The 71,448-nt window shown below is 39.6% G+C and overlaps 4 protein-coding genes and 1 long non-coding RNA gene across 8 annotated transcripts in view; 4 read left to right on the top strand and 1 right to left on the bottom strand.

Annotated features, from left to right (window-relative positions):
• The window catches only part of kcnip1b (Kv channel interacting protein 1 b), a 14,099-nt gene extending 1,822 nt beyond the window's left edge, over window positions 1–12,277 (bottom strand). For 2 of the 3 annotated variants that reach the window (XM_053645973.1, XM_053645975.1), the window contains exons 1-6: window positions 11,696–12,277; window positions 2,443–2,567; window positions 1,608–1,677; window positions 501–571; window positions 304–411; window positions 1–30 (exon numbers count right to left, since the gene is read on the bottom strand). The exon at window positions 1–30 is cut by the window's left edge. In XM_053645973.1, coding sequence (XP_053501948.1) covers window positions 1–30; window positions 304–411; window positions 501–571; window positions 1,608–1,677; window positions 2,443–2,567; window positions 11,696–11,774 — 483 coding nt within the window. In that variant the 5' untranslated portion in view covers window positions 11,775–12,277. Of the gene's footprint in view, window positions 31–303; window positions 412–500; window positions 572–1,607; window positions 1,678–2,442; window positions 2,568–7,855; window positions 8,984–11,695 lie in introns of those variants that run through there. The other variant, XM_053645974.1, reaches the window with a different exon arrangement.
• Window positions 12,278–36,598: 24,321 nt separating this feature from the next.
• parp14rs4 (poly(ADP-ribose) polymerase family member 14-related sequence 4) lies at window positions 36,599–48,353 on the top strand. Of its 2 annotated transcripts, none has more exons than XM_053645777.1 (19): window positions 36,599–36,804; window positions 37,257–37,348; window positions 37,775–37,817; window positions 38,847–39,011; window positions 39,457–39,525; window positions 39,623–39,835; window positions 39,932–40,159; window positions 41,437–43,925; window positions 44,058–44,303; window positions 44,452–44,673; window positions 44,752–44,866; window positions 45,013–45,165; window positions 45,408–45,470; window positions 45,579–45,761; window positions 45,882–46,085; window positions 46,204–46,833; window positions 47,066–47,208; window positions 47,315–47,489; window positions 47,730–48,353. In XM_053645777.1, exons 1-19 carry the CDS (start codon window positions 36,630–36,632, stop codon window positions 48,002–48,004), a joined length of 5,883 nt encoding a protein of 1,960 aa, XP_053501752.1. In that variant the 5' UTR covers window positions 36,599–36,629; the 3' UTR covers window positions 48,005–48,353. The 2 variants fall into 2 exon arrangements, with proteins under 2 accessions (XP_053501752.1, XP_053501753.1); XM_053645778.1 differs by having other exon boundaries at window positions 36,630–36,804; window positions 45,016–45,165.
• Window positions 48,354–50,670: 2,317 nt separating this feature from the next.
• LOC128620654 (protein mono-ADP-ribosyltransferase PARP14) lies at window positions 50,671–71,093 on the top strand. The gene is made up of 26 exons (XM_053645887.1): window positions 50,671–51,018; window positions 52,768–52,889; window positions 53,153–53,195; window positions 53,324–53,494; window positions 53,954–54,022; window positions 54,132–54,338; window positions 54,452–54,679; window positions 55,429–56,612; window positions 57,923–57,965; window positions 58,256–58,429; window positions 58,549–58,776; window positions 59,696–61,536; window positions 61,669–61,914; window positions 62,063–62,284; window positions 62,363–62,477; window positions 62,634–62,804; window positions 63,442–63,570; window positions 63,762–63,989; window positions 65,312–65,485; window positions 65,606–65,833; window positions 66,851–67,169; window positions 67,444–68,568; window positions 68,920–69,028; window positions 69,156–69,377; window positions 69,456–69,570; window positions 69,755–71,093. The coding sequence occupies exons 1-26, from the start codon at window positions 50,844–50,846 to the stop codon at window positions 70,396–70,398; spliced, it is 8,532 nt and encodes a 2,843-aa protein (XP_053501862.1). The 5' UTR covers window positions 50,671–50,843; the 3' UTR covers window positions 70,399–71,093.
• LOC128620715 (uncharacterized) lies at window positions 62,708–63,593 on the top strand. The gene is made up of 3 exons (XR_008388178.1): window positions 62,708–62,804; window positions 63,264–63,332; window positions 63,442–63,593. It is a non-coding gene; the product is annotated as an uncharacterized LOC128620715 (long non-coding RNA).
• Window positions 63,758–65,925, top strand: LOC128620714 (protein mono-ADP-ribosyltransferase PARP14-like). Its single transcript, XM_053645956.1, has 4 exons — window positions 63,758–63,989; window positions 64,979–65,021; window positions 65,312–65,485; window positions 65,606–65,925. Exons 1-4 carry the CDS (start codon window positions 63,951–63,953, stop codon window positions 65,872–65,874), a joined length of 525 nt encoding a protein of 174 aa, XP_053501931.1. The 5' UTR covers window positions 63,758–63,950; the 3' UTR covers window positions 65,875–65,925.
• Window positions 71,094–71,448: the final 355 nt, after the last annotated feature.

Genomic DNA, 71,448 nt, shown 5'->3' with positions numbered 1-71,448 from the left:
GTAAATGGCATGCACAATCTCCGTCATCTCCTAAAAGCATTAAAAGCATGGAAAAATATGTCATGTTAATCCCAAATCCATCCAATCTTCATCAGTTCTCAATAGTGACATTAGCTAGCTAGTTAGTTAACTGCTAACATAGGTAATGTGACTGATACTGTCTTGATTTGGTTCAGCAATAACAGTTTTGCTATCTCGCTTTCTGGGTAACACATCATCATTTAATGATTTACACATCAGTCATGGTTCAAAACCATGGAGCATATTTTGTGACATCACAAATCATGGAACTTTGTTACGCACTTCTTTGCTGATGCATCCATCTCGATTGATGTCATACAGATGAAAAGTCCACTCCAGTTTCTCTTGGACTGATCCCCTCAGGAGAATGGACAGACCCATCACAAACTCCTAACAGAGACCATATAATATAGTTTAAGTCATAGACAATTTACATACATGTAAATATGAAGTAGAGATCAGAAAGTGTGTCTTTCTACCTCAAACTTTATGGAGCCATTATTCGCAGTGTCAAAAGCATTAAACAGGTAGTGCGCATACGTGGTGGCATCTGGATAAAAGGGAAGGATGATGGGAGTCTTGAGTTTTGAAGAAATTCAAAATAACAAATGTAGAATACCAAAAATTGTGCAATATAGCATTAGAATTGTTATATTTAACAGTGCCTATAGCAGGAAATTACATGACTTTGCATCCCCATGACTTCTGTCTAACTCGTATGATTTGCTAATGAGCTGCTTAGTAAGCTTGCTATCTGTTGGTGTGTTCAAATGAAATTGTGAGTAAAGCTATAAAAACACATATGCTAGGCAGTCAGGAAATATTGTCACCAAGCATGGATAATAATTTAGCTAGTTATCGGGTAAGTCTTTTTATATAGACAATGTAAAGACACGACGGCCAATATTTACCTCAGAAAAAAGCAACATTTACCATTTCCCTCAGAAACAACATTTACCTCAGGAACATCAACATTTACCTGAGAAAAATCAACATTTAGCTCAGGAACATCACTATTTTTCTCAGAAACAACATTTACCTCAGGAACACCAATGTTTACCTCAGAATCATCAACATTTACCTCAGGAACATTTACCTAAGAAAAATCACAATTTACCTCAGGAATGTCACAATCCCCTCAGAAACATTAACTTTTACCTTACAAAGGGTAACATTTACCTCTGTAGAATAAACATTTACCTCAGGAAAAAGCAACATTTACTTTAGGAATATCACAATTTCACTCAGAAACAATCATTCCCCCCTGTAGTTACACTTAGCATCAACTGATAACCAAATTTCCAGAGCAATACTGAGAAATGTAAGTGCTACATAAAAACTTGTAAATTTTCTACTTTTGAAGTCATAAATATCACAAAAGTGCTGCATTCATATGGAATCTTCTTGTAGACATGGTAAACACATGACCATAAATCAAATTCAACACTATTCCAGACAAATGTCTTTCATTTTTCTCAATGGCTGTCACTTGTTTCAATAATTTCTAATAAGAATTCAAACACAAGGGTTTTTTTTGGGGATGCACCAATGTCATTTTTGGAGTAAAGGGTGAAGAGAGGCTGTACCTCCATGAGGGAAGAACTGAGCATAGATGTGCTTAAACGTCTCCTCATTCACTACTCCACTCGGACACTCCTGAGGAAACACAATTGAAGAATAGATGCGTTTTTTCCCCCCACTTGTGTTGGCAAACATGTGTATTTGTGTGGTTATGTGCATTATAGCGTGTAATTTCCTGGTGTTACGACATATGGCTCTCTGAGTGTCTTACTGCAGGCTGATGCAAACGGATCAGCAACATGAGTGGCAAGGATCACTGTTCATTTGTCAAAGAAAATCAGCTTTCACTGGTGATCTGATATGAAACTTTCTTGAATAACTAGCTCAGGAAGCTAACAAAACTCCATAAAGTGTTTAATTAATTCACTCCTTTATTCATTAACATTAGCTTGTTACCTGCCTAGTTATCTAGTTGGCTATTTGGCTATTACTGTATATCCTTTCTAGATAATTAACATTTGTGCATTTTTAATAGCAGTGTTAAACTTAAAAGAAACCTAACTCAGCTCCATGTGGTATAAAAACCATAAGGTCTTTTGTTTGCTAACATTAGATATGTTGTGAGAGCAGAGATTTAGATTGTTTTAGCCTAACTAATTCCTTTTCTGAATTCTAGTGTCCTTTCTTGGACACTAAGGCCCTGATGGTTACCCCTCTATTTTAAGGTCCAACTTAACTGCCTTAATTTGACCCTTTTTCACTCTTGTATGCAACTAAAGCAGTCTTGCTAGCAATCAGACAGATAGCCAGTTCATCGTAATATGCTGTAATGAGTACAGTATACTAATCACTTTAAAGTATGAGCAAAGGTAGAAAGGAGCAATGAGTGGCATGGCATACGTTTTTAAAGCCACGGTAAAGGACTTGTAGCTCCTGCTTGGTGAAATTAGTTTGCGCCTCCAGCTGATCGAGTCCTTCAGGTCGATGACACACCATGGTCATCTCCAACTCATCATCCACTTTATCTAGAGAGAAAGAGAGAGAGCGAGAGAAAGAGACAGAGAGAGATTCACACAATTATAAGTGCAACTGTGAGTCACTTTAAACCTTGTATTTTTATATTTTTATATCTGTAGATCTGATTATTGATATCTGGATAATAAATGATAAGATTTCCACCTCGCATTAACTCTGCGTAGGAATATAGAGAACGTTATTCCTGCACATACTCAAATAAGTCATTTTGTCAGCTGTCAGCATGGTATGAGTGGAAATGGTGGATCCTTAATGTTAGCTCATGGAGTTTCATCATAAAAACAGCACATACCCCGTGCAAAGCAAAAACTGCAGGATTATTCACCCACTAACCCACCCACTAACCCACCCACTCACCCTCCCACACACACACACACACACAAAAAACACCCTGCAGGTCCAACTCTCGAAACTGCACCCTTGTTGCACACATACAGTATATGATGGAAAGGAATCAGACATGTGAAGACAAAATGCACGCTGGAATTGAAAGCCTGTTTGTTTTGCATCCATTAAAGCTCTGACTGAGCAGATATTCATCAAGGCAGAGTCTAATTAACACTGACTCACTGTTCACTCAGTAGGACACTTCATTAAGAGCTCTCAGTGATCGCTAATCACTAGCTTTGAATTTCTTTTCCTGTTTTTCTCATTCGCTCTTTTTCCTGTTTCATGATTCCTGACTGAAAGCTATTTATTAATGCAGGAAGTGTCGTTCTTTTACAACTACTCGGGAGTTTGACTGTGAAAACCCAACATACAACACGAAGAAACCCCACCGCGATGCCAGTTAATTAACATTCAGAGCACGTCAGTCTGGAGGTATACATTAATTACTGACTACAGTCTAGATGTTAATGACAAATTCTCTGAAATAATGCTGACAGTATAACACAGTGCTGTCGAATTCTGAACGTCTGACTGGTCAGAATGTGCTGCGTTGATTAATTTTATATAACTTCGAGTTTATATGAATGCGCTCATTCTTATACGTTATTGTTTCTATAGTAACAGATCCACATGAAATAATGCTTTTTTAAAAGTGTGTAAACATTTATATGGTGAAGTTAAAAATTTTTTTATAAACAAATGTTTATTCAACATTCATGGAAGGAGTCTCCAGTGTCAGTGAAATATGTGAGCTGTTATAGAGGAATATGGCCAATAGATTGGAAGAGAAAATCACTGTAGAGATGTAAAAGTGGAATGATTCCACACACTTATTAAATTATTTTTCCTTTTTGAATGTAATAGTCTTCTGAATCCGGCGTGCTGAACTCTTAAAACCCAACGCTGTAGACTAATCATGTTAATAAGATTCAGTCTTTACAATTTGTATCGTAAAGTTTACGATGACGTGGACCAAGAAAGCAAATAAGCAAACACTCGGAGTGTCTCAGATGGAGTGGCTAAGCTACAGCATTTGCTTCTCCAGTCCTACATTAAGTCCCTTGCCACCCTCATTTCTAATCCCTCCATCTGCATCTCTCAGCTTCCGTTACCATAGAGACGCCTCAGCCGCCCTCAGCATCCGCAGTCAGTAAATAATAATCGCGTGCAACAGCTGGGAATCAGATGCAGAAGTCGTTAATGAAGAGCGGCACTGCGAGTCTCATGATCCTTTACACTTCAGTGCTCGGCCCTCTTGTCAGATCCCTCTGATGCGCTGTCGTTATTCCCAGAGGGAGATCAGCCGAGATTCACAGTTAGCTGTGTAATTGAACCCGCTGTGCGGATTTCTCAATTATAAATGACTCAAGGGAAAGATATTTTAAAACATCACCAATTAGCTCCACCCAGAACACGCCCCCCTGATTATTTCTAGCTCCTGTTCGTCACGATTAGCATGGGATTGTTTCGTTAGCAAGCGTTTATCCATCCTTGCTTTGTATTGTGCTTTTGTGAAGCCTTGTGTCTGTTCCTATTGAAAATCTCTACAAAACAAACCACAGAGTTGCTATGTTTTTTTTTTAAACATCAAACGTTAAGAAGGTCAATTATATTGCTTCTTTTCATTCTCACTTACAGGGAACTGGGAGAAGGGGAGGAGAAGGTGCTAGAAAAATGTAACAGATGAAAGTGAGGTGAAGACGGAACTGTGAATCACGTTCAGCTGACAGATCTGCGGAAGAACAACTTCGGTTCTGAAACCGGCGCTCTTGTCTAATTCATTTAGTTTATATTTATTTAGAGCATTTGTTTACAGTCCCAATTCCGAAAAAGTTGGGACAGTATGGAAAATGCGGAAAAAAAAACAAATAAAAAGAGTCATTTGAAAATTCAGTTCATCCTGTACTGTATTGAAAACAGATTATTTGATGTTTTACTTTCTGAATTCAATTTATTTTTGAAAATATACACTCATGTCAAATTTGATGACTGCAGCACACGCCAAAAAAGTTGGGACAGTCGACTGTTTACCGCTGTGTAACATCACCTTTTTGTGCTGAGTGAAGAATTAGCAAGTGGAATTTTCCCCCTTTCATCCATTATGCATTTCTTCAGCTGCACAACTGTACAGGGCCTTCGTTACCTTATTTTGCGCTTCATAATGTGCCTCAATCGGAGAGAGGTCAGGACTGCTTTGTATAGTAAAGCTTTATCCTGCATCTGTGGATGCAGCGGCGAATGGTGTTAACCAACAAAGGTTTGCCAAAGTATTCCCGAGCCCATGTCAGGATATCCATTACAGACTCATGACGGGTTTTAAGACAGTGACGTCTGAGGGATCGGAGATCACGCGCATTCAGAAGTGGATTTCAGCCTTGCCTTTTACGCACCGAGATGTGACTGGATTCCTTGAAACTTTTAATTATATTGTGCACTGTAGAAGGTGAAATGCCCAAAATCCTACCGATTTGTCACTGGGGAATGTTCTTCTCAAGTGTTGGATTATTCGCTGACGCATCTGTTGGCAGATTGGCGAGCCTCGACCCATCCTTGCTCTTGAAGGAATAGGCTTTTTTTTTTTTTTTTTAAAAAAAAAAAAAGCTCCTGATATACTATGATTAGATGATTGCCTCACCTGTTTCACATCACCTTCTTATTTCAACTCGTCAGATCGCTATTAGTCCTAAATTGCCCCGTTCCAAATTTTTTGGAACATGTTGCATGCATCAATTTCAAAATAAACGTTTGCAGTTGATTAGGTAAAATATGAAATACCTTGTCTTTATACGTTTTTTGTTTAAGTACAAGTCAAAGTACACTTACAAATCATGCCTCTTTGTTCTTATTAGCATTTTCCATACCGTCCCAACTTCTTCAGAATTGGGGTTGTGATATTAATGGACCAACCTGTGGTTATCACAGTGCAGTAAATAAGGAGGACAAGGAGGATTGTAATTATAAAGAAGTAAAATGGGAATGTGATAGTGTTTATGCATTAATCTGGTTAATTAAACTAATTAACCTAATTAAACTAATTAACCACTGCAGTTATGGAGTGCGATCACTGGTTAATGGAAATACGACACCTGATAATGGCTTTAAATTTACATATAAAAATGACCTACACACACATTTCTTAACCACCCAATGATTTTTCCCTCTCTCCATTAGCTCCAATGCCATCAAGCATGGTTTTATATCTTTGATACATTTTGTTCATATTTCATATTCTTCTTCTTCCTGCTATACATTAGACACTGATCAGACTCGCGCTGTGAATCAGCAGGTCATCACTCAGCTCTCCAGCATGAGCTCGGACATTTTTAAAGCTCCCGTAGAGCTCCTGATGCCAGACGTCCGATTTAGAGCTCACAGGGGAGTGTGTGCGTTCACGAGCAGCTGTCTGCTAACGTAGGAATGTCGGAATGCTAAAGTAGATTCAGACCACAGTGCCTAACTGTACAGTTCTGGATTCTGATGGGTCAAGAGGTGGTGATTATCCCTGTCAGCAGTGCAGCGGTAAATCACAGGGTTATGTATATTAAAGCGCTCATTCTAATATGTTATCGTTTCTATAGTAACAGCTCATTCACACGGCGAACGCTCTACATCAACGAATTTAAAAACAAAACAAAACGTGTAGTCGTTGATACGGTGAAGGAAATGTTTATTTGACGTTTATGGAAGGAGTCTCCAGTGTCAGCGCTTTGTTACAGTTAGAGGTAAAGCTGTAACTTTTCAGACATCTTCAGGACAGAGGAGTTTACTGCTCTTTGCCGTGGTGTTGTTTTTTTTGTCTTGTAAACGTCGAGAGAGAGAGTATTTTTATTTATTTCTTTATAGTTACATTTAACTACATGTAACTATAAACAGAGTTTCGTCCTTTAATCAAATGACTGTGGTGTAAGTGGAATAAATCACTTCATGCATCACACCACTCAGCGCCATGTTACGTTCCTTACTTGGCTCTTCCCACTATTTGACATGTTTAGCAAGAAATCAGACATGTTATTTTGCTCCAGTGAGACACAATCGTTCATAGCATGTCTTTTCTTAAACAAGTTTATACGTGCTTTCACACACACATACACACACACAGAGACACACAGCTTTAGTACAACAGAGTCGGAGAGTTTGGACTTAAACATCACTATCTGTAACTTTAATATAACCACAGTGACAGTGTGTTTGTTCTCGGTTTTACTCAGGAGCTGATTAAAGTTAACGAGTCTTAGTTTGGAGTCGATATTCGGTTCTAATAAACTGGCCCTTTCCTTTCTGAAAACCTGTCCATATCCCCCCCCCCCCCCAATTAGCTGAAAATGCTACATCGGTTCCCGGGTGTGGGTACTCAGTGTTTACCCTCTGTTCAGCTCAATATCAGGGTTAAACCAGTTTTAGCTGCGAATTGATGAATCGATACGACAATCTGTAATTAACGTCTTTAACATTTGCTGTGTGTCTCGCTGCAGGTGTGTGTGTGTGTGTGTGTGTGTGTGTGTGTGTATGTGTGTGTGTTGTTGTGTTTGTTCCACGCGCTTCATCCACACGTTATCAACTCTCCCCTCCTCGGAAACCCATCACCATGACAACCATGGCTCTGAGCATGTGGACGTTAAGAGTGCCAGGGAGCGAGCGGTGTTAAACCGTCCACTCACGCGCACACACACACACACACACACACACACACACACATATAAGCTTAAGATCATTTAAGATGGCGCGATCATGAGTATATGTGGTTCCCTTAATGAATCTTCTCTCTCTCTCTCTCTCTCTCTAAACATATATATATATATATATATATATATATATAGAGAGAGAGAGAGAGAGAGAGAGAGAGAGAGAGAGAGAGAGAGAGTTGTGTGTGTGTGTGTGTGTGTGGTACCTCTGGTGGTCTGTCTCTGTTTGGTCTGCATGGTCAGCATGCCCACCACCGCTCCCATGTTGGCACCGTCCTCAAAAATAATCCACTCTCTCTGTCTGTCTGTCTGTCTCTCTCTCTATCTTTCAATCTCTCTGTTGCACTCTCTCCATCTGTATCTCTCCTCTCTATTTCTCTCTCTGTGTGTGTCTCTCTCTTTCCGTCTATCTTTCTATCTCATGTTTCTCTCTCTCTTTCAGTCTGTCTGCCTGCCTGTCTGTCTGTCTGTCTCTCTCTCACATTTACTTGTGAATGAATGAGAGGTGACAAATTTTCTTCTCCTGATGAACCCAAGTGGGTTGAACGCTCCTCCCACACATCCCTCCTCCTGTGTTCCCCTGCTCCCTCTCTCTCTCTCAGTCATTCTCTCTCCCTCTCTCTCTTTTTCACTCTCTTTCCTCCTTCTCTCTCTAACCCTCATTCCTCTTTCCCCATACTCTCACTCCATCTCTCTTTCCTCTTTATCCTTCTTTTTATTTCCCTCTTTCTTCTTCTCCATCTCCTTCCTTCGATTTCTCTTTCCTTTTCCCACCTTCTGTCATCCCCTCTACCCCTTTGTCTTTCCGTCTTCCTTTTCCTCTGTTCCTCCATCTTGATTAGCTCTTTCTCCCTTTATCATCCCTGCTCCCTCTATTCCCCCCTTATCCCTTTTTCTCTTCCCCGATCTTCTCATTTTCTATCTTCCCTTTTTTCTCCCTTCCCCTCTATTTTTCTTTTCTCTTTCAGTCTCTTTCCTTCCTTCCCAGTCACCATATTCTTCCGCTCTCCTTCCTCATTGCTTTTCCTTTCTGTATTTTCCTCATTCTTTTTCTCATCCTCTCCATCTCTCCCTCCTTTTCCCATCTCTCATGTTTACCACTATATTCACTACTTCTGTTCGTTCCTTCCTCTTTTCTCTATTTTAATCTTCTTTCTTTCTTCATCTCCATCTCCTTATTAGTTCTCTCCCTACATCCCTTTCTTTAACGCTTTTCTTTCCCTTCTTCCTTCTTGGTTTTTACTTCTTTCCCTCTTCATCTTTCACTCCCTTGCCTTAGTTTCTCTATTTCTTTAACAATCTCTTCGTCCTTCTCTTCTCTCTCTCTTTCTCTTCTCTTGTCTTTCTGTCTATAACCACTGTTGCACGGGCAAGCTCAGTGTGTGTGTGTGTGTGTGTGTGTGTGTGTGTGTGTGTGTGTGTGTGTGTTGTGTGTGCTCCACCACACAGAACGAATTTCCATAATTTTCATCTCGACTTTGCTCCCTACGCAATGCCCCAGTACACACACACACACACACACACACAGTGGTGAGTCATGTTGTTGACTGCTGTGTCTCACAATTTTTAATGCTAGTTACAAAATGTGTGTGTGTAAGAGAGAGAGTGTGTGTCTTAAACCTTCCAAGTATCTCTATATTTTTAGACACAGAGAGACCGAAAAAAAAACAGATGGATAGACAGAGAGAGAAAGAAATTGGAGAAAAGTAAAAAAGAAAGGAGAGAAAGAAAGCAAAAGAAAGAGAGGAAAAGTAGAATGAAAGAAAGAACGTGAGAACGAAGGAAAGAGAGGAATAGAATAAGGAAAACACAGGAACTGAGATATTAGCTAGCTAGTTCAGCTAAGCTAACGATTAAGAGTTTTATATGTAGCCTTAACCTGTAGATAATGTTAGCAACAGCACGGTCAATTCAGTTAGAGTTAGAGATTTGATATTTAATTCAGCCACAAACACAAATAAATAACCATTAGCCATTGCTAATAATAGCACTTTAGCATTAGCATTGCTGACGCAGTCTGTTTTTAGCCATGCGATAATTTAATATTCATGTGATTTGTACATTATTATTATTTTATTACACTTGTTTTATACAAATGACGTTACAGAGATGTTGAGTGTGTGATGATTTAGTCATTTGGTTTACACCATGCTAACTCGTAGCTGTAAGGTTTCAGTAGCACACGTTAGCCTTTTAGCTGCAGTGCTAAATCTTTAGGTTCAGGAAAAACTCTTTTGGGAGTGTGTCTTCTTTTCTATACTCATGTTGCGTAAGACGGAGACGAGACAATATGTTTCCTCCAGGCGTAAACATACACACACACGCACACACACACACACGGGCACGATCCCCTGAGTGTTGATTGCAGTCAACACTTCAGTCGAGCTAATTGTGCTTCCTGTCAGGCTGCCCAGAAACTCGTAACGCTTTTGGCTCGATCCCCAAATTTCACATCGTTCTCTTCACCTCCTGACTCACTATTCAGCAGCGGCGTCAATAACACTGCCACCAGCTTCCTCTTCCTCCCCCTCATCCTCTTCCTCCTCCTCCTCCTCCACACTCTCTCTCTTTTTTTCCCTCCAATATTTTATTCTCTTATCATCTACTTACACATATCCCTCCGCCTCCTCCTCACCATCCTCTTCCTCCTCATCCTCTCTCTCTCTATCTCGGCTCTTTTCATTAAAAAGCAGCTCGGGGCCAATTGCAAGCTTAATCCATTCAGAGGAGGCAGTGATGAGATGTGTTTATTAAACCGCGGAGAAAAGGATGGAGCCTGGAGCGCAACATGCTAGTTAAAAAAATGTTCAAAAACCTTTTTGAACTCACAAAGGATTTCTCAGATATTTCTCGAGGTAGCTTCTGCTAGCCATCTTGCGAAAGAGCTTCCAGTGTTTATTCTAAATTTGACTAAGTTTCCTTAAAAATAATGAGATTTTTCGACACATTGTGTTTTTTAAAAAATGTATTTATCTTCGCTTATGGTCAAAATATCAACTTGGGCGCTTAACGGATTCCGCCATGTTTTTCTTAAAGGAACGTTACATTTACTCTGCCAAGTGGAAGATACATTCTAAATGTACAAAAGACTTCCTCTTGAAGGACCACGGTACAGTTTAGGATCTTCATCCGGACATCTTTTTGAGCTGCGCCACCCGGAGGAAAGTGCTACCTGCCCTCTTCCACATACACGAGCGCTCAGATCTCCACGTGTCCCTGTGATTGATGGGGGAGCGAGACTAAGCCCCTCCCCCACAGAGAGCACAGCCAGGATTCGAACTCTCTGCCACTCAGGAGCCGTAAACCACTAACAGGGTGTCCCAAAAGTCTCCATATGTAGCGGAACAGTAACACTTACACATTTAACAAAATGTCTTCCAAAATTTTTCATACATGGCTTTAATATATATATATGTTTATATATATATATATATATATATATATATATATATATATATATATATATATATATATATATATATGTTTTGGATAGGCTTTAAAATGCCTTTGACAAAAGAAGTGCGTTTTGAAATCGCCCTCATGGCCGGATCGGGACGGTCGTGATGGACTTTAACAGGAAACATGGCGAGCACATCACACACACGAGACTGTCGCCAAACTTATTAACACATTCAAAAATACTGGAAGTGCTGTTCGACCGACCGAGAAGAAGTGGACGTCCACGAGACGGACATCCGCTGACGAAGGCACAACCGACGTGGTGCTGGCGTACATAGTCCCCTACAGTAGCCTATATATGGTGACTTTTGGGACACCCTGTATATTTGGTAGTACGCACAATAAAAAAAATAACTGCAGTAGGATTGGTCAAATTTTCTTTTTGAGTTTTTTTTAATGTCACGTCAATCCATGGTGTGATTCAAAAGTGCCAGTGTGAAAGAAAACATAAACACTTCAAATTATCTTATTTAAGAACATTAAAAGGTGACTAGAAATCAGCCGCATATCTGGACATTTATGGACGAGTAAAGGATTTGATGAAATGGGATTGAGCTTGTGGTATAAAGCAGCGGAGTTGTTCTTACCTGACCTGCAGTGAGACCGGGTCACCTGTGCACTCTGCAGCGAGAACGTCCCGAACATTACACCCATCTCCACTGGCATACACAATCAAACTTCACTTGGATTCTGAGCGTCTCTAACGCTGATGGAGCTGTGTTTGTACTGCTGGTTTCTCTTTCCTCCCACTCTTCTCTCGCTCTCTCTCTCTCTCTCTCTCTCTCTCCCTGACCTGTTTCTCACTGTGTTCATCATAACTGTCTTTCTTGAACCCATCACAAATCTCTCTCTCTCTCTCTCCCTCCCTCCCTCGCAATGCCTCTTTTCTCTTTTATCTTCCACCGTTCTCCACCTCTGCCTTTCCTTTTATCTGTCGTTTATATAATCACGTCTCAAAACCTACTCTTTCGACTTTACTTTGCCGTAACACTCTTACAGGAAAAAAAAATGCTCCAAGATTTATTTTGTAATGGTAATCCAAGTGAACTTTGAAAAAAAAACCCCTAAAAAACCAACAACAACAAAAAACTTTTTTGGTTTAAGCTTCTACAACCCCAATTCTGAAAAAGTTGGGACAGTATTGAAAATGCAAAACAAACAAACAAACAAACAAAAAAACCCAAACAAACCACAAGAGACATTTGGAAATTCGGTTATTTGATGTTTTACTTTGTGAATTTAATTTCTTTTTGAAAATATATGCTCCTTTCAAATCTAATAACTGCAACATATTGCAAAAAAGTTGGGACAATCGACTGTGTAACATCACCTTTTCTTTTAATAACACTTATTAAGAGTTTGGGCGCTGAGTGAAGACACCAATTGGTTACGATTAGTGAGCCGAATCGCTAAACACATCACAGATATTTCAACATAAATACATTGCATGTGTTTCAGGGTTTCCTTCCCAAATGTTTATCCCAATGTAGTTAATCAGCCAGTACTGAAGTTTGCATGATTGGTTTATTTATTTATTTATTTATTTATTGAGATCTGTACTGGAGCTATGAGGCTAATGTAGCAAATGGATATTTATAGCCTCCAGTTTAGCATGGCGCACTAAATGCTCCCTCAGTTAACTTTGTGGAGGTGTTCAGTGTCTCTAACAGATGTGCTGGTGGACTTTCTGACATACTGTGGACAAAAAATGCCACCAACAGAGATGACTAAGTAGCCGTAGTGCTCAATCTTGATATCCAGTACATTTCAGCTGAATGTGTTCGGAGTGAAGGTGACGCTGTGTATAATTCATTTCCGTCTGGATTTTAGCGCCCTGGCATGACGCTGTGTAATCAACACGTCTGTCTTATAATAAAGTACTTTTGTTAAAACATCTGTTAAAGGCTCATACTCGTACTCGATTCCTCTTTTAGAACATTACTGGTTTTAAATTGCTGCAGAAAAGTTATGTACGTGTTAGAGATTAATTCAAGATTAGCCTGTAAGAACTATTAAGTGAGCTGCTTTCAAGGCTAGAGACAGTGTGAAGACTAAAAAACAAAACAAAACTGAGTTCTCTTTCTCTCAGCACACTTTCTGCTCTACTTCCTGGTCTACACGTGGTTCACAATCCCTGGGCAGAACTGAGCTCAGAATTAGTGCTGTGCTGCTCTCTGCTGGTTAATCAGTGGTACTGAGGAACAAGTACAGTATTCTATTCGAGGGGAAGTCAAATATAAACATTAAAACTGTGACAAAAAAAAAAAAAAAATAGAATTGAATAATAAAAATAAATATGCTCTTTTCTGAGTATACCTATTTGCAAAAAAAAAAAGGAAAAAAAAGAAAAAAATTATGAAGGTTTTCACTCACCTGTATACTTTATTTTTTTGTATACTTGTATATATTTTTGTAGATAATACAACCCTTTTAACCAAATTTACAGATTGGAAATAAATGATTAACATGGAAAAGTAGAATTGAAGTAAATGAATAGAACGTCCCTAATGTCCTCATGTCATTAGCTTGGATGCTAGTTAACCACATTTGGAGCATTTGCTAATTTTATGTTACAAACTTAGCTAAAAGCTCAAAACACAGCTCATCAGCAATGAAAGCTTGAAAAATTGCAAAACTGTTGCCCGAGATCGATGTTTGTTTATTTATTTATTTATTTGTTTGTTTGTTTATTGAAGAAAGATTAAGTTTAACGGAAGGTTTCCATGCTGGAAAATTCACTCTCACACACTTCTGGTTGCTGATGTTCTAAGATAAAACCAGCAGGGGGCAGCATTTCCCAACATTTCCTCCTCCATCACTGCTGTGTGTTTCAGATTGATCCTGAGAGAAATTTATAATCTCTAATGCTCACACACTTTAGTTGATCATTTTATCAATTAAAACTGATTTTATCAATTAAAACTGATACTGATTTCACCACTATACTTCTCTATCATGTCGTCGTCTCTTATCTCAGCCAATCAGATCTCACAGGATGCAGGAGAAAGGCCACAAATAATACATGTATTATTTTAAAAATATATTATTATTTGTAATTATTTATTATTGCTATTCAATTTTTTTTTTTACTGCAGTAGAGCTATTTTCAGTGTCCTTTTCATTATTAAATAAATGGTTAAATATGAATATTACACTATACATTTTTATAATGATATTGACTGTTAAATAAGTGCTTTTCCCATCAAGAGTGTATGGCTGTTGTTATTGTTGTCAGTGATATTATTTCCATTAGTGTTTATCATGGTTATTCTTATTTTTGTTCTTAGTTTTATTCATTTTATTAGTTTTATAATCATTATCACTTGTGTTTTTGTATTATTACTTGATTTGTTAATATGACTGTTTTATTGTATTATCATGTACTTTATGTGAATTAATGACAGGGAAATGGAGAGAGAGGAATGGGGGAGAGAGAGAGAGAGAGAGCGAGAGAGAGAGAGAGAGAGAGATGGGGGGATGAGTGCCGGTGAAAAGATGCAGACGATAAAAATAAACTGGACGAGGAAGAGGATTACATAAAGAGGGAGGAGAAGTGCTTTAAAAATTAAATGAGGGAACACACATACACACTGTCAACTCCAATCTGATCTAAAATTAGAGAGTGTACATGTACACACACACACACACACACACACACACACAGAAGGATTCCTTTCTTTTCCTCTGTGTGTGTGTGTGTGTGTGTATTACTCTCTCACCTGAGTCACCCACAACAGAAATAAAGGTATCATTTTTGCTCTCTCTCTCTCTCTCTCTCTCTCTCTCTCTCATTATAACCTGGTTAAAGAACCGTTGTTAAACCTACTAAAGAACCGTTGTTAATGATGGGCTGTTCGCGGTTACCATAGCAACCCATATCATAGCAACTTTACGAACAAGCCAAATCCCAGTAGATTTTAAAAACACCCCCCACACAGTGCAGTTACCACCAGCCACCAAATACACTTTCCTTCTGTGTTATTTCCTGTTTTTCACCATTATCCTACAATGTGGAAAAGTAGGTGGATGTGTAATACTTTTTATCTGTTTATAGTTACGTTTAAAATTGTGGAACCTCTCTCTAACAACCTCACGAGAGTTAGTTCCTGTTTTCACTGTTACTTTACAGCAGCTGTCAACAGTCGTTCCCTCTCCAGCCTCTCTCTCTCTCTCTCTCATCATGTTATACCACTTTCCTGTCTCCAAGTTACAGCTTTAACTCTGACCGATTCAAAGCGCTGACACTGGAGACTCCTTCCATAAATGTTAAATAAACACCTCCTGACAGAAAACCTCTCCATAAACACTGACTACACACGTTTCTACCGTACACGTCCCTGTGAACGAGCTGTTACTATAGAAATGGTAACGTATCAGAACGAGCACATTAATATAAACCCGTGCTACTGTCAGAGCTGTAGTTTCTGTAAAGAAATAAAGGAAATTTTCCTCACAATCTCAAAAATGTATAAATAAACATTTTGATCTTTGACCAGTTTTGGTCTTTGTAAAGAGATACAAATATGTGTTACGTACATTTATCTATCTCATCATGCATAGTACTAATCATCACACACTTTCCCACTTTTCCATGCCAAAATGGAGAGATGAAGTGAGGGGGAAGGTCTGAGAGCACCGAGTCGGTGTGAGCGTGGCGTTGCTAATCTTACGTTTACATAACCGATCGCTGAAACTGATTTGGTGCCGATTACACTCTCCGTCACCAAGCAGAGAAACCACCAGTGAGAAAACACAGAGCTGCTGTAGCTAGAGATGGACGAAGAGAAAGTGAGTGAGATAGAGAGAGATAGAGAGAGAGAGAGAGGGTCAGGGCTGGATTTTTGCTTTTATTCTCTGAGGTGTTTCTTTCCGTCTGCCAGTTTCCACCCACACACCTGGTATGAATCGGTATTTCGACATGGGACGGCGAACACACGACACGTTCAAGCTGTGAGAACTGTGTTGCTAGGCAACTAGGCAATCCAGACACCAAACGTTAACTAGCTACCGACTGAACCCATGATTTCGACCTAAGATTTAGTTAGCGAACAGCAGACAGCGACAGCAAACAATGAAACGAAACGGTCAGGAACGTCAACGCTTTCCTCAGAAAATTCCTAACAAAATGCTGCTTGTGACCGAAACCAACTGCAGTTCCACTGAGCATCGAATGCTAGCCTAAATTCCACGAGTTCTGCCACATTGAGAAGTTTCAACACGTCATGTTCATGCTGCTGGTGCACAATCACTGAGAAAAATATGTACAGAATAAAACAGTGAGGAAAATAATTGACATCTGTGTGATGTGATGAAGTGGAGTTACTGTTAGCACCCTGAAGTCCTGAAGTGTTTTGTTCCTCTTACACCACATCACCGTATCAACGATTCCACATGTCTTTTGAAAAATCAGTTCACGCTGTCCGTTGCACAAGCCGCTGTTACTATAGAAACAATAACGCATTCGAACAGGCGCACTAATATAAACCTGCGCTACTTTCAGAGCTGTTGTTATAGAACATTAATCAACACCGTCTGACCAACCACAATCCAGCGTGTCTTGTGGTTTAAGAGAAATCTGTAGCCAACGTGGTTGTTAATGTTCAAACATAACACTCGCTTCACCGAGCGAGTGTGTACATGAACTTGTTTTCTTCATCATTTTCCTCACTTTGTGCTGCCATGACAACAAGCCGCAATGCTAATAAAAGTGAGGGCATTAATCACAAACCAAAAAAAAAAACAGAAAGAAGAAAATTTGATGTGCAAGAGATCACACTTGTCACAGGAGACATAATAATGCGCTGCTGTTATGCTCATGCAGAAATAAGAGATAAGGTGATTTTTAGTTAGCTTAATTGTCATGTCTGTGATTAAGAAATAAATTAGCGTGCAGCACATCATACGACAGTATCAGAGTTATTATTGACGAGGAGGGCGTTTATTAACTTGTTGTCCCGCCTTAAAGAGAAGAGAGATGATGTCTATGGATCATTCTGGAGGATTTGGGAAGTTGGCAGAAATATAGAAAATTCTAAAAGGTTCACAAACTTTCAAGCACCACTGTAGTGTATATGATGATTCCTGAGAAACAGGATGCTTCGGACGAAACCAAAGACCTTCTTTCACCTCAACGTTTCAGCAATATTTTTGCTTACACAGCTGTCAACGCCCTTTTTGTCCGAATATATATATATATATAATTATATATACAGAAATATGTACAGTGTCTTGCATAAATATTCACCCCCTTGAACCCCACCCAACAAACATAAACCTACACAAATTAGCCTGTTATATCGAAAAGGGAAAAAAAAATCGAAATAGTTTGCACAATTATTTACAAATAAGTTTCGAGCTGTGCGCAGTTAAAGTGTCACGTGATCTGACTAGAAATACACCAGTTCTTGGAAGAATGCAGAGTCTGATAGAGAACATACCTGAAGAAACAGAAGACCAAGCACTGATCAAAACAAGTCCGGGACAAGGTCCTGGAAAAAGTATCAGTCAGTGTTTGGTTATAAAAATAAAACCATTCGAAATGTAAATGATTAAAACATGAAAAGAATACGGCACAAACGTGACTCTGCTTAGAGGAGGCCATCTGCTAAAAGTCAGTGACTGGCAAAAGAGGGGAATAGATAACGAAGCACCCAAAAGCCCACGGGTAACGCGGAACATGATCCTACCACCACCATGCTTCACTGGGGGGTATGCAATCACAATCACTCACTCTCTCTCTCTCTCTCTTTATATATATATATATATATATATATATATATATATATATATATATATAGGAATATATATATTTTGATACTGTGGACTATTTTGTGTAGATTCAAGTCACTGAATTTCCACTGAAGTCTATTTCAGTTCCAGGGTGTAACATTACAGTATGTGGAAAAGTATGGTAGTATAACATAGTATAGCCATGTTTATATGACATTACCAAAATTGTTTTAAAAAAAAAGTGTGTTGATATTATTCCTCCTTCAGCCGAGTGTGTAACGCCACTAATTTACAGCACAGAAGTGGAGTGAGGAATGTGCTTCGAGTTCACTCCAATACTTAAAAAAACCCCACAAAAAAACAAAACAAAACAAAAAAAACATTAATCCATTTCTTACTGACTGTCTATAGGTGAGATGTTCCTCACATAATTCCTCTTTAAACCTGGAGTTTAATGAAACCTCAACTCTGCTCTCGCTGTGCCTCTGAGAGGACGGTGATGATGAACTTTTCTGGTTGCCATCAGAAACACACTGTCAGTGAAAGTGTGAGAAACTTCGGCATGCTGAGCAACGACCTAATGTATTATTCAGTTCTGCCGTGGTGCAGACAGCGGCACACACACACACACACACACACACACACACACACACACACACATGCACATACGTATGTGAATATACTGATAATTACAGTATATCCCCACAGCTTTGTTGAATTCTGGATTCTGATTGTTTTAAAAGATCACAGCATCTCTTGAAGGTTTATATTACTGTAATGTGCTCGTTCTAATGCTCGAATTCTCGTTTCTATAGCAACAACTTACTGACAAAACTTGTGTAATGGTTGATAGGGTGACGCTTTCTGTAAGGAGGTGTTTATTTGACATGCATGGAAGGAGTCTCCAGTGTCAGTGGTTTGTAACAGTCAGCTGTCCGTCATCTTGAGGACAGAGGAGTTTGATGACAAGCTGATGTTCATATTTTGTCTTATTAACCTTACAAAGAAAGAGAGAGAAGACAGAGAGAGGAGAACGAGAGAGAAGAAAGAAAAAGAAGAAAGACAGAGGAGAAAGAGAGAGAAGAACGAGAGAGGAGAAAGAGAGAGGGGAAAGAGAGAGAAGAAAGAGAGAGGAGAAAGAGAGAGAAGAACGAGAGAGAAGAAAGACAGAGGAGAAAGAGAGAAGAAAGAGAGAGGAGAAAGAGAGAGAAGAAAGAGAGAGAAGAACGAGAGAGGAGAAAGAGAGAGGAGAAAGAGAGAGAAGAAAGAGAGAGGAGAACAAGAGAGAGAAGAAAGAGAGAGGAGAAAGAGAGAGAAGAACGAGAGAGGAGAAAGAGAGAGAAGAAAGAGAGAGGAGAACGAGAGAGAGAAGAAAGAGAGAGGAGAAAGAGAGAGAAGAACGAGAGAGGAGAAAGAGAGAGGAGAAAGAGAGAGAAGAAAGAGAGAGGAGAATGAGAGAGAAGAAAGAGAGAGGAGAAAGAGAGAGAAGAAAGAGAGAGGAGAAAGAGAGAGGGCTGGTGAGGGAATGACTCTTTCTAGCTGCTATAATGTAAGTAAGAACAGGAAATAGCTTTTTCAGCAGATCTTAAATGTAACTATAAATGGATAAAAAGTACGCCGTGTCATTCTTTAACAGTGAATAAACTGTGGAATAAGAGGAATGCATCATTTCAGGGCGTGCTGTTATGGGAAAATAATCAGTAGTAACGGTAACGCCACTTCATCACAGCACCCTGTGGTTGATTATTTTACTATAACAGCACGACACAGAGTGTTTTATTCCTTACCTGAATACCATGTCATTATTAAATGATGTAAACTCAGGAAGTAATAAACAGGAAGTAAACAAAGTATGGGAGAATCTTAGAAAATAACATCGATCCATTATAAAAAAAGGCTTCTTCTAAAAATAAAACACTCCCTTTCTTTCTATTTTTTTTCTATGCAGATGAGATGCAAATTTAAGTAAAAAAAAAAAAAAAACATTTCAGGTTTCTTAGTTTCTCTGTCCAGCAAGTGCCTTACCTTTCGCTAGGGTCCCTGAGACGAGTCTTTGGAAGGACTGGAAGAGCTTCACAAACCCCTGTCTGCAGCGGCTGGTACATCCGGCCATGGCGAGGAAGGAGGCAAGGGGGGGGGGGGGGTGTGTGTGTGTGTGTGTGTGTGTGTGTGTGTGTGTGTGTGTGTGTGTGAGGCGCCACGGATGAGTGGAAGCTACAAGCCGCAGAAATGTCCCCCTGACAGAAGTGTCATCAGGCTGCAGGTTTTCTTCCCACGATGCATTCAAAAAATAAATATATATTTTAAAGAAATAATAATAACTAACAAAGTTTGTGCATTATTTTGACCTTTTTGAGTTCCATTAAAAAAAAATCCATGCGGATGCAACAGTGATATCCAAGCGCACTCCAAGTGCGCGCGCACGCACACACACACACACACACACGCTTAAATCGTCCTTGCCGTCAGCGTGTTGGAAAGTTGGAGCAGGAGAAGTTGCTCTCTGATGAAACAGTTGATGAATTATAGAGCGGATGCAATAAAAAGGTGGAGGTTGTGCGCCACACACACACACACACACACACACACACATACACACACCGTGCACCACACGCTCTCACCGAGACATCCGGTTCTTCTCTTTGCTGTGTGATTTTTGGACGTGTGTCCTCCTGCTGCAGAGACGCTGCGCTGCTGTGAGATCCTGCAGCACTGATGAACACTCACACACTAAACACTCTCACTCCCTCATTCCCTCCCTCTTATTCCCTCCTCTCTCTCTCTCTCTCTCTCTCTCTCTCTCTCTCTCTCTGTGTCTCTCTCAAACTCTGTCTATCAGTCACTTCTCTCTCTTTTTCCTTATTTTCCTCTATCCATTGCTCGGTATTTCTCTCTTTCCCTTCATTTCACCCAATTCTCTGTCTTTATGTCTCTCTCTTTTTTATCTTATTCTCTTTTTCTCTCCCTATATATATAAATATTCAATTCTCTCTCTCTCTCTCTCCCTTTTTCTATTTTTCCCATCTCACATATAATGTTCTATATATCTATCTATCTATCTATCTATCTAGCTATCTATCTATCTATCTATCTAGCTATCTATCTCTTTTCCTTTTTTCTCTTCTATTCCTCTGTCTATATACTTTACTCGCTCTCTCTCTTACTCTCAATTAATTTTATTTAGATTCAAGATTGACTTTTTCCATCTTTCTTTTCTCTGGTTCTGTATTTGTGTGTCTCCCTTCTTCTCTTCTCTAATTCCCTCCTATCTTTTTTTTTATTACCCTCTCTCTATCCTCTGCTCACATGTCACTCTTTCCTCCCTCTCGGCTCACTCCTTTCCTTTTGTTCTGCTTGTCAAGGTCCAGATAATCGATAATGAAGTGTGTGTGATGGACACAGATGAGAGCTGACAGCGCTGCTGGACGGGACGGATCACGCTCGGGGAAGGAAACAGAAATAAGCACTTTAGGAGTTTAAAAAGATGCGTTAGGGTCTTGTTAGTTTCTATTTGTTTATGTTGTGATGTAAGATAAAGAGAGATGGTACTGAACGAGAACCATATTAATGATCTTCAAAAACCGTGGGTTAGGGTTAGGGTTAACCCTAACCCTATCCCTTTCCAGAACTCCTGTCGTCTTCACCAGTTTTTCCCAGAAGTTCTGTGTAAACCATTAAAACCTTCGCTTTGACAATTTTACCCAAGAGTCCTTTCTTGTCAAGCTGTGCTCAACACAAAACCTGTTCAATTGAGAAATTTTTCTTTCAACCAATTTCTAATTCTCTCAACCAGTTTTCTTCTCAGCTACTTCTAACCAGAACTCCCAGCTCTTGACCAATTTTACCTGGAACTCCCATCTTTAATAATTTGCTCAGCCAAGCTTATACAAAAAAAAAAAAAAAAAACAACAAAAAAAAACGCCTTCTTTCAAACTATTTTAACCAGATGTCCATTTAACGGATCAGATTAAACCTACAAGCTTGTCCTTCCCAAACAGTCTTTAACCATAAGCCTGGTGCTCTTGACCAAAGTTAACTGAAAGTCCCATCTTTCCATCCAATTATAAACCGAAGTTCTTCCTCTCAAACAATTTTCAGCATGTCCTTTTCTCCTGAATCAAATTGAACCAGCAACGCCTTCATCTCCGACAATATTAATCCTGTCTTCATGACCAGGTTGGAGTCAGGATTCAGAGAATGTTCCTGTAAGAGTTTGAGATGTTCTGCTGAACTGCTAGGAGCTTCACTTGTGATGGCTAGTAAAAAGTCTGTGACAATCTTCAACAATCCCTTAAGTTATAAATTCCTAACTTAGCTACAAGACGCTATTCCTGGCTAGCTAACTTCCTGTGAAGTACTTTCTTGCCAAGTAAGTACAAACTCACAAAGTCAGGAGAACAGAGAAAGTTCCTGTAAGGGTTTGAGGAACTGTTTATTTGCCTTTCAAGATAACAGCTTGCAGCTAACTTAAAGCTATGCCACAGCTAGCTAGTTCTTGCTAGCTAGCTAACTTTTGCTAGTCTCCTCCCAATAAGATTGTTGCTTGTACTACATAAACAGCTATACCACTGGATTACAGATTTCAACATTTTCATTAAGAATCAGGTGCAACGCCGAATTGAAATTTTAAAATGACAAATGAAACCCGTTTTTCTGCCCTCTTGCTGGATTAGCAGCCTGATCAATCAAGTACAAGGATGCAAAGAAAGGCCTTTTTTCCCCACCACAATTATTATTTTTTCTTTTTCTTCTATTTTTTCTATTTTATTTGATCTAGTTTGTCTAGTCTTACATCAGCTAATCTGTCTTTACAACAGATTACATCCTTAGCAAAGAGGATTACTAATAATTTAATCATATTAGCGTTAGGAACCAAAGAACCCTTAAGGAAGCTTTTTTTAAGGAGTGTATTTTGTGGTTCTCGAACTCTGAGCATTGATTTGTGTCTGTTTCGCCTGAAAAATTCCTGTGATCTGACCTCCACTCCGGTTCACGATGGTGATAACGAGACTCGTCCAATTAAAGAGGCTTGGCGCGTCCTCATTTTTCCTTGATCTAAATGACCATACAGGAGCCTGGATGGAGAAGATCCTGAGCAGCACGAGCTCTGCTTGCATATCAATTTGCTCTTGTCTTCTCAGCGACGTGTTGTTTATCTGTTAAGAGACTGTCTAAAAACCTGCGACAGATTTTCACACAGCCGCTTTTTTTTTTCTCTCCATTTCCCCCCCACAGCACAAGTGCCATATTTTTATTTTGTGTAGGAGTACACATGAGACAATCAGTGGAAAGAGAAGAGGGATGATTTTAATTAAAAACATGGCCTAATGTTTTTTTTTTTTCCCCAGGATGGTTACACAGAAGAGCAGAATGAGCGGCTTTAATACCGAGACTGATTATGAAATGTGTTCAGGATCATCCGCAGAGCCACCACCATATTGAACTCCTTTATGAACATGAAAAATGTTGCAGCGTGTACACAACTGTAATTAGCCGAGACCAGAGTGAACCAGAGTCGAGAGGAAAATTAAGTTTTATTAGACTGCAGATTACACCGTGTGAGACAACAGGAAGGTGATAAGTAGCTGAACAACGGCGTTAGTTTGGGGCTTATGTAACAGCATGGAAAAATGGTACAGCGTAAAGAAGGAGATAAAAAAGCAGGAGATAAATCAGAGTAGGTAAATGATCTATACACAAGTCCTGGAGAGCAGGAAATGTCATCAATAACCATGAAGATGGATGCGCACATATGGTATATGGAAAAACATCTATTAACCTCATGCATGTAATGAAAAGAAAAAAAAAAACCCAAACATGACCTTGTTCACTCTAAATCGTTATCATTATCAGAACATGGTGACAAATCTGTCCCTTAACATATTAATCACAACTTAGTTTAACATTTATGGAAGGAGTCTCCAGTGCCAGTCAGAGGTAAAGCCGTAACTTTTCTGTCATCATCCATCGCCGAGTCTGTGTTCTAACAGAAATGTCCTCGTGGCCTCGTGAATGCTGACTTGAGATGTTTCACTGAATACTAAACACTATAGCACAGCTTCTGGGGAATGAGCAGTGTAGTCCTGATATTATACTGATGATTAATCATGATCCGATTCAAAAGCAAAATGCAAATTAAAATGTAAATAAAATCAGATCAGGAGGCAGACGAAGGTTACATGATGGACAGATGATTAGACGAATGGATTTTTGGTTAATGATAAAATGGAAAGTTTTTAAATGTAAAGAAATGGCTAGAAATTGCAGTAAACAGTATAACACCCTCATCCCAGTCAATATTTAAAAACGGCAACATTTATAAAAGGACAAGACAAAAACTTACCAGGGAGGCTGCCGAGAGACCAACAGCAACATTAAAGGAGCTACAGGAACATCTGATCAATACTGATTACTCTCAGCAATCTCTCGTATTCTTCACAGGTCTGGGCTATGGGATAGGGTGGCTAGAAGAAGCCCTTTCTCAACTAAATCACTCCAAATCATGTGGCAAAAGGTGTTATGGTCTGATGACAACAATTCCAAAAGTTATAATAATTCCATAATCTCAAAAGGTATGTTTGGTGCAAAAAAAAAAAAGGCAGATCAACAAAAGAACACATCCCCACGGTGAAGCATGGTGGTGGCAGCATGATGCTTTAGGACTGCTTTTCTTCAGCCAGAACTGGGGCTTTTATCAAGTGGGAGGGAATCATGATTATCTACACATACCAACTGATTTTAGTGCACAACCTTCAGTTGTCTGCATGTAAGCTGAAGATGAAAAGGAATTTCATCTTTCAGCAAGACAATGACCCAAAGCACACATCCAAATCAACAAGGAATATATATATATATATATATATATATATATATATATATATATATATATATATATATATAAATAAATTTAGGAAATCATTAGAACATCATTAATGTGCTCATGACATTAGCATGGGTGCGAGCTATTTTTTCTTAGCTAATTCTATGCTAAAAAAAAATGAGCCATGTTACTTTCAATACTGCTATTTATTTAAAAGGAGGAATAATAAATTTCTGTTTAGTCCATGTTGAAAAATGTTCTTTTTTTTATTTTTAGTTGTTGCTAGGTGTAGGGTTAGGGTTAGGGTTATCTTCTTTAATGACATACAGAAATTTATCTGTAACAATTTTTTTTTGTAGAATACACATTTAAAAAATGTTGTTTTTTTTGTGTACCAACTCGATACTGCAGAAGACATCAAATAAAAAAAATAGAATAAAATTATCATTTGTCAATTCAGCCCCATTTTCGGTTGCAATATGGACTTCATCTGGACTTCATACTTAAATACATTCACCTGTGTTGTGTTTCATGCTAAACAGTATCCATATTTAAGTTCAGTGTTTGGTGTGTTAAGTTCCTAAGTGTTTATTGAACTGAGTGGGTTGTGTGGCTTGATGCCACATTTCCTCAGCTCTTGTTTCTCTTCTTATTGATCCTAATCTTGATTTTGGTTTTGTTTGGGAATTAAAATCTTACACAACGTAATGGGGTCTGTCAGAGTATTGGCAGAGGATTGTAGTATGTCTTGCAGTTTGTTCTGATCCATTAAAAATGTTATGCATTTGAAACATTTCTGGCTTTGGATCCAATTTCAGGAAGAAAATGGACAAACCAGGAGAAATGGTGGGGGAAAAAAATCTAAATGAGCTGTGTAGAGGCTTGGGTATTTAATTGAAATTGAGACAAGCAATGTGTGTTACACAGCATCCTACACCAGTGAAGAATCTTCCGGAAATGTGCAGTGAGTTTAGTTACACTAATGTGATCTGACTGCACTCACTGACTACGCCTCTAAAACCTGCTTTAAATATCCATGTCCAGAGACAGTGTGTGTTTGTGTGTGTGTTTACAGATGACAGTTTTGGTTAGACATCACTTAAATAAAGTGATTTATATTTAACGTATTGGGGCAAATGTCTCAGGGTACACACACTACACCTGACCTGCACATGAACAGGTTGAATTTATTTATTTATTTATTTTTAAAAATAAAAAGTTAACAGTGCTGAAGAGGATGTCTGTATTTCCAACAAGTCTAGTCCTACTTTTTAAAAAAAAAAAAAAAAAATTATTTATTTTTTAAAATAAATTTGCTTTGCCTAAAATATCCCTGAAATATGCTTTAAACATGAAGGAAGCTCTAAAAGGAAAAACCATTTCAGACGTCTGACCTTGCTGTGACCTTGGCCCTGTTTGGATCAGTTTCCAAAATCGAATCAGTTCATTTGCCGGTTCCGATGATAATTCTGTACAAATCCTACAAACGTTTAACCGCTCATTCTTGAGGTATCCACAGTGTTTAAACAAGTGTATTGTCGTAGCAAGGGATCAAGTGCATGGTGCTGTACCTTCTCTTAATTAACTCCAAAAAAAATACACCAAGCTTTTTAAACTCTACTTCTAGAAAATGCAGAACAAAGAATGCGCATCAGGTGTGTTTGGATTTTTCTTTGAAACCGCAGTAAACTTAATTGTTACATATTATATCACAATTGTACAATGTGATCGTATTTTGCGCAAACGTATAATAACTGAAATCAGCTTCTGAGACGAGTAAACATTCAATTTCACCAAATTTACCTTCAACTACGGACGTTGTATCTGTTGATTCCACCATGTTTTCTTACTGTCACGCCCCCAACTCGGAAACTCAGAGCTGAAAGGGTTTGCCTGCTAGTAATTATGACTGTGGTGTAATTATGACATGCTTGTTCAATGAACCATAAACAATTATTGCACATGCACCTGTGGAACAGTTTTTAAGACAGGAACAGTTTACAGGTTGTAGGCAATTAAGGTCACAGTTACAGTAACTTAAGACACTAAAGAGACCTTTCTACTGACTCTGAAAAACACCAGAAGAAAGATGTCTAGGGTTCCTGCTCACCTGCGTGAACATGCCATACACCTGCTGCAGGGAGGCATGAGGACTGCAGATGTGGCCAGAGCAATAAACTGTAATGTCTGTAATGTAAGATGCCTTAGACAGTCCTACAGGGAGACAGAAAGGACAGCTGATCGTCCTTGCAGTGGAAAATTACATGTGACCGTGTGTCCCCACCAGACGTGATCGAGAACATGCAAACGTCTCGGTGGAAGAGTGGAGGAACATCTCACAGCAATAACTGACAAATCTGGTGCAGTCCATGAGGATGAGATGCACTGTAGTACTTAAAGCAGCTGGAAGCCACCAGATACTGACTGTTACTTTTAATATTCACCCCCCCTTTGTTCAGGGATTCATTATTCCGTTTCTGTTCCTCAAACGTCGGTAAAACTTCAATGTATGTCTCAGTTGTTGAATGTGTTTATGTTAGTACAAATACTTACACATGTTAAGAAATTTGCTGGAAATAAAAGCAGTTGAATGTGAGAGGACTTTTGTGTGTGTGTGTGTGTGTGTGTGTGTGTGTGTGTGTGTATATCTGTGGTCATGGTGAAGCTGAGTGTTTTCAGACTGACAGGAGGAACTCAGTGTGCATGTGGATGATGGAGTCTGCCTGCAGCGTACACAGGCCTTAATGCAGGTCTGAAAGGGTTCACTTACAGGCAAATACACCAGGGATGAGTGACGCCAGACAGGTGTGTTTAGTCAAGTCAGGAACTGTGTGTGTGTATGTGTGTGTGTGTGTGCACTAATACTAAACAGCATGAGTTGTGCTTGAGTTGAGCTTTTCTGCACGTTGTTTGGGTGAGTGCATTCCAGTAATGCGAGCTCTGTCCAAAATGGACTGACAGTGAAATGAAAAGATGGTGAAACGTTAATGGATGTTTAATGGTGTGAGTTGATCAGAAATTTGACTTCTCTGTGTGAACTGCTGTCAGAGGGATCAGAGCCGATTGTCTGAAAATTAGTTCGAGAAGCTCCCCCCTCGATAAAGCCTAATTATGCAGAAAGCAATCTAAGTGGAATCGCTTTTTTTTTCTGGTACTGACTGATAGTACATGCACAATCCCCAAAGCCCCCAACTACCCCCCCCCCCCCACACACACAAACAAATATATACACACTCTAGAGAACTCCACACTAACTTCCCAACATGAATGAACAGCCAGGAATTTAATATAACCTTTAAACATCTGTATACATAACAAAACTGTCCATTTAATTTAATTTCATCATCATGGCTCATAAAGCCTTATGACACATCGATTTTTATATTAAATAAGGAATAAACCACTGTGTCATGCTGTTATAGGAAAATAATCAACAACACTGTTTTATTCCTCGTATACCACAGCATTTTGTCAATGATTACAATGGATATTTTTATCAAAGAGAGGCATGTCAGGCTTTTAGTTACTTCCTGTTCTCACTTACGTTACAGCAGCTATAAAAAGTCGTTCCCTCACCAGCCCTCTCTCTATTCTCTCTCTCTCGAGAAGTTAATAAGAAACTTGTCATGTTATCGAGAAACCGCAAAGCAGCGTAAACTCCTCTGTCCTGAAAATGTCGGAAAACGTCAAGTTACAGCTTCACCTCTGGCTGTTACAGAGCGCTGACACTGGAGACTCCTTCCGTAGGCCTTAGCTTGTCAAACAAGGTTCAACAATTTTTAAAACACGATTATTACTAGTCAAGCATCCGCCATACGAGTCCCTGCGAACGAGCCGTTACTATAGAAACGATAACGTATTAGAACGAGTGCATTGATATAAATCTGTGATTTTGGAGCTGTGCTACTGTCAGAGATGTTGTTCTAGAGAATTAATCAACATCCTTCGGACCAGTTTGTTGATCAAGCAACTTTAGAGGTCGCGTTTTTCTTTTCAACCTTGGATTCTAGTTCTGGATAATAAATGATGCCTAAATGTTCGTTCAGATATAATAATGCCTTGTGTTCTGGACAACGTAGGGTGAGAATTTGCAGAGTGTTGGAATTTTTGTATTTTTTTTTAAGCTCCTCTCATCTCATCTCACTGACTTGGAATAAACTCAACCGGAAAAGCATGTTTGTCGCAGTTTAAATTCCATTTACCTATAAAAATGTAAAACGGTGAAAAATGAAATGTGATGAAATCAGCGCTTTGTGGCGAAGATTACTGCTCGGCTTTATGATGGTGGAGCTCAATCATTTTTACTGCTGGCTGTGTTGCTTTCATACACAAAAATGTTGACGGCGTGATAAACGGTGCAGCGGTATCGAATCGGATGGAAGAAAGAGTTAAATGTTTTGGTTGAAGATGATCGTAGGGAAGGTGTGAGGACGTCGAGGTTCGCCAGTGGTTAGCTGACACGTCTACATGACTGAGGAGTTTAGACCCGTTTTATTTCCCCCAGCAGTGAGCAATGAAGGCGTTGCAGCAGGGGCTGGATTTACAGTCTGTGAAATAGACACACACTGCAGGATAGCGCGCACACACACACACACACACACACACACACACACACAAACGCACACAAAGACGTACACACAGATGCACGCACAGATGCACACACAGGTTCTGCATTGCAGTACACAACCCTCTAATGCACCGTTTAACATCCTACAGGGCAAGGCATTACTCCGATACAGACACAAGGAAATGTAAAGCAGGTTTACCAAATTGTATCTTCCATAACTGTTCAGAAAAATATCAATTATTAGTCCACAATAGTGTGCTGTTTATCTGAAAGCAGTATGATAGCTTAACACTTATTATAACAATCAATGTGTTTAGTGTCTGATGCTGACTCCAAAATCCATTTTCATATAAATACAATCTATTATCCTCAATCCTCACATAAAGTTCAGCATTTCCAGCTAGCTAACTGACTAACTAGCTAACTGCCTGACTAGCTAACTGCCTGACTAGCTAACTGACTGAGTAGCTAACTGCCTGACTAGCTCACTTTTGTCTGCACTGCATGACTCATTGTACACGTCACTGACTAACTAGCTAACTGACTAACTAGCTAAAGTTTGTCTGCACTGCATGACTCATTGCACACGTCACTGACTAACTAGATAACTGATTGACTAGCTAACTGACTGACTAGCTAAAGTTTGTCGGCACTGCATGACTCATTGCACACGTCACTGACTAACTAGCTAACTGACTGACTAGCTAAAGTTTGTCTGCACTGCATAACTCACTGCAAACGTCTTTACCATAACAACCAATTTGGTACTGCAAGTAATTATGACTACAGTCCAAACTAAAGGAGCAACACAATGACCCTATCTGTATTAAACCTGAGGTGGGCGTGGCCTAATCTGGAAGGTGTTTATTTATTCATTTTTCAATTTATCATTAGCCCTGGGAACACTAGACAGCTGTGCAAACTGTGGAAACGTCAATGGAAACTGTTACATTCTGACAATTCCTCAACCTCTGCTACATCACATATGTTACCCCGACAGAACCGTTTTTTATTTTTATTTTATGTATTTATTTATTTTTTAATCCTGATCGCACTGTTATTATTTTTATTATTTTTGTTTGTATCTTCCCAATATATTTTACCAGTCAGTTACTAAGGACTGTTCAGTAATGAATATAGCATACAGTATACTGTACAAGTGGACGTCATAACAGGGAGACTAAAGAGACGCTAAAGTGTCTCTGACACCCTCTAGTGGATGGCTGCAGTATCGTTTTTAACCCCGCCCACTCCCTTGTTAGTGAATGTAAAAAGATCCAATTTTAAGTTACATCTTAACAAATTATTTTCAGGTATATTGTTCTGTCATTCAGTTGATATTGATCTCTCTTTCAATATTCTTCCTTATGATAAATGCATCTTATAGGAGTTATTTGATAATTAATAAAAGGGCGTGGTTGATGAGGTGACAGTTTTGTGTTGGACTGGTCTCTACTGTGCAGACTCTATAGACAAATTTTCGCAAGATGGAGACCCGCATTTTGACCAAATAGAGTTTAAAAACTGCACAATGGGAGTAAATGGAACCGTGTTGTCCACTCATGCATGCAGTCATTATTGCTGCCACATGTTCATGTTAATGAAATGTGGACTTTCTCGCTTGAGTCTGCTTGAAAGTAAAAACCCCCTGTTTGTGAGACTTTTTGTGTTCTGCAGAATCCCAGTCCTGATGCACACCCCTAGATACTGCCAAGCTTTCAAAAACATCAAAAAACAAAACAGAAGGATTGTTCACCTCCTATTCATATCTGTATTTGTATTCATTTAGATCACATCCATCCATTTTCTGCACCGCTTATCCTACACAGGGTTGTGGGGAGCCTGAAGCCTATCCAAGGCGGGAGACAGCCTGGATGGGATGCCAACCCATCACAGGGCACAATCTCACACCCATTTACACACTACAGACAATTTTGAGAAGCCAGTCAGCCTACAACACATGTCGTTGGACTGGGGGAGGAAACCAGAGTACCCAGAGGAAATCCCTATAGGGCGGAGGCTAGAATTGAACCCCGAACCCCGCAGGTGCGAGGCATATGTGCTTTTAATAAAAATCAAACGTTAAAAATCAGATTTCTACTGCTGTTTGAATCATGTCATATGTGTGTGTGTGTGTGTGTGTGTGTGTGTGTGTGTGTGTGTGTGTGAGTGTATACTGTCTTAGATCAGTAAAATATCTGATGCATGGTCATGTGACCACAAACGAATAAACACACCACCATCGTCTTCATCCTGTACTTATATTACTTCATCATTTCCAAAATAACATCAGTCAAATCTGCTCAAACAGTAAAAGCTTGCAAGAACATGGCCTTTTTACTGCAAATATCGATCGGCTCACAAATATGACTTTTTATTCGTTACTGTTTGTGATGTTGTGAAGTTATTGATCGCTAAAATGTGACCTGTGGATTGTTTCCGGTCAGAAGGTGTTTCACATGTATGACAAATTAACATGAAAATAATGCTTGTAAAGTGAGCGACATTAACTAACACACACACACACACACACACACACACACACACACACACACTGATCCAGCTCCCAAGGCACCACGCTATAAGCCTGGCAGCTTCCTCTCCATCTGCAGTCTGTCTCAGCACTCCAGCAGCTCTTCTGTTATAAAATATTAAAGGCAGCTCTTCCTTCTCCTGTAAATTTTGCAAATTTTTTACCCACAATCCTACACAGGTCACATATAAGCCCTCTCTGTCAAGAAACGATAGTTTAGTACATTAAAATATATATATATATATATATATATATATATATATATATATATATATATATATATATTTGTTTATTTATTAGATAGGTTAATTGAATATACACACATCTATGAGAGTCTACAGTGAAGTAATTGAGCAAACAAGCCGAGAACTGTCGAGCCGTGTGGTCCATGTGGGTTTCCTCTGGGTTTTCCGGTTTCCTCCCGCCTTCCAAAAACATTCCAGGGTGTGTTCCCAGGGTAGAGTCCGGATACACTCCGAGCCCGAGCGGGATAAAGTGCTTGCTGAAAGAAGATGAGTGAAACGAGAACGGAAACTGCAGACTGAAAGGGTTTTAGTGCAGAAAGCGGTGACGAGTTCCAGGGTTCAGGGAGATAAGAATAGAAATCCGTCTGTCACTCTTCACATAAAAAAAAGGGAAAAGAATGCTGAAACATTTGCCCACAGACTTTCAACTACACAGAGATGATGATAATGATAACATGGAATCATTTTACAGTGTGAATTGAGGTTTAAATGTACATTAATAGTATAGAAGAAATAGACTTGGTGTGTGTGTGTGTGTGTGTGTGTGTGTGTGTCTGTGTGTGCATCTGAATGTGTATGTTTAATGCGTTTAACATAAAAGTAATCTGTAGTGACACGTGAAAATAATCACATGCCGATCAGCTCCATCACGTGTACACCTCAAGGTCAAACTTTATGATGATTTAATATGCAAGCATTCATTATTAACACGTGTAAAAGTCCTTGCTCTGCATATTTTTGCTAAGGAGATGTGCTGCTGATGCTGAGGCTGACGTTTCAGGGAAATTACAGTGAAAGGTGAAAAAACCTTCGTAGCTAAATGATTAAATATTAAGCTAGTGCCATTAGCACGGTGAAGTGTACATGCAGAATTTGTATTCATTTAATTGTTTAAATGGATTGTTTTTTTTTTACACTACAGATTTCCAGTGCGAAATAAAAATCACACATGAGAAATTTTTTGCATCGTGATGTCTAATGTCTAAAGGGGCGGGGCTTCATTCTGAATGGTCCACGATGAAGTAAGAAAGATTCTCAAAAGAAAAAAGATGATTCAAATCCTGGAGGAAAGTGTTGGACGTAGTAAACGTTCAGTTCGATGTTATTGTGTTTGTACGGAGTATGATTAGGGGTCCTGGGATGAGCACCAGGACAGTCTTTACGATTACAGCAGCAGCTCATTATTCTGAGGTGAGATCTTGGGTGTAAACTATTTTCTTGGAAATTTTTTCAGGGTCTGTGTGGAACTCCAGCGGTGTAAAACATTGTACACTGAGTCCAGAAGGTAACGCAGAAAAGAGAAGCATTTTTTACATCCCTAAAGTGTATTTTATCTCTGTTTCACTCTCTCTGCAAAACGCTCCATGTTATAATGTGAGTGTAGCTAATTTGCATATTTATTACATCATGCTCTTTATGCATGCGCATACACGTGTTCCTGTTAGACTATAAATGCTAAAGTCGGCCATTAAACAGTGCAATAATCGTTCCTCTTATAGGCACAGTGTAATTGAAAAAGAAAAGCAAAAATCTCTTGCTATGTTGAAAATGAGTGGAGAGAGAGAGACTAAATATGATTGCTGTCTCTATTGGTTTCTCTTTCTCTCTGTGTCCTATTGTCTTATTTTCCTCTTTCGTTTGTCTTTCTATCTTTCCCATTATTTTTTCACTCTTACCATCCTCTCTCTCTCTTTTCATCCTGTTCTCCTTCTCTATCCCTTTGTCTCTCTGATGTATTAGCATATAGCCTCTGTATCTCTCCTTCTTTTCTACTTTTTCCTCTCCTGTCATCTCTTGCTTGCTCAATCTTTCTCTTTTCCTTTATTCTCTTAACATTTTGTTGTCTTTATCTTTCCGTCTCTCCCTCTTTCTTTCTTTCCTCTGCCTGTTGCTCAATGTTTCTCCCTTATCCATAATTTTACTTACCATTTTTCTGTCTCTCTATTTCTGTCTCTGCCTGTCTCTCTGTCTCTCTCACTGTCTCTATCTGTTTTTCTCGCTCTCTCTTTCTGAATCTCTCTCTCTCTCTCTCTCTCTCTCTCTCTCTCTCTCTCTCTCTCTCTCTGAGGGATGAGTGCAGTGGTGTGTGGAAAACTGAGCCAGAGGTGCAGGGAGATAAAAATACAAATAAAGCCCTAAAGCCTTTGAATGCAGAGAGAAGCGAGTGAGACAATAAACAAGCGAGGAAGAAGAAAAAGAAGGGAGAAGAAAGCCAGTCAGGCTTGAGATGACGGAGGAAAAAAAGCAATTTAGCTGTGAACCAGCTCAGCAAAAAGAGATATTGCTTTGCTGCTTCTCTGGAGGGCTTTCTCTCTCTCTCTCTCTCTCTCTCTCTCTCTCTCTCTCTCTCTTTCTCTCTCTCTCTCTCTTCATTTTAGAAACAGACATATTAAACTTCATTTCTAAAACCTCTCCTCCTAGATAATTTATATTTCCATATCTCCCTTCATCTTCAATATAATCCCTCCTTCCTCCTTTACTCCTCTGGGATCTCTGTGAACATGAAGCAGTGGAAGATCAGAGGTTAAAGCTCAGAAGGTTGTGAGTTTACATCCCGCTTCTGTCACGCTGTCGCCACTTAACCCTTAACCTTCGACTCAATTACAATTCCCTTCAGATAAAAGCGTCTGAACAATGGGAAAATGGAAACGTCTCTTCAGCAAGAGCTCTGTCCCAGGATATCAGACTTCCCTTCCTTATTTCCAGCTCCACCATCTCCTCACACGGCTATTGACTGAAAAAAGCGGCATTAAAAAACTTACGTACCCAATAGAGCCAATGATCTAATGATTAATCATTTTTTAATATTAAATATTGATTTTCCATATAAATCTTAAACTGACAGAATTGCTTTTATTATAAATGATGTCAGTTTAGATGAAGATTTGTATGAATATTTAAAACAATATACATCCTATATAATAAAAAAGAATACAATTTTATATCTTTATTGAGTCAAATTAATATACATTTTATAGGCCAAAAGCTTTGAAAGCATCAACAATGATAGTGGAATAATGAAATAATATTTATATTAATGCACAACAGAGAGTGCTGAACACCAGAACTTTTCTCTTAGTTCACTGGCTTCATTGCAATAAATGAAACCGAATCGTGGTATGGTTATGGGATGAAAATAATGATTATGTGAGAGAAAAAACATTCTAAACATCTCTTTGCACATGACCCTAACAATCTTTTAGTGTTAATACTCTATATCACCGGTCCTGGAGAACTGTCTGTCCTGCACTGTTTAGTGTTTTTCCTTCTCTAACAAGGAAAACAGTAATATGCATAGAACATGGGTTCTCTGGACCAGGGTTGAGAAGCTGTGCTCTACATAATATATCTTTTAACCCATAATTATAATATAATTGTATTCTATTCTTATATTTCAGAACTATTTTGTAAACTGAATAAAATAAAAACGGGTTGCTTTGAAATGTAGTTTTAAAAGTTTACTGAAAATCAAATCACAAACCAATGGCAATAAATGTGAACGTAAGGTTGCTGGTTAAAGTTTATGTCGCCATCTGCTGGTTCATGGGCTTCATTCCAGCAGTTGAGTAAAAAGAAATAATCCTGACGTGGTTAAGAGACTAAAATAATGATTATGAGGTGAGAGAGTTTTTTTTCCCCATGGGATGTTCTACTTTAAGAAAACAAAATCCCTTTAGCAATCTTTTATTTTTATTACCCTTCATAATTGTACTCCACCTAATAGCCTATTCTAGCACTATATCCTGTAAATTTAGTTTAATAAATATCTATTGAAGTTAAAATCAGAAGATGAAATTTAATAAATATGAAATTGAAGCTAATGGATTAAATTTGTGGCGCCATCTGCTGGCTGATTGGCTTCATTGCAGTTCATTGCTGTGGTATTTTTTATTTATTTATTTATCGTGAGATAAAATAATAATAAAAAAGATTATACAGGGAAAATAAATTTTTGTGGGATTTTATATGTTAAATGTTATCATATAAATATATTACTAAATACCCAGTCTTCCAGTTTTTACTACTCAAATATAACTACTCTTTCAATACATAATTATAATATACTCCACTTAATATTATAGCACTGTTGATAGGCTATGTGATCTAAAAATTATCTGTTGCTTAAAAAAAAAATTGCATAACATTTTTCATTTTACGTCACGAAAAGTCTCGTTAAGTCTCGTCTGATTTTTTTTTTGTGGCGCCATCTGCTGGTTCTTTCTTTTCATTGCAGTAGTTTAATAAAAACAAATAGGATGTGGGCGTAGACAAGTTTTTGTTTATTTGGGAGTTCGAAATAATGATCATGCAGGGGAAAAAAGGATTTTGATTGGGATTTTCATATTTAAATAAGTATTTTTAAGGCACTGTTGATCCGCTGGTTGAATAATAATAATAATAATAATACAAAACTGGTTGCCTTAAATTTATTTTATAAAGTTTACTGTAAGTCAAATCACAACCTCCCCGTCAGATTATCAGTACCATGTCACTCCCTTTCATTTTCTGCTAAAAGCAGCTCTGAGAAACGAAACGAAAGCGAAAGTGTGAGTTTACACTGAACGAGCAGAACTTCCGTCTCAGTGCCAGACTACCGCATTCAGTGCCGGACTTCAGGGGGATCAACATGGAGAACTACCCTTATCCACTACTCGTGGAGGGAGATTGGTCCTCTGTCAACGCTAAAACACTCCAAAGCAAAGTTCACATTTATTTTCAGAGCAAAAAGAAATCTCAGGGAGGAGACTGCGTCATCAAATGGTCCGATCGGAGCTGTACGGTCTTCTTCAAATCAGAAGAAAGTGAGTTAAACTCCTCTAACATCTAACAGAAACAGATCAAGTTTATCTGTTCAAATGTTTATAGTTGTTTCATGTAGGGTGTGAACCCTAGTGTTGACACTTGTGTGGTGTTTAAGTAGAATACAGAGTGTTGATTGAACACCTAGAGGGTGGAATGAATACCAACACTGTTATTAAACCAACAGATCAGATTTATGAGAATGGTGAGAAATCTGAAAAAAATTTAAAAAATAAACACATAAAATAAAAAGTATAAGGTGTTAATTCATCACTGTAAGAATGATCTCAGCTCTGATGGTGTCACATGGATTATTTATTTTTGCTGTATGCAGTTAAACACCATGGGAACACAGTAATCCAGACAGAAACATAATACTATCATAATACTACAATACTATAAACACCATCTTGAATGTTTATCTCCTTGTTGATTATGTATGCTTGTCTCTCAGTCCGAGATCAAGTTCTCGCTAAGGCTGAGCATGCAGTACTCATCGAGAAACAGGAGGTGAAGCTGACGGTGTCCAAACCGGATTCAGAGGCAGTAAGTGAACAGTTTGGTCTTTCTAAAAAAAATTTTATTAATTTTTTAATTTTGTTTTAATTTCCCATATTACCTTAAAGTATTCAGCCTTTGATTGCTAGTGCAACAAGTTTTTTTTTTTTATACAGAAAAGTAATCTGCCTAACGAATTGCTCTGCAGTTTTAAACTGAGTGTGACATTTCAGAGCGTACACATTTCTTTGGATTAGTCTAATTTCTATTTGTGATGTGACACAATTGCACAGTATGTATGCTAAGTATGCTGAAACACTGGAAGAACAAAAATGGATCCTCCAGCCAGTAGGGTGTGGAGATACACGAGCACTCGGAAAGTGGAGTTTGTACTTTTAAACTTGTTTACAACACTGTGGTAAAATGACATGGAGCTTCATCTGGGTATGTTAAACATGCTTATGGTTTTTATAGGCTAAAACAGGAAGTGATGTGTCAGCGGGAGCTCTGCAAACAGGTGAGGAAATGTTTACACATTAATTCTGCATTTAAAAAAAAAGAAGTATATCTGCTTTGGGAAGAACTATGCTTTATGCAAATATGCAAATACAAATACTTTTCTCCTTTACATAGCTAGCTCAACTCCTGGTAGTGTTGACTACCACTACCCCTCCGAAACTATTGGAACGTCAAGGCCAGTTAATTTTTTTGGTGCTGTACACCAAAGACGTTTGGGTTTGAGATCAAAAGCTGGAGATGAGACGAAAGTTTAGGATTTCAGCTTTTATTTCCTGGTGTTTACATCTAGATGTGTTTAAACAACATAAAATATAGACCTTTTTGCCTCAGACTACCCAATTTTTAGGCAAGCAGAAGTATAGGACTTGAAGTATATTAGTAAATAGTAAATAACACTTAATATTTGGTTGTATATCCCGTGCTTGCAATAACTGCATCAAGCCTGTGACTCACTGACACCAAACTGTTGCTTTTTTCTTTTGTGATGCAGTTCCAGGCTTTTACTGCTGCTTCTTTTAGTTGTTGATAGTTTAAGGGGGTTTCTCACTTCAGTCTCCTCTTCAGGAGGTGAAGTGCTGCTCAAGTGTTAAGGTCTAGTATGATCAGTGTATATATGTATATGGGCAAAGAATGGGCAAGTGTAAGGATCTGAGTGATAGATGACTGGGTCAGAGCATGTCCAAAACGATAGGTCTTGTGGGATGTTCTTGTATCTACTAAAAAGTGGTCCAAGGAAGGACAAACGGTTTTCCGGCGACAGGGTCATGGGCGCCCAAGGATCATTGATGCGTGTGGGGAGCGAAGGCCTGTCTGGTCAGATCCCACAGAAGATCTACCATAGCACAAATTGCTGAAAAAGTTAATGTTGGCTCTGATAGTAATGTGTCAGAACACACAGTGCATCATAGCTGCAGACGGGTCAAAGTGCCCATGCTGACCCCTGTACACAATATTAGGCAGCTGTTTTTAACGTAATGGCTGATCTATGATCTAAAACAGCTATTATTTCATTGCTGTTCATTTCCAGCTGCGAGGACAACCTGCAGTGTGCGAGTGGATAACGTACCTGCTGATGCCATCACCAACAAGGAACTTCTGGAGCTGTACTTTGACAAGTGGGGTGGACCTGTAGAGAAAATCATCACAAATCCAGAGGAGAAAACCATTATTATTACATTCCGCTCACAAAATGGTATGAAACATGTGTAGACATTCAGTCACTTCAGAAGTGCTGCTATAGTGGAGTTTTAGTAGTATTGTGTTTCAAGCTTAAGCCATTTGAGATGAATCTGAGAAAAGTAAGGAATGAAACATTATTGTGCTGTGCCCCAAATGGATTCATTTTCCCTAACAGCATGTCCTGGACATTTGAAATGCCTTTTTTCTCTTCCAGTTTGGTAGCAATAACTCCTGCTTAAATTGTACCATTTGAAAAATGCTGCTGCTGTGAAGTTAAAACATTAAAACATCTGTTGCTTAGCTTTATAATGGTATTAGAACCTGCAAATCAATCTTATATTATCCTAATATTTGGAACACAATGACCTGGAGACAGTTTGGCACCATTATCTGGATTGAGTGCTATGATTCTAGCACTGTGTCATGTGTATTTACATGGCTTTCCTTCGACATTTTAGCTGCAAAGAGAATTTTGGAGAAGACTGATCACACTTTATTCAGTCAGCCAGTCACCATGTGCCCATACCGTAAGTCCTCCTTCTTTCACAGAAGAATAGAAGCACTCTATTAATTTTGTGTCATGTAAGAAAGTAAACACCTTGTTTTCTGTATTTTGGCCTCCAGATGGTCTTGATGTGAGTCAGACTGAAGCCAGTGAGAGTTTGGAAGACACTAAATGGTGCAGTGCTGTGGTTCTGGAGAATGTTCCGGAAGACATTAACCAAGAGTACCTCAGTCTTTTAGTGGGAAGTATCGGCAGTCATTCTGAAGATGAATATTCCTTAGAGTTAATTCCAGAATCAAGCACTGCTGTTGTGACCTTTAATGACCCCAGCGGTATGTCCTTAACCTGCAGTGTGACATAATGCCAGATTTTAGTAAATAAAAAATGTCCAGACTGAATTTAAGGATAATTTTCTTTTCTTTCAACAGCTGTAGAAAAGTTTCTTACAGAATGTGGAAATAACAGAAAGGTCCAGAAGTACGGTCTCAAAGCCCGGCGCCTGGAAACAAGTAGACGCGTTAAAGTGGAGAACCTGCCTGCTCAGTGCAATGATGAATTTCTAGAACTTTACTTTGAAAAGCATGTAGGAAAAGTGGAACGTATCAAGGCAATGGCAGATGAGCAAGTCGCTATCGTCACCTTTAGTGATCAACAGGGTAAATCATTTGTCTTTTAATTGTACACATTTATTTGTCAAGTTGTCACAATTAGCATTTTGATCTATACTCACCAACAACTTTATTAGGAACACCTGTACACCAGTGCATTTGTACACAGTATATTACCTGGCAGCAGTAACAAATCCTGCAGATACAGGTCAAGAGCTTCAGATGATGTCGACATGAAACATCAGAATTGGTTGGAAGATTGTATTTGTGAAATGACTCGGGTCATTAACGAGTCATTTAGCACCAGGTTCGACACAAACTTGCAGTGCACAATTGGAGAGAGTATGGCGCTCATCCGGCCGCACCCTGGCCCGTTCGCGAATGGCTCTGCTCGCCGGGGGCCCCCACAGGGGACTCCCTGGCTACCCCAGACCAACCGAAGATCCGCAGCGCTGCGGTATCATTACGTTTAGGCGGGATTCTGACTTAGAGGCATTCAGTCATAACCCCACAGATGGTAGCTTCGCACCAGTGGCTCCTCAGAAAAATGGCCATGTAACTGGACAGTTGACAGCTGCTCTTCAAATGTCCAGTTTGGGTGAGCCTGTGCCCTCTTTTGCCTCAGATTCCTGTTCTTGGCTGACAGGATGAGATCTTCTGCTGTTGTAACCTGTCTTCCTCAAGGTTCAACATGTTGTGCGTTCTGAGATGCTTTTTGGCTTATCAGTGTTACAAAGAGTGGTTATTTGAGTTACCATAACCTTGCTGTCAGCTTGAACTAGTCTGGTCATTCTCTTATGATGCTCTCATCAGCATCAACATTTCTGTCTGCGGAACTGCAGCTCATTTAATTTTTTTTGGTTTGTTATTTAGCACAATTCTGTGTAAAATTCTAGAGACTGTTGTGTGTGTGGAAATCCCAGGAGATCAGCGCTTTCTGAAATACACAAAGCAGCCGATCTGGCACCAACAACCGTGCCATGGTCAAAGCCACTGTGATCACATTTTCCAAAGTGAACATTAACCGAAGCTCTTGACCCGCATCTGCATGATTTGATGCGTTAAACTTCTGCCACATGGTTGGCTGGTTACATAACTGCAAGGATTTTTTGGAGTACAATGGCCAGTGAGTGTATTTTGGCCCCCCATGCAAAATCACTAGATAAGTTTAAGGTGAATTTGTGTATCACTGTGTGGAACTAATAAGGAATATTGACATTCTGATTAACCACACTTGATTACATATGCAGATGATATTAAATACCCCAAAATGCATTATATTTGTATAGAGTATATAATAAACCTCTTTCATCATTCTTTTTTAGCTGTTCAAAAAGCCCTGGGAAAAAAACAGCTTATTTGCAACACCCAAGTTGATATATATCCATATTACACCTCCTTGGGTTCCGCCTTGTATGGCAAAGACAGAGCAACATGGACCATCCCCAAACCATTTACAGATAAGATCCATCCTGCCATCAGAGAATTCCTCCAGAAGAAGGGACAAATCTCCTCCATCTGTAATCAGATGAGCTCACACTTCTGCCAAGTGAACATGGACAATGATGACGTCCTGTTCAGTCCTCTTCCTGCCCTGCTCAGACAAAAGGGTATAACCAAAAAGCACATAGACAACTGGAAGCAAGACACCATAGATGCTTTCAAAAACATCCTCTCCAGCTTTGGTGTTTTTGAGTATGCGGTGATCCCTTCAGTATGGACTGCAGTAGAGAAAGACATCCGGTCAGTTGTAAAAGATAAAGCTGTCCTGGAGGTGGATTTCTCAACAGGATGCCTGACTCTGGCAGGAATGGCCAACGATATTAACATATTGAAACCGATATTGGAGAAAGTTTTAAAGGAAGCATCACTTCAGATGGAGAGAGACATGAACAAGACCTCCAGCAGCATTAATATGTCCCCTGGCATATTCTTCTTATTTCAGCAAGAGGGACTGCAACACAGCGCTTCAGCCAAATATCCACAGCTGGAACTGATGTACAAAAAAGACACCAATCAGTTAACGTTAACTGGGCTTCCTGTGGAAATTATTGACATCAAGAATATGATCTTAGAGAGACAATTGTGCATGAAAAAGAAGACCCTGAAAATGGACTCTTCATTACTGGAGTTCTTGAGATCTGTGGACTCTGAGGAAATGTCAGGAGATCTGTTCATATCCAAGCGAATTAGTGCAGTCTACAGATTTGAAAATGAGAACATTGTTTTGACCGCAAGTACAGACAAAGCATTGACTGAGGCTGAGGAGAAGCTTTATACAACAATGACATTCCAGAGCCTTTCTGTAGAAGACCAAGATCTGCTTGGTAAGCCAGAATGGCAGGCTCTCACTAATGAGCTGTATGGTACATACAACTTATCCAGGAAGAAAACAGTGCTCATAAAATCCTCAAGGAACGGGGTTGTAGTCTGTGGCTTTCAGGAACCGGTTAGAGAGGTTAGTAAAAGTCTGGAGCAATTTATTGATGCACACTCAAGGATAGAAGAGGCAGTTCGTGTCCAGACTTATGCCGTGGTGAAATTCATCAGAGAGAAGATGCCGCAGCTTTGGCAGAAATTTCAAAAGGGTGATGAACTGAACATAAAGTTTGACGCAAAAAGGCCATTGATTCGAGTGTCTGGAGAGCGTATTCATGTTCAGCCTGCACTAAATTCTTTTCAGAAAATTGCAAGAAGTCTCCACACTGATAGATTAACAATTAGAAAAGCAGGAGCCAAAAAGTATTTTGAGGAACAGGGAGCCATGGTCATGATGATGATAAAGGAACAAAGATTTGTGGTTGTGCTTGAGGATGCTTCTATGGAGGAAGAGGATGAGGAGAGTTACAATGAGGAGAGTGATGTTGAAGGTAGAGCGGAAGATTTTGGACAGCTTTTCTGTGAGGTTCAGACGCCTGGTGGGATTGTCATCAAAGTCCTGAAGGCTGATATCTGCCAATTTAAAGTAGATGCTGTGGTCAATGCTGCCAACGAGGACTTAAAGCACATTGGTGGTTTAGCATTAGCACTTCTGAATGCTGCAGGTCCATCTTTACAACAAAGCAGTGATCAATATGTAGCTAAAAATGGGAAACTGCTACCTGGGAATGCTATTACTACAGACGCAGGACACCTGCCATGCAAATATGTAGTGCATGCTGTAGGTCCCCGCTATTACAGTACTGACAAGTTTACTGCTGTGAAGAAACTGAGACAGGCTGTGAGGGAAAGTCTGAACCAAGCTGAGTTTAAGAGGTGCTCCTCTATTGCTGTTCCCGCTATCAGCTCAGGGATATTTGGCTTTCCCCTCGACCTCTGCACTGAGACGATTGCTCAGGAACTACATGCATACATTGAAGACCCAACGCACCAAGGTGGCAGGAACACACTGAAAGAGATCCACTTGGTGGACAATAATCCCACAACTGTCAATGCCATGGCTCAGGCTGTTAAAAAGGAGTTTACAGACTTCAAACCCAGAATGACATTTCCACAGCAAATGGGCCGTGGCAGTGGTCACCGTAGTCGTGGTTACCACGGTCAGAATTATCGTGGTCGTGGAAACCGAGGTCAGGGATATCGTGGACAAGGTGCTGATAGACATCGAGACATTGGGGCAAGGGGTAATGACTCACGAATGTACAGGGCAAAAGATTCTGAGGATTTTGAGACTCAAAGACGGCCATACTCAAACCCACGATTGAGAACCCAATTTGAGGACATGGACAGGTCAGGGTCAGGGTTTCTTGAAGCTCAATCCACAAAAGAAGGACTGAAAATCATACTAAAGAAGGGGAATATCCAGGATGCACGTGTAAGTAACTATTCACAGCCGACAGAAAAACTCATAAATTTTTTTTTACTCAAAAATTAAAGGCAAGCTACCTGGTGTCTGGTGTCTTCCAGAGATGGATTTCAACATTTATCTTTGGTGTTTATGTTACAGTCTGATGTAATTGTCAATACCGTCTCAGAAGACCTGGACCTCAGTAAAGGTGCCGTCTCCAAAGCACTACTCAGCGCTGCTGGTCCTCAACTCCAGGCTGAAACTTATTCTCATCTGAAATCATTTCGGACTCCCAGTCCGAATCATGGAGACATAGTGGCCACTAATGGCTATAACTTAAATTGTCTAAAGGTCTTCCATACAGTTTGTCCATTTTGGAGTGGAGGGCATAGATCAGAAGATGAGGTGACTGCAGACTTTGTAGATGTTTAAGGGATTCTATATATCCATAAAATTATTATTTTTAAATTATTATTATTATTTTCATTGCAGTGTATATGCAATATAGCACTGTGTTGGATGAAATAATTGGATTTTTATTTTTTTCTAATAGATTCTCAAAGGAATCATTCAAAAGTGCCTGATAAAAGCCGAGAACCAGAAAATGGCTTCGATTTCATTTCCAGCCATCGGCACGGGGAACCTTGGCTTTCCTAGAGATGTTGTGTCCAGCATTTTCCTAAGTGAGATTCGTGCCTTTAGTGCTGGAGATTCTCCTCAGTACCTTAATGAGGTGACCGTGATTGTGCATCCGTCAGACAGCGAGACTGTCCAGGTATTGGAGAAAGTTGGTCACCTTTTCATGATTTGGCTAATCCGTGTGTGGCTTATAATAATTACATTTTTGTCACAGTGCTTTGTAAAGAGCTTCAGAGGTGAATGGCAGGGTTCCACCATGAAAGGAGCACATGCTGTTCAGCAATCACCACCTAAAAAACCACCTCCTGTTAGATCACCACAGTCTGCTGGTGAGCGTTTCTCCTGCTGCTATTAATCACATTTAATTATTAAGCTTTCTGTTGGATTTTTACTCTACTGTAGTGATGAAGCATTTGTTTGAATTAAGGAATAAAAATATGAGTACTAACAGAGATGCTTTGGATGATTGTTTCAGCAGGTTTCATTGGAGCAGTTTCTACTCCTAGTCTTGGAGTGCACAAAATGCGGATAGGGCATCTGACTCTGGAGGTGTCATCAGGTGACATCACCAAAGAGAGCTGTGATGCAATCATTAATTCCTCCAATCAGTCGTTCTCTCTGAAATCAGGTAAACTCAGATTAGAAACTTATACTTTATTGTGGTATGATAAAAAATTACAAGACATTGTGACTCCACACCCTCACATCTCAAAATTTATTTCTATTTAACCACAACATCAAAATCCATTTATAGTTACATTTAATGTTGTGGATGTATGTGAAACAAGTTAGTCCCTGTTATTGTTTCAATTATAGCATCTAAAAATGGACTTTTTGTGTAACTTGGTGATTTAATCTGTATTTATATAGGAGTTTCCAAGGCCATTTTAGATGCTGCTGGGTTAGCAGTGGAAAATGAATGTGCACAGATTGGTATGTAAACCCTTTTGTTTTCCGTAATATATAATATTTTCTGGGCTAATTTTACATTATGATTTCTTAGAAACCCGGTTCATGTTGTGTACTTAATTTTTTTAAAAGTGGCATCAAAATCTCAGCAAGCAGACATGATCTGGACATCAGGAGGACAACTTCCATGCAGACACATTATTCACATTATAGGTCGAAACAATCCTGCAGACATCAAGAGTGTTGTTTACTCAGTATTAAAATCCTGTGAGGAAAAAAAGTTCTCCTCTGTTGCCTTTCCAGCACTTGGCACAGGTAGAGCCTGACACAGTCATCATTTCTAAGCATGGTTTCTTTATGTGTGAACTGTTACTAGGTGCTTTCAGTGCATATTTCTCAGTCATTGTTTCTCTTTTTTGGTGTCTAAATGAATAGGTCAAGGTGGGGCCCAGCCTTCTGCTGTTGCAGACGCCATGATTGAAGCCGTGATCGACTTTGTGAAGAAGAAAAAAGGCAAGTTGCAAATGGTAAAGTTCTTGATATTCCAGCCATCCATGGTGTCTGATTTCCATCAGAGCATGCTGAAGAGGCAGCAAGGAAGTGTCGAGGAGGAGGGTGGATTAATTGGCTGGTTTAAAGGTACGTTACTAAAACTAAAATCTGTAAAAATCTAAAAACTACATCTGTAAAACTTACCTACTTATTTTGCTCTACGTTTACTAAACCAAACATTGATCATGTTTTGGGGAACAATTAGGTACATTTGATGCTATGACCAACTTGTTTACTGGTGGTGGCTATGCAGAAGCATCTGCAAAAGAAGAATTTGTGTTTCTGGGTGAGGAGTTCGAGCCTGTCGTGTTTCAGCTGTGTGGAGAGAGTGAGGAGGACCTGAACGAGGCGAGAAACCTCATCACCAGCTTCATTGTGAAGGAGCATGTAAGCTCAAAAATCGAGGACTCTGCCATCAGCTATTTCAGCCAGGAGGAGGCTGACGTGCTGAGCAAACTGCAGAGGGAGCTCACGGTCAGCATCCAACTCTCAAAGAGCGGCCCTGAGCCGGCGTTCACTGTGGAGGGCCTGACACGAGACGTAGTAAAGGCTGAGAGCCAAATCCGTGACATGATCCGTAAAGTGGAGAAGAACATGACACGCCAACGTGAAGCCTTTATACTGAGCAGTCAAGTAGAGTGGCAGTATCAGGACCGCAGTGGGAACTTAGTGCCTTTTGATATTTTGACTAACTACGACCTGGAGCAGGCTTTTGTACTGAAACAGCCTCTTGTAAAGATCAACATCAATAATGACCCATATGATGCCAATTTAGCCTATGGGACGGCTAAGGGGAAACGTGGACAGATTGAACTGAAGAGGACTGATGTGAAACGTAAGACATGATACCAGAACTCATCATAATGGACAGTTGTATGAACCAAACTACTAGATATAGTAATTTCAGTTGGTATATTACTGTATGTTCATTACCTTTGAAGGAATTGTTTCATTATTTTCACTTGATCTTGTTTTCAAACTGATTCCTCATTTGAATTAATTAGTTTGCCTTTTTTTAAATAAAAGAAAGGAAAATTCTTCTTCTTCTTCTTCTTTTTTTTTTTTAGAACAAACTGTTTCTTTGCCCAGTAACTGGGACGACATGAAGGGAAATTTAGTTTTACGCGTTGCGATTCAACAAGGCAGTCAGGAATACACAGATGTGGAGAAGCAGTTCAGGAAAACCGGACTGACATCAAATATCCTCACAGTAAGTCATTTTTACAGAAAAGGCGACTCCATAAATTAGACATGTGTTGTGCATTGTTTTGTTTTAGTACCTGCGTATCAACCTACTAATTGTGCGATGTCTTCAGATTGAAAGAGTTCAGAATGAGACACTTTGGAAGAACTACATAAACCAGAAGGCGTACCTGGAAAAAAAGAACAAACACACAAACAATGAAAAGCTGCTTTTCCACGGCACCGGCGCTGATAATATTGATAAGATCAACGACCGAGGTTTCAATCGCAGCTATGCCGGGATGCATGGTAAGGGTGAAGAACTAGAAATGCGCTACATGAAAATAATTATAAAATAAGTCAAATCACTACTCCAGTAGAATAGCATCTAAGAGAATTTAACAGTGAATTTACAAATGTACTTTCACTAATATTTGTAATAAACTTTGTTTACATCGCACCTTTTCATGTCCAGTAAAGTTTCCAAGATCCTTACCAAAATATTCGATGGTTTTGAAATATAATTATCTTCTATTGTCCTCTTTTTAGGGGCCATGTATGGGAACGGTGTGTATTTTGCTGTTGATCCATGCTACTCTGCACGAGGTTACGCCAAGCCTGATCAGCAAGGTCACAAGCGCATGTATTTGGCTCGAGTGTTAGTTGGTGACTTTACCACAGGGAAAGCTGGTCTTATTGCACCTCCAGCCAAAAACTCCACCGGCACGGAGCAGTACGACAGCGTCACTGATGGCCAACAATCTATGTTTGTGATCTTTCATGATGTTCATGCCTATCCTGAATACCTAATCACCTTCCAGTAAGGGCTTTGTTTACCCTGACTGTATGACCTATGCTTTTCCTGCAGTTTATCACTGTTGGACTTTTAAAATGCCAAAAACAAACAAACAAACAAACAAAAAAATACATACAATACATACTATAGTGTGTGATATTGAGGGGAAAAAAAAATCATACACTTGATTCTGCAGAATTATTATTTTTAACTATAGAACACTAGTATAATGTAATGCGATCACATATTTACAGTTTCCTTCATGATTATTGAAGCCACTTTCATAAAATGCATATGTAATAAACAGCTCATGTACACTGCAAATTTATTACATCAGAAATTGTGGATTCCTTATATAAATAAAGAAATGTGCTGCATTCATGTGCATTTTGTTCATTTCATGTTCACATAGTTGCATTCTATCATTAAATATTTACAAATATAAATAGATGGTGAAGTAAGGTTCTGTCACTGTGTGGTCACGTTGATTTGTGTAGAAAATTGTGTTGTTAAAAGATGCTGTGATTGTTGAGGTCAATCAGTTTTACAGAGTACATCTAAGCACATCTCTATTACATTACACTTACATTTACATTTATTCATTTAGCAGACGCTTTTATCCAAAGCGACTTACAAATGAGAAAATACAAGCAAATAAGACCAGCGAGACTCTAATAAAACTTGTAGGAAGTTAATAAACATGTTATACTATATTGATTCCTGATAAACTGACTTAACTGTACAATCTTTGTATTTAACTTTTCAAATCATTGCTTGCTTCAATACTTGAGTGTATCTACACTGCCCTGTTTCAGAATGAATAAATGAACACATCAAAAAGCCAAGAAATGATTAGAAATCCAAAAGAACAGATTCTGGTTTCTTTTTTTCCCTCTTTAAATTTAGTACAATGCAATGTGTAATAGTTTTTGAACCATATAACTGGGGTATCCTCATTCAGATACAGTTCAGAATAGAAGCCTTTTAGAAAGTCAGACCTGTCACACATTCAAAGATCTACTGAAGGACCCTTTTGCTAAGGCATCGGTAATGCTCATAACTATCTTCTGTGGTTGAAGGATTCATAACTCGAAGAAGAAGGTAAAAAAAGAACACTGAACTGAACAATAAAAGTTTTCAAAGGTAAAAATTGTGGGTTTTCCGAAGAAAAAATATTTACCCAAAAAAGTAAATAGAAACTAGCAATAATTGATAGCGAGACTATTTTAATGTAAGCTAGTCAGTGTATAAACCTTTCCTTAACTGAAATTCCTCATGAAGTAATGACTCATGAAATATTGCCTGATTGCCAGGATTGAACTGCCAGGATTATCATTTTACACACTTGTGCTAAAGTAATCATTTTTCATTTCATAATGAAAACATATGATGAAAGTTAAAAAGCTATATAATAAAAAGCTAACACGGGCGAGCTAAAATGTAAAATCGACTAAGAAGTCGGAAACCCATCATTATTATGCAATTACTCACCAGCACAATGCCCTCTGTGCTCGGTGTACGGTGTATAAACAGCCCCAGACCATTATCCCTACTCCACCAAACTTCACTTTTAGCACTATGCATTCCAGTATAGGAACCTGGCATGGAAACCCATCTCCTGAAGCTCCAGACGCACAGTTCTTGTGCTGATGTTGCTTGGAGAGGCAGTCTGGAACTCTGTACTGAGTGATGAAACAGAGGTTAGGTGATTTTATTGCTCTGTAGGCTTTATGACTTGCCTGCCCTGCTCTGTAGCTAAGAGTGCGTGGTTGGTGACTTTGCATTATGGCTATTACAGAGATAAGGCTGAGAGTGTACAGTAATTTAGGCAGGAGTAAAAACGATGACAAAATCCTAACCCCCTGCCCTGACAAAATCCCTCAGGTAGGTTGACTTCTGGAGTCATGTGCTTTTCATAGTAAAATGTATTGATCAACACCTCTCACACTCCATCCATCCATCTTCTATACCGCTTATCCTTTTCAGGGTCACGGGGAAACCTGGAGCCTATCCCAGGGAGCATCAAACACAAGGCAGGGTACACCCTGGACAGGGTGACAATCACACACATTCACACTCACACACCCATTCATACACTACGACACTTTAGACATGCCAGTCAACCTACCTTGCATGTCTTTGGTCTGGGGGGAGGAAACCCCCGCAGCACGGGGAGAACATGCAAACTCCGCGCACACACAGGGCCAGGGCGGGAATCGAACCCCCAACCCTGGAGGTGTGAGGTGAACTAAGCCACAGTGCGCCCTACCTCTCATACTATACATTTCAAATCTCTTTTAGATCCCATTGCAGAGAATAAGCATGGGATTGTACAGTATACTCAGCAGTAGTGATGATGCTTTAAAAAACTCCTTAATTATTTATAATGCATTTATTCTTTGTTAAATCTAATCTCTTTCCTATAATTCTTTATGTAATCATTATCTTATTCCTAACCGTGTATGTACTGTTAATATGACACTGGCTTACTCATCGCAGTGCAAGAAAACAAGTGGTTTATCAAACGCAACACGTGACTCATGAGTATTCAAAGTATTACGCAAAATAACTCTACTATGTTTTCTTTTTTTTAAGTGTTTTGAATCGTTGTCATTTTTGTGTTGGTTCTCTAAACTGAAAATAATCGGTAATCGAAGCGACCAAATAATAAACTGGGACAGACGAGCGGAAATTATGACGACAGACAGCGTTAAGCAGCCGTGCGAGCGCGTGCGTTTTACGCGAAGCTGGAGCGGCGCTTCTGCGCGTAACATCTGAAACGAAACCTAAAGAGTGAAAGACTGGAGCGCCTTCATCCACAGAACTTTGAGCTCACGAGTTGAGTGCTCGACTCCAGGAGGATCAACATGGAGGAATATCCTTATCCCGTCTTCGTGGAGGGAGATTGGTCATCTATAAACGCGAAAACACTCCAAACTAAATTGCATGTTTATTTCCAGAGCAAAAAGAAGTCTCAGGGAGGAGACTGCGTCATCAAATGGTCCGAGCGGAGATGCACGGTCTTCTTCAGGTCAGAAAAAAGTGAGTGTCTTAAACTATACTTGGTTTAGTGGTTAGCACGTTCGCCTCACACCTCCCAGGGTCGGGGGTTCGAGTTCCTCCGGGGCCCTGTGCCCCTCTGGGTTCTCCGGTTTCCACCCCGGTCCAAGACATGCATGGTAGGCTGACTGGCGTGTCTAAAGTGTCCGTAGTGTATGAATGGTGAGTGAGTGTGTATGTGATGGATTGGCCTGTCCAGGGTGTACCCTGCCTTGTGCCCGATGCTCCCTGGGATAGGCTCCAGGGTTCCCCGTGACCCTGAAGGAAGGATAAGAGGTATAGAAGATAGATGGGTGGATGGTTTAAAAGGGCACCTTTCTTCATAGCTGAGTGACACAGCTGCCTTGGTTAATATTTAACATTCACTGGAAATCTAGATTGTTTGTCATATATGGGTGTAAGCTGGACAAGAATCGGGGTGAAACCATTACATAGCATGTCTAACAGACTTCAAATGACTAGAATAAAGTTGGCTTGACGTTGGACGCAGATATTCGCAAATTAAGGGACCGTCTCTAAAGTTACATAGGACATGTTTCTATGTTTCTAACTTCAGTAGCATTTGAAGGAAATGAGTCACAGTCATAAAACCAACTGTAAATTATTCATGTCCTGTAGGTGTCAGCTATGATGCACACCTTTTAGATTTTTGATATTGAATAAAATAAACTATGAAATCATATGTAAATATTGCCATGTATTTCACTACATAAAATATACCATAATTTAAAGCTCAGTAGCATTTGAAGAGAATGACTTAGTCACAAAACCGACTGTTTTTTGATTTGTGATATTCTTTAAAATAATGTGTAAAATTGGCCATGTACAACCCGAATTCCAAAAAAAGCTGGGACGCTAAAAATGTAAATAAAAACAGAATGCGATGAGTTGCAAACCTCACAAACCCATATGTCATTCACAATAGAACCTAGAAAACACATCAAATGTTTAAACTGAGTAAATGTACCATTTTAAGAAAAGAAATGAAGCAAAAAAAAATTCAGATTATGTTATAAATAAACACAAAAATGCCCCTAAATATGGAAGTGTGTGTGGTGGGGAGTAAATATAATTAGCAAAATTATTTACAAATAAAATGTGTAAAAGATCCCATAAGTAGGCCTATTTGCCTCCTATTGCTGTGAAGCTCCCATATTTATTCCTTTGAAAAGAGACACTGATACAGCATCAATGTTACACATTTTAATATTACTTTATTAGCACATTTTGTCAGTAGCTGGGTTTATGATCCTATTTTGTCCCTTAGTGGAATATCAGATATCAGTTTTTTTCCCCTCTGTCATGAAAAGAGCCTAAGACGGATGCAAAAATCCAGTGTCTGTGAAGTGGCAGGGTGTGCGAATTTTGGGGAGTGTAGTCTGAGGCGGCCATTTTTGTAGGCCACGGAGTGTGCTGGGAAATGGGGCTCTCTGACTGGGTTGACCTGACACCCTTCAAATATTTAAATTCTATTACGGCCCACAAGATGATTTTAATTTGGAAAACATATTCTAAATTCAGTTGGTGGGCCGGATTAGAAACTGTATGTTAAACTGTATTATGATTAGTTCAGTGCTGTAGTTGTTAAATCGATACTGCAAGAGTTACTTCAGCCCTTTTGGGGTTATTTTATTTCTGGGAATTTAGGAAAGTTGGTAAAAAATCTATTAAATGTTATTCACTAGTGAGAAGTAAAATGATTTCGTTGCTGAGTGTGTTCTTGTGTTCCAGCTCGAGATCGGTTTCTCTCGAAAAGAGGCCATGCAGTAACCATTGAGAATCAAGTCGTGAAACTGAAGGTGTCCAAACCATCCAGTGATTCGGGGAGTCACACAGATGAGGCTCAGAAATCAGTAAGTGGACAGTTTGATTTAAATTTGGTTGTAAGTGTAGGACAGTAAATTTATTAGGTACTTTTCATTTTCCTTTACCACGTCCTACATTCAGAGTCAGTGGCGCATTAGCACTCTCAATGTGCTACTTAAAGTAACAAATAGACCTTGCATATATGGCTTGGAGGGTGAGGAGCACAGGAAGTGAACTGTCTATTTTTAAATGATATGGGGAGTGTGTACACCTGGATGCAGGTTTGGTAAATATGCTTGTGTTTTTATAGACTGAAACAGGAAGTGATGTAGCAACTGGATTTCTTCAACCAGGTGAGAAACTGTTTAGACTTTGATTTGCGTGTGGTTTATTTTTACATGACTGTTTTGGTGCCTGTTTCTTTCCTGGTTGAAATAATCTATTATGAGTATTGTAAGTGCATATTTTCTGTTGTTTTCAGTTCCAGCTGTACAGAGAACCTGTAGTGTGCGAGTGGATGATGTACCTGCTGATGCTGTCACCAATAAGCAACTTCTAGAGCTATACTTTGAGACATGGGGTGGAGCTGTAGAGAAAATCATCACAAATCCAGAGCAGAAAACTGTTATTATAATTTTCCAGTCACAAGATGGTATGATCACTATGGCAAAACAAGATGTTTCTGTTAGGGGCATACTGCGCACTCGTTGTAGCTGGGAGTATGGAATCAACAGGAGATGAATATGAGATGAATGTACACAATTTCAACTTTATCTGAAAACATTTTCTTTCTTCTAACCAGTTCACTTTTTTTCTGACAATTTCACCACATTGTCCTCCAAATTTTAGCACTGGCAATTACTAATTTTCTGTATAGCACAATAGCTAACATTCTCAAAGTGCAATGGCTCTTACGTGCTTCCTCCAAGACTATATGCATTTAGAGAAGCATACCAACTGTCTTCTTTGGTAAGGAGAGAGAAAATTGTGGTTGTCACGTGGTTGGTATATTTTGGCAGGCTTGATTGTGGCTGTAGGCATTTGCCTTATCTATTTTATAGATTAATAAACTTAATGCTTCATTCTGCATGCATTTGTTTAAACATTTCAGCTGTACAAAGAATTTTGGACAAGACCGATCACAGTATCTGCAAAGTGCCAGTCACCATACAGCCATACTGTAAGTTTATTACACTTTATGAGAGCTACAGACCAAAGAACACTTTTAACCATGTGTCATGCAAGTACGTGAACTTACCTTGTCTTGTTTTCTGTGGTTTTGCCTCCAGTTGGTCTTGATGAGAATGAAATCAGCAAGGGTCTGGAAGACACTCCACAGTCCAGTGCTGTGGTCATTGAGAAAGTCCCAGACCATCTTTCCAGAGAGTTCCTCATGTTTTTAGTGGACAGTATCTGTGGTACATCTGAAGATAAATATTCTTTGGAGTTAATTCCAGAATCCAACACTGCTGTTGTAACCTTTAATGATGCCAAAGGTTTGTCCTGAACGCGCAGTGTCAAATAATATTTTACTAAGTACAGCTTTGACTATGTTCAAAAAAGATCAAACCAAACTTACTGTATGCATAATTTTGTTGTCTTTCTACAGCTGCTGAGAAGTTTCTACTAGAGTGCCAGACAAAGAAAAGGTTCCAGGACCATGGTCTCATGGCTCGGTCTCTGGAAATAAGTAGAAGTATTAAGGTGGAAAACCTTCCTGCTGAGTGTGCTAATGATTTTCTAGAACTTTACTTTGATAAGTGGGGTGGAGCAGTGGAGAAACTCGACACAATACCAGATGAGCAGGCTGCCATCGTCACCTTTCATGATCAAGAGGGTACATTACTTGTGTTGTAATCAGAGGTTACATTATGCTTTGCGATTACACTACATGGTCAAAAGTTTGTGGACACCTGACCATCACATCTGTATGTGGTTCTTCCCCTGTTCCTACTGTTGACACAAAGTAGGAAGCACAAAATAGTATAAGATGTGTTTGTATAAGATGTAGTCACTGGAAGTTAGAGGCCCAAACCTGTTCCAGCATGACAATGCCCCTGTGCAACAAAACAAGCTCCATAAACACCATGGCATCTTAAGTTTGGAGTGGAAGAACTTGAGTGTCCTACACAGAGCCCTTACCTCATCCACATTAAAGAGCTTTGGGATGAACTGGAATGCCGACTGCTCGCCAAACCTCCTCGCCCAACATCAGTGCCTGACCTCACCAATGCTCTTGTGGCTGAATGAACAGAAATCCCCACTGCCATGCTCCAAAATCTACTGGAAAGCCTTCCCAGAAGAGTGGAGCTTATTATAACAGCAAAGAGGGAAATAAATCAATATTCATGCCCATGGGTTTGAAATGGGACATTTAATGGTCAGGTTTCCACATACTCTTGGCCATATTGTATATGTTTGCACTTCTCACTTCACATTAGTTTATACTTTACATTTACAGTATACTGACATTCTGTACATAAATATAAAACATTTAATTTGCCATTCCTTATTGTTATACAATATATAAAGTCTTTTTATTTGTCTTTAATAGGCCATACATTTCTTTATCGTCCTATTTTTCAGCTGTGAAGAAACTTATTGAGAAGAAACTGTGTATTAGCAATAATCCAATCAATATATACCCATATTACACCTCTTTGGGTTCCGCCTTGTATGGCAAAGACAGAGCAACATGGACCATGCCCAAACCATTTACAGATAAGATCCATCCTGCCATCAGAGAATTCCTCCAGAAGAAGCGACAAATCTCCTCCATCTGTAATCAGATGAGCTCACACTTCTGCCAAGTGAACATGGACAATGATGAAGTCCTGTTCAGTCCTCTTCCTACCCTGCTCAGACAAAAGGGTATAACCAAAAAGCACATAGACAACTGGAAGCAAGACACCATAGATGCTTTCAAAAACATCCTCTCCAGCTTTGGTGTTTTTGAGTATGTGGTGATCCCTTCAGTATGGACTGCAGTAGAGAAAGACATCCGGTCAGTTGTAAAAGATAAAGCTGTCCTGGAGGTGGATTTCTCGACAGGATGCCTGACTCTGGCAGGAATGGCCAACGATATTAACATGTTGAAACCGATATTGGAGAAAGTTTTAAAGGAAGCATTAAGTCAGATGGAGAGGGAAAAGAACAAGACTTCTGAGAGCATTATTATGTCCACTGGCATATTCTTCTTATTTCAGCAAGAGGGACTGCAACACAGTGCTTCAGCCAAATATCCACAGCTGGAACTGATGTACAAAAAAGACACCAATCAGTTAACGTTAACTGGGCTTCATGTGGAAATTATTGACATCAAGAATATGATCTTAGAGAGGCAATTGGGCATGAAAGAGAAGATCCTGAAAATGGACTCTTCATTACTGGAGTTCTTGAGATCAGTGGACTCTGAGGAAATGTCAGGAGATCTGTTCATATCCAAGCGAATTAGTGCAGTCTACAGATTTGAAAATGGGAACATTGTTTTGACCGCAAGTACAGACAAAGCATTGACTGAGGCTGAGGAGAAGCTTGACACAATGCTGACATTCCAGAGCCTTTCTGTAGAAAACCAAGATCTGCTTGGTAAGCCAGAATGGCAAGCTCTCACTAATGAGCTGTATGGTACATACAACTTATCCAGGAAGAAAACAGTGCTCATAAAATCCTCGGAGGACAGGAACACAGTTGTGGTTTGTGGCTTTAAAGAACCTGTCACAGAGGTCAGCAAGAGTCTGGAACAATTGATAAATTCCCACGATGCTAAGGTAAGGTTTTTAATAGAGGAGAAATCATAGTCACACACAAAAGACTAGTAAATCAGTAAAGTGTTTTATAGTCATTGGATTGGCATTTAAAAACCAGCTAAGATCTATTTCTATTTTCTTATAAAGGCCAAAAACATTCAAGCTTCAAAACTGTATAACATACAGGACACGGGAGATTGTTGAGAATACATGCAGGAGGTTTATTGACAGTACCACATCACAATCCAATGTTAGAGTCATTAACATAAGCAAAGGTCAAAACACAGAAGGCGTGATATTACAACAGAGGGTAGAGTCCAAAGAGTAATCAGGAATCATCTCAAGGACAGAAACACAAGAGTATCAGCAGTGGTTAAAAAAATCCTCAGAACCTAATCAGGCACTTATATATTCTGGGGAACAGGAAGTGAACATTTTTTTCAAAATTGCTTGGGGAGCACAACCTTGGCTATAGAAGATGGAAAGCATTGGATGAAATGAGGGACATTTTTGAATAGTTTTTGCTCAGGTTCTATTTGCAACAATATTAATCTGAATAAAATAATATTATCCTGAATTTGATTAAACCTGCAAAAGAAATGCCACCATGACTCATTACATCGTTACCAGGTATACAACTGAACACCCCTCCTCACCAACCAATCAGCATTCACCTAAAGTCCAGTCGACATAGAGTGCATAAAATAATTCTTATATAGTTATTTATATTTATGAATATAAATGAGTATAATATGCAAGGTAGTGCATCTCTGTGTGCTATGCTTACCCATAATCCCCCTCTCCGCATCGTGACATGACACAGACATGTAAGCCAGGCCAGTTTTGATATAACGTATTTATTTTTCAACAGATAACGATCTAGCTGATACTTTTACATTTTAATCCTCATGCCACAGATATCTGATAGTTCTGTGGATCATTTTAATTTCTGTAGCAGGTATGACATGCTTAATTTGCTGAACCACTGAAAGATCACAAACAGTTGTACCTCATCTGTGTCGAGGAATATTTAACTCAGAAGGTCACTTGTGTATTTTTAATGAATGATTTTTGACTGTTTGAAAGGCTATGAATCTAACTCAGGGGTGTCCAATCGTATGCAGAAAGGGCCGGTGTGGGTGCAGGTTTTCATTCCAACCAAGCAGAAGCCACACCCCAAGTCTATTGAAAGTCAAGATCAACTGGTTTAACAGTTGGAATCAGGTGTGGCTCCTGCTTAGTTGGAATGAAAACCTGCACCCACACCGGCCCTTTCTGCATACGATTGGACACCCCTGATCTAACTAGACCTTTGTATCATTTTTATATAGACTGAAACAGGAAGTGACTTAGCAGCTGTCTTACTGCCACCAGGTGAGAAACTGTGTACACTTGGATTTGCTTATGCTCACTCGCTTAATTACCCCTTGCCTTAAACTTAAACTCCAACACCCCCGTTGGTAAGTAGCTATAGGCTAAGACTAAAATGGGAAAAAACGATAATATTGTTGGACAAGACTGATCACAGTATTTGCTACGTACAGTATCAGCCACCAATGCCAGCATATATTTTTTTTCTATTCTACCTATAAAAACCAAGTAACATAACATCTCCTGTGTCGTAAAAGAAAGTGAACTTGTTGCGTCTTGGTTTTTGTCTCCAGATGAGACCCAGGATGAATCCAAAGCTGTGGTTCTGGAGAAAATGCCAGAGAACTTTACCAGAGAGGTCCTTATGATCTTAGTGGACAGTATCTGTGGTCTTTCTGACAATGAATATTTCTTGGAGTTAATTCCAGAATCAAACACTGCTGTTGTGACCTTTAATGACCCCAGCGGTATGTTCTCTCACTGTAAAAAAAAAAAAGAAGCTCTTTTCATCCATGTGAAAATGTAATTATTTAAAAAACTATCAGGCTGAACTTTGAATTTTGTGTAATTTTATTCCTTTTCATAGCTGCAGAAACGTTCTTCATAAAGTGCAGGAGTAAAGAAAAGTATAAAGATTATGGACTCACAGCTCGGGCTCTGGAGAAAAGTAAAAGTGTTAAGGTGGAAAACCTGCCGGCTCAGTGCCCTGAGGACTTGCTAGAACTATACTTTGATAAGTGGGGTGGAATGGTGGAAAGAATTGACACAATACCAGACGAGCAAGCCGCCATTGTCACCTTTCATGATCAAAAGGGTAAACATTTTTTTTGTGCGGCCTAAGAACTACAACGAATGAGTTATCACACTTGGTTATACTTCAATTTCAGCATGGATGAATGTTAATACAGTGGTGCTTGAACGTTTGTGAACCATTTAGAATTTTCGAGATTTCTGCATAAATATGATCTAAAACATCATCAGATTTTCACGCAAGTCCTAAAAGTAGATAAAGAGAACCCAATTAAACAAATGAGACAAATAATATACTTGGTCATTTATTTATTGAGGACAATTGGCCAATATTACATATCTGTGAGTGGCAAAAGTATGTGAACCTTTGATTTCAGTATCTTGTGTGACTCCCTTGTGCAGCAATAACTGTAACTAAACATTTCTGGTAACATTTCTGGTATTCTGTTGATCAGTCCTGCACATCGGCTTGGAGGAGCTTTAGCCCGTTCCTCAGTACAGAACAGCTTCAACTCTGGGATGTTGGTGGGTTTCCTCACATGAACTGCTTGCTTCAGGTTCTTCCACAACATTTCCATTGGATTAAGGTCAGGACTTTGACTTTTGCTATTCCAAAACATGATTCCAAACTGATCCATCCAGATATTCCAAATATTCCAGATATTACATATCTGTGAGTGGCAAAAGTGTGTGAACCTCTAGGATTAGCAGTTAATTTGAAGGTGAAATTAGAGTCAGGTGTGTCAAAGTCTGATCTTCACAACACATGTTTTTGGAAATGTGCTAAGTGGATCATGGCACAAGCAAATGAGATTTCTGAGGAACTCAGAAAAAGAGGTCCTACTACTTTTAGGATTTCTGATGATGTTTTAGGTCATATTTATGCAGAAATATAGAAAATTCTAAAGGGTTCAAGCACCACTGTAAATATCAAGGATGCATTATAAGAGAGTATATAATAAATGTATATCATTCTTTTTTAGCCGTCAAGAAAATTCTGAAGAAAAAACACCTTATTCGGAACACTCCAGTTGATATATATCCATATTACCCTTCATTGTGTTCCGCGCTGTACGGCAAAGACAGACCAACATGGACCCTTCCCAAATCATTTACAGATAAGATCCATCCTGCCATCAGAGAATTCCTCCAGAAGAAGGGACAAATCTCCTCCATCTGTAATCAGATGAGCTCACACTTCTGCCAAGTGAACATGGACAATGATGACGTCCTGTTCAGTCCTCTTCCTACCCTGCTCAGACAAAAGGGTATAACCAAAAAGCACATAGACAACTGGAAGCAAGACACCATAGATGCTTTCAAAAACATCCTCTCCAGCTTTGGTGTTTTGAAGTATGCAGTGATCCCTTCAGTATGGACTGCAGTAGAGAAAGACATCCGGTCAGTTGTAAAAGAAAATGCTGTACTAATGATGGATGCCTCAACAGGATGCCTGACTCTGGCAGGAATGACTAAAGATATTAACATGTTGAACCCGAAATTAGAGAACTTTCTAAAGGAAGCATCACTTCAGATGGAAAAGGAAGGGAAGGGACAGTTAACACTTGACAAGGCCATATGTGTCAAGTCATGTGCTGTGGTGAAATTCATAAAAGAGAAGATGGCACAAGTTTGGCAGAAAATTCTAAAAAGTGATCAAGTAAAAATACATTTTGACCCCAAAAGGCCCTTAATTCGAGTGTCTGGAGAGCATATCCATGTTCAGCAAGCTCTGGACTTTTTTGAGGCAGTTGCAGAAAGTCTCCACACTGATAGTTTAATAATTAGAAAAGCAGGAGCCAAAAAGTATTTTGAGGAACAGGGAGCCAATGTCATGATGATGATAAAGGAACTAAAATTTGTGGTTGTGCTTGAGGATGCTCCTATGGAGGAAGAGGATGAGAAGAGTTACAATGAGGAGAGTGATGATGAAGGTAGAGCAGAAGATTTTAGACAGCTTTTCTGTGAGATTCAGGCTCCTGGTGGGATTGTCATCAAAGTCCTGAAGGCTGATATCTGCCAATTTAAAGTAGATGCTGTGGTCAATGCTGCCAACGAGGACTTAAAGCACATTGGTGGTTTAGCATTAGCTAAAAATGGGAAACTGCTACCTGGGAATGCTATTACTACAGACGCAGGACACCTGCCATGCAAATATGTAGTGCATGCTGTAGGTCCCCGCTATTACAGTACTGACAAGTTTACCGCTGTGAAGAAACTGAGACAGGCTGTGAGGGAAAGTCTGAACCAAGCTGAGTTTAAGAGGTGCTCCTCTATTGCTGTTCCCGCTATCAGCTCAGGGATATTTGGCTTTCCCCTCGACCTCTGCACTGAGACGATTGCTCAGGAACTACATGCATACATTGAAGACCCAACGCGCCAAGGTGGCAGGAACACACTGAAAGAGATCCACTTGGTGGACAATAATCCCACAACTGTCAATGCCATGGCTCAGGCTGTTAAAAAGGAGTTTACAGACTTCAAACCCAGAATGACATTTCCACAGCAAATGGGCTGTGGCAGTGGTCACCGTAGTCGTGGTCACCACGGTCAGAATTATCGTGGTCGTGGAAACCGAGGTCAGGGATATCGTGGACAAGGTGCTGATAGACATCGAGACATTGGGGCAAGGGGTAATGACTCACGAATGTACAGGGCAAAAGATTCTGAGGATTTTGAGACTCAAAGACGGCCATACTCAAACCCACGATTGAGAACCCAATTTGAGGACATAGACAGGTCAGGGTCGGGGTTTCTTGAAGCTCAATCCACAAAAGAAGGACTGAAAATCATACTAAAGAAGGGGAATATCCAGGATGCACGTGTAAGTAACTATTCACAGCCGACAGAAAAACTCATAAATTTTTTTTTACTCAAAAATTAAAGGCAAGCTACCTGGTGTCTGGTGTCTTCCAGAGATGGATTTCAACATTTATCTTTGGTGTTTATGTTACAGTCTGATGTAATTGTCAATACCGTCTCAGAAGACCTGGACCTCAGTAAAGGTGCCGTCTCCAAAGCACTACTCAGCGCTGCTGGTCCTCAACTCCAGGCTGAAACTTATTCTCATCTGAAATCATTTCGGACTCCCAGTCCGAATCATGGAGACATATTGGCCACTAATGGTTATAACTTAAATTGTCTAAAGGTCTTCCATACAGTTTGTCCATTTTGGAGTGGAGGGCATAGATCAGAAGATGAGGTGACTGCAGACTTTGTAGATGTTTAAGGGATTCTATATATCCATAAAATTATTATTTTTAAATTATTATTATTATTTTCATTGCAGTGTATATGCAATATAGCACTGTGTTGGATGAAATAATTGGATTTGTATTTTTTTCTAATAGATTCTCAAAGGAATCATTCAAAAGTGCCTGATAAAAGCCGAGAACCAGAAAATGGCTTCGATTTCATTTCCAGCCATCGGCACGGGGAACCTTGGCTTTCCTAGAGATGTTGTGTCCAGCATTTTCCTAAGTGAGATTCGTGCCTTTAGTGCTGGAGATTCTCCTCAGTACCTTAATGAGGTGACCGTGATTGTGCATCCGTCAGACAGCGAGACTGTCCAGGTATTGGAGAAAGTTGGTCACCTTTTCATGATTTGGCTAATCCGTGTGTGGCTTATAATAATTACATTTTTGTCACAGTGCTTTGTAAAGAGCTTCAGAGGTGAATGGCAGGGTTCCACCATGAAAGGAGCACATGCTGTTCAGCAATCACCACCTAAAAAACCACCTCCTGTTAGATCACCACAGTCTGCTGGTGAGCGTTTCTCCTGCTGCTATTAATCACATTTAACTGTTTAGACTTTGATTTGCGTGTGGTTTATTTTTACATGACTGTTTTGGTGCCTGTTTCTTTCCTGGTTGAAATAATCTATTATGAGTATTATAAGTGCATATTTTCTGTTGTTTTCAGTTCCTGCTGTGCAGAGAACCTGTAGTGTGCGAGTGGATGATGTACCTGCTGATGCTGTCACCAATAAGCAACTTCTAGAGCTGTACTTTGAGACATGGGGTGGAGCTGTAGAGAAAATCATCACAAATCCAGAGCAGAAAACTGTTATTATAATTTTCCAGTCACAAGATGGTATGATCACTATGGCAAAACAAGATGTTTCTGTTAGGGGCATACTGTGCACTCGTCGTAGCTTGGAGTATGGAATCAACAGGAGATGAATATGAGATGAATGTACACAATTTCAACTTTATCTGAAAACATTTTCTTTCTTCTAACCAGTTCACTTTTTTTCTGACAATTTCACCACATTGTCCTCCAAATTTTAGCACTGGCAATTACTAATTTTCTGTATAGCACAATAGCTAACATTCTCAAAGGGCAATGGCTCTTACGTGCTTCCTCCAAGACTATATGCATTTAGAGAAGCATACCAACTGTCTTCTTTGGTAAGGAGAGAGAAAATTGTGGTTGTCACGTGGTTGGTATATTTTGGCAGGCTTGACTGTGGCTGTAGGCATTTGCCTTATCTATTTTATAGATTAATAAACTTAATGCTTCATTCTGCATGCATTTGTTTAAACATTTCAGCTGTACAAAGAATTTTGGACAAGACCGATCACAGTATCTGCAAAGTGCCAGTCACCATACAGCCATACTGTAAGTTTATTACACTTTATGAGAGCTACAGACCAAAGAACACTTTTAACCATGTGTCATGCAAGTACGTGAACTTACCTTGTCTTGTTTTCTGTGGTTTTGCCTCCAGTTGGTCTTGATGAGAATGAAATCAGCAAGGGTCTGGAAGACACTCCACAGTCCAGTGCTGTGGTCATTGAGAAAGTCCCAGACCATCTTTCCAGAGAGTTCCTCATGTTTTTAGTGGACAGTATCTGTGGTACATCTGAAGATAAATATTCTTTGGAGTTAATTCCAGAATCCAACACTGCTGTTGTAACCTTTAATGATGCCAAACGTTTGTCCTGAACGCGCAGTGTAAAATAATATTTTACTAAGTACAGCTTTGACTATGTTCAAAAAAGATCAAACCAAACTTACTGTAAGCATAATTTTGTTGTCTTTCTACAGCTGCTGAGAAGTTTCTACTAGAGTGCCAGACAAAGAAAAGGTTCCAGGACCATGGTCTCATGGCTCGGTCTCTGGAAATAAGTAGAAGTATTAAGGTGGAAAACCTTCCTGCTGAGTGTGCTAATGATTTTCTAGAACTTTACTTTGATAAGTGGGGTGGAGCAGTGGAGAAACTCGACACAATACCAGATGAGCAGGCTGCCATCGTCACCTTTCATGATCAAGAGGGTACATTACTTGTGTTGTAATCAGAGGTTACATTATGCTTTGCGATTACACTACATGGTCAAAAGTTTGTGGACACCTGACCATCACATCTGTATGTGGTTCTTCCCCTGTTCCTACTGTTGACACAAAGTAGGAAGCACAAAATAGTATAAGATGTGTTTGTATAAGATGTAGTCACTGGAAGTTAGAGGCCCAAACCTGTTCCAGCATGACAATGCCCCTGTGCAACAAAACAAGCTCCATAAACACCATGGCATCTTAAGTTTGGAGTGGAAGAACTTGAGTGTCCTACACAGAGCCCTGACCTCATCCACATTAAAGAGCTTTGGGATGAACTGGAATGCCGACTGCTCGCCAAACCTCCTCGCCCAACATCAGTGCCTGACCTCACCAATGCTCTTGTGGCTGAATGAACAGAAATCCCCACTGCCATGCTCCAAAATCTACTGGAAAGCCTTCCCAGAAGAGTGGAGCTTATTATTAGAGCAAAGAGGGAAATAAATCAATATTCATGCCCATGGGTTTGAAATGGGACATTTAATGGTCAGGTTTCCACATACTCTTGGCCATATTGTATATGTTTGCACTTCTCACTTCACATTAGTTTATACTTTACATTTACAGTATACTGACATTCTGTACATAAATATAAAACATTTAATTTGCCATTCCTTATTGTTACACAATATATAAAGTCTTTTTATTTGTCTTTAATAGGCCATACATTTCTTTATCGTCCTATTTTTCAGCTAAGAAACTTATTGAGAAGTAACTGTGTATTAGCAATAATCCAATCAATATATACCCATATTACACCTCTTTGGGTTCCGCCTTGTACGGCAAAGACAGAGCAACATGGACCATGCCCAAACCATGGTTTGGGCATGGCTCCTGCTTAGTTGGAATGAAAACCTGCACCCACACCGGCCCTTTCTGCATACGATTGGACACCCCTGATCTAACTAGACCTTTGTATCATTTTTATATAGACTGAAACAGGAAGTGACTTAGCAGCTGTCTTACTGCCACCAGGTGAGAAACTGTGTACACTTGGATTTGCTTATGCTCACTCGCTTAATTACCCCTTGCCTTAAACTTAAACTCCAACAACCCCGTTGGTAAGTAGCTATAGGCTAAGACTAAAATGGGAAAAAACGATAATATTGTTGGACAAGACTGATCACAGTATTTGCTACGTACAGTATCAGCCACCAATGCCAGCATATATTTTTTTTCCATTCTACCTATAAAAACCAAGTAACATAACATCTCCTGTGTCGTAAAAGAAAGTGAACTTGTTGCGTCTTGGTTTTTGTCTCCAGATGAGACCCAGGATGAATCCAAAGCTGTGGTTCTGGAGAAAATGCCAGAGAACTTTACCAGAGAGGTCCTTATGATCTTAGTGGACAGTATCTGTGGTCTTTCTGACAATGAATATTTCTTGGAGTTAATTCCAGAATCAAACACTGCTGTTGTGACCTTTAATGACCCCAGCGGTATGTTCTCTCACTGTAAAAAAAAAAAAAGAAGCTCTTTTCATCCATGTGAAAATGTAATTATTTAAAAAACTATCAGGCTGAACTTTGAATTTTGTGTAATTTTATTCCTTTTCATAGCTGCAGAAACGTTCTTCATAAAGTGCAGGAGTAAAGAAAAGTATAAAGATTATGGACTCACAGCTCGGGCTCTGGAGAAAAGTAAAAGTGTTAAGGTGGAAAACCTGCCGGCTCAGTGCCCTGAGGACTTGCTAGAACTATACTTTGATAACTGGGGTGGAATGGTGGAAAGAATTGACACAATACCAGACGAGCAAGCCGCCATTGTCACCTTTCATGATCAAGAGGGTAAACATTTTTTTGTGTGGCCTAAGAACTACAACGAATGAGTTATCACACTTGGTTATACTTCAATTTCAGCATGGATGAATGTTAATACAGTGGTGCTTGAACGTTTGTGAACCATTTAGAATTTTCGAGATTTCTGCATAAATATGATCTAAAACATCATCAGATTTTCACGCAAGTCCTAAAAGTAGATAAAGAGAACCCAATTAAACAAATGAGACAAATAATATACTTGGTCATTTATTTATTGAGGACAATTGGCCAATATTACATATCTGTGAGTGGCAAAAGTATGTGAACCTTTGATTTCAGTATCTTGTGTGACTCCCTTGTGCAGCAATAACTGTAACTAAACATTTCTGGTAACATTTCTGGTATTCTGTTGATCAGTCCTGCACATCGGCTTGGAGGAGCTTTAGCCCGTTCCTCAGTACAGAACAGCTTCAACTCTGGGATGTTGGTGGGTTTCCTCACATGAACTGCTTGCTTCAGGTTCTTCCACAACATTTCCATTGGATTAAGGTCAGGACTTTGACTTTTGCTATTCCAAAACATGATTCCAAACTGATCCATCCAGATATTCCAAATATTCCAGATATTACATATCTGTGAGTGGCAAAAGTGTGTGAACCTCTAGGATTAGCAGTTAATTTGAAGGTGAAATTAGAGTCAGGTGTGTCAAAGTCTGATCTTCACAACACATGTTTTTGGAAATGTGCTAAGTGGATAATGGCACAAGCAAATGAGATTTCTGAGGAACTCAGAAAAAGAGGTCCTACTACTTTTAGGATTTCTGATGATGTTTTAGGTCATATTTATGCAGAAATATAGAAAATTCTAAAGGGTTCAAGCACCACTGTAAATATCAAGGATGCATTATAAGAGAGTATATAATAAATGTATATCATTCTTTTTTAGCCGTCAAGAAAATTCTGAAGAAAAAACACCTTATTCGGAACACTCCAGTTGATATATATCCATATTACCCTTCATTGTGTTCCGCGCTGTACGGCAAAGACAGACCAACATGGACCCTTCCCAAATCATTTACAGATAAGATCCATCCTGCCATCAGAGAATTCCTCCAGAAGAAGGGACAAATCTCCTCCATCTGTAATCAGATGAGCTCACACTTCTGCCAAGTGAACATGGACAACGATGACGTCCTGTTCAGTCCTCTTCCTACCCTGCTCAGACAAAAGGGTATAACCAAAAAGCACATAGATAACTGGAAGCAAGACACCATAGATGCTTTCAAAAACATCCTCTCCAGCTTTGGTGTTTTGAAGTATGCAGTGATCCCTTCAGTATGGACTGCAGTAGAGAAAGACATCCGGTCAGTTGTAAAAGAAAATGCTGTACTAATGATGGATGCCTCAACAGGATGCCTGACTCTGGCAGGAATGACTAAAGATATTAACATGTTGAACCCGAAATTAGAGAACTTTCTAAAGGAAGCATCACTTCAGATGGAAAAGGAAGGGAAGGGACAGTTAACACTTGACAAGGCCATATGTGTCAAGTCATGTGCTGTGGTGAAATTCATAAAAGAGAAGATGGCAGAAAATTCTAAAAAGTGATCAAGTAAAAATACATTTTGACCCCAAAAGGCCCTTAATTCAAGTGTCTGGAGAGCGTATCCATGTTCAGCAAGCTCTGGACTTTTTTGAGGCAGTTGCAGAAAGTCTCCACACTGATAGTTTAATAATTAGAAAAGCAGGAGCCAAAAAGTATTTTGAGGAACAGGGAGCCAATGTCATGATGATGATAAAGGAACTAAAATTTGTGGTTGTGCTTGAGGATGCTTCTATGGAGGAAGAGGATGAGAAGAGTTACAATGAGGAGAGTGATGATGAAGGAAGAGCAGAAGATTTTAGACAGCTTTTCTGTGAGGTTCAGACTCCTGGTGGGATTGTCATCAAAGTCCTGAAGGCTGATATCGGCCAATTTAAAGTAGATGCTGTGGTCAATGCTGCCAACGAGGACTTGAAGCACATATGTGGTTTAGCATTAGCACTTCTGAATGCTGCAGGTCCATCTTTACAACAAAGCAGTGATCAGTATGTAGCTAAACATGGGAAACTGCTACCTGGGAATGCTATTACTACAGAAGCAGGCCACCTGCCATGCAAATATGTAGTTCATGCTGTAGGTCCCCGCTTTTACAATACTGACAAGTTTACCGCTGTGAAGAATCTGAGACAGGCTGTGAGGGAAAGTCTGAACCAAGCTGAATCTAAGAGGTGCTCCTCTATTGCTGTTCCTGCTATCAGCTCAGGGATATTCGGCTTTCCCCTCGACCTCTGCACTGAGACGATTGCTCAGGAACTACATGCATACGTTGAAGACCAAACCCGCCAAGGTGGCAGGAACACACTGAAAGAGATCCACCTGGTGGACAATAATCCCACAACTGTCAATGCCAGGGCTCAGGCTGTTAAAAAGGAGTTTTCAGACTTCAAACCCAGAATGACATTTCCACAGCAAATGGGCCGTGGCAGTGGTCACCGTACTCATGGTCACCACGGTCAGAATTATCGTGGTCATGGAAACCGAGGTCAGGGATATCGTGGACAAGGTGTTGGTAGACATCGAGACATTGGGACAAGGGGTAATGACTCACAAATGTACAGGGTTGTACAGGGAATGTACACTCAAGATTCTGAGGATTTTGAGACTCAAAGACGGCCATACTCAAACCCACGATTGAGAACCCAATTTGAGGACAAGGACAGGTCAGGGTCAGGGTTTCTTCAAGCTCAATCCACAAAAGAAGGACTGAAAATCATACTAAGGAAGAGGAATATCCAGGATGCACGTGTAAGTAACTATTCACAGCCGACAGAAAAGCTCCTTAATTATTTTTTTTTACTTAAAAATTCACGGCAAGCTACAAGTGTGTCTTCCAGAGATGGATTTCAACATTTATCTTTGGTGTTTATGTTACAGTCTGATGTAATTGTCAATACCACCTAACAAGCGCTGGATCTCAGTAAAGGTGCCGTCTCCAAAGCACTACTCAACGCTGCTGGTCTTCAACTCCAGGCTGAAACTTATTCTCATCTGAAAGCATTTGGCACTCCCAGTCTGAATCATGGAGACATAGTGGCCACTAATGGCTATAACCTAAATTGTCTAAAGGTCTTCCATACTGCTTGTCCATATTGGATTGGAGGGCATAGATCAGAAGATGAGGTGACTGCAGACTTTGTAGATGTTTAGCGTATACTATATATCCATATAATTACATTTTCATTGCAGTGTATATACAGTATATTACTGTGTTGGATGAAATAATTGGATTTGTATTTTTTTCTAATAGTTTCTCAAAGGAATCATTCAAAAGTGCCTGATAAAAGCTGAGAACCAGAAAATGGTTTCGATTTCATTTCCAGCCATCGGCACGGGGATCCTTGGCTTTCCTAGAGATGTTGTGTCCAGCATTTTCCTAAGTGAGATTCGTGCCTTTAGTGCCAGAGTTTCTCTTCAGTACCTTAATGAGGTGACCGTGATTGTGCATCCGTCAGACAGTGAGACTGTCCAGGTACTCGATAAAGTTGGTCACCTTCTCATGATTTGGCTAATCCGTGTGTGGCTTATAATGATGACATTTTTGTCACAGTGCTTTGTAAAAAGCTTCAGAGGTGAATGGCAGGGTTCCACCATGAAAGGAGCACATGCTGTTCAGCAATCACCAGCTAAAAAAACACTTCCTGTTAGATCACCACAGTCTGCTGGTAAGTCTTCTGGTCTCTTATGATGTTACATATCTTGCTTAAATTTCAGACCTATTATAGTATTACTTTTGGAGTTTTCAGAGTACTAAATGAGTAAGCATTCATTTTAGAATACTGAATCTGTAAACCTGACCTACTTATTCTGCTCTACTTTTACTAAATCATAAATGGGTTATGTGTTAAGGAATATTTGGTCAAATTGGGGCCATGAAAATAATTTTCAGCGAAAAAGCACAAGCATCTGCAAAAGGAGAATTTGTGTTTCTGGGTGAGGAGTTCGAGCCTGTCGTGTTTCAGCTGTGTGGAGAGAGTAAGGAGGACCTGAACGAGGCAAGAAACCTGATCACCAACTTCATTATGAAGGAGCACGTAAGCTCAAAAATCAAGGACTCGGCCATCAGCTATTTCAGCCAGGAGGAGGCTGACTTGCTGAGCAAACTGCAGAGGGAGCTCACGGTCAGCATCCAACTCTCAAAGAGCGGCCCTGAGCCGGCGTTCACTGTGGAGGGCCTGACACGAGACGTAGTAAAGGCTGAGAGCCAAATCCGTGACATGATCCGTAAAGTGGAGAAGAACATGACACGCCAACGTGAAGCCTTTATACCGAGCAGTCAAGTAGAGTGGCAGTATCAGGACCGCAGTGGGAACTTAGTGCCTTTTGATATTTTGACTAACTACGACCTGGAGCAGGCTTTTGTACTGAAACAGCCTCTTGTAAAGATAAACATCAATAATGATCCATATGATGCCAATTTAGCCTATGGGACGGCTAAGGGGAAACGTGGACAGATTGAACTGAAGAGGACTGATCTGAAACGTAAGACATGACACCAGAAATCATCATAATTGAGAGTTTTATGAACCAAACTACTAGATATAGTAATTTCAGATTGTATATTACTGTATGTTAATTTCTTTTAAAGGAATTGTTTCATTATTTTCACTTGATCTTGTTTTCAAACCGATTTGCACTAATTAGTTTTGCTTTTTTTTTTGTAAGAACAAACTCCTGTTTCTACTTTCACAAATTTGTGGGGATTTGTGCTTTCAAAATGAATAAACGAGCACTCATAAAGCCAGGGCATAATTAGAAATACAAAGGAATTGATTCCAGTTTCTTTTTTTTCTCTTTAAATTTAGTACAGTGCAATGTGTATAATTTCAGAACCATATAACTGGGATTTATTCATTCAGATGAAACTCAGAATAGAAGCCTTTTAGAAAGTAAGAGGTGTTACACATCCAAAGATCTACTGAAGGACCCTTTTCCTAAGCCAGCGGTAATGCTCACTAACTGTCTTATGTGGTTGAAGTTCTTCCACTCCAATCTTAACACAATGTCTTCATGGATCTAATTTTTACACTGTACATGTCAAAGTAACATCCACATTAATGCCCGGACCCAAGGTTTCCCAGTAGAACATTGCCCAGAACATCACACTGCCTCTGCCTAATTGCATCCTGGTGGCATCCATAGTGCATCCTGGTGCCATCTCTTCCTCAGGTAAGTGATGCACATGTACCCTGCCGTCCAAATAAAACGTGATTCATCAGTCTAGGCCACCTTTTTCTACTGCTCCATGGTCCAGTTCTGATGCTCACGTGCCCATTGTAGGGGCTTTCGGCAGTGGAAAGGGGTTCTCATGAGCCCTCTGACCAGTTTGCAGCTACGCAGTCCCATACGCAGCAAGCTGTGATGCACTGTGTGTTCTGACTCCTTTCTGTCAGAGCCAGCACAAACTTTTTCAGCGATTTGTACTACAGCAGCTCTTCTGTGGGATCGGACCAGACAGGCTAGCCTTCACTCCTCACGCGCATCAGTGAGCCTTGTGAGCCCATGACCCTGTCTCCGGTTAACCGGTTATTGTTGTGGATAAA

This window comes from Ictalurus furcatus, chromosome 16 (assembly GCF_023375685.1).
Source record: "Ictalurus furcatus strain D&B chromosome 16, Billie_1.0, whole genome shotgun sequence".
NCBI classification, from domain to species: domain Eukaryota; kingdom Metazoa; phylum Chordata; class Actinopteri; order Siluriformes; family Ictaluridae; genus Ictalurus; species Ictalurus furcatus.
The sequence above is the reverse complement of the archived record's forward strand: the minus strand, read 5'-3'. Positions and strand labels throughout refer to the sequence as shown.

Excerpts from the sequence above, each read along its gene's own strand:
- parp14rs4 (XM_053645777.1), top strand. The coding sequence starts at position 36,630 with ATGGAGAACTACCCTTATCCACTACTCGTGGAGGGAGATTGGTCCTCT. Across the intron at positions 44,674-44,751 it reads CAGACAGCGAGACTGTCCAG|TGCTTTGTAAAGAGCTTCAG; the intron begins GTATTGGAGAAA and ends TTTTTGTCACAG. Across the intron at positions 45,166-45,407 it reads GTCGTTCTCTCTGAAATCAG|GAGTTTCCAAGGCCATTTTA; the intron begins GTAAACTCAGAT and ends GTATTTATATAG.
- LOC128620654 (XM_053645887.1), top strand. The coding sequence starts at position 50,844 with ATGGAGGAATATCCTTATCCCGTCTTCGTGGAGGGAGATTGGTCATCT. Across the intron at positions 62,478-62,633 it reads TAGATCACCACAGTCTGCTG|TTCCTGCTGTGCAGAGAACC; the intron begins GTGAGCGTTTCT and ends TGTTGTTTTCAG. Across the intron at positions 65,834-66,850 it reads CACCTTTCATGATCAAGAGG|ACAGACCAACATGGACCCTT; the intron begins GTAAACATTTTT and ends TGTACGGCAAAG.
- LOC128620714 (XM_053645956.1), top strand. The coding sequence starts at position 63,951 with ATGAGCAGGCTGCCATCGTCACCTTTCATGATCAAGAGG. Across the intron at positions 63,990-64,978 it reads CACCTTTCATGATCAAGAGG|ACTGAAACAGGAAGTGACTT; the intron begins GTACATTACTTG and ends ATTTTTATATAG. Across the intron at positions 65,486-65,605 it reads GACCTTTAATGACCCCAGCG|CTGCAGAAACGTTCTTCATA; the intron begins GTATGTTCTCTC and ends TCCTTTTCATAG.